At 35.5% G+C, this 64,786-nt stretch overlaps 6 protein-coding genes and 1 pseudogene across 10 annotated transcripts; 3 read left to right on the top strand and 4 right to left on the bottom strand.

Annotated features, from left to right (window-relative positions):
• The first annotated feature begins 2,374 nt into the window (after positions 1–2,374).
• Positions 2,375–13,554, top strand: LOC147390093 (transcriptional adapter ADA2-like). 2 transcript variants are annotated; one of them, XM_086457546.1, is made up of 13 exons: positions 2,375–2,568; positions 5,414–5,469; positions 5,942–6,120; positions 6,531–6,596; positions 6,731–6,856; positions 6,946–7,021; positions 7,585–7,648; positions 7,747–7,793; positions 7,897–8,010; positions 8,963–9,185; positions 10,115–10,325; positions 11,736–12,026; positions 13,158–13,554. In XM_086457546.1, exons 1-13 carry the CDS (start codon positions 2,516–2,518, stop codon positions 13,347–13,349), a joined length of 1,698 nt encoding a protein of 565 aa, XP_086313672.1. In that variant the 5' UTR covers positions 2,375–2,515; the 3' UTR covers positions 13,350–13,554. The 2 variants fall into 2 exon arrangements, with proteins under 2 accessions (XP_086313672.1, XP_086313674.1); XM_086457548.1 differs by having other exon boundaries at positions 6,946–7,006.
• A 1,004-nt stretch (positions 13,555–14,558) lies between these two features.
• LOC147390094 (Ribosomal protein S10p/S20e family protein) lies at positions 14,559–19,243 on the top strand. 2 transcript variants are annotated; one of them, XM_086457550.1, is made up of 4 exons: positions 14,559–14,978; positions 15,110–15,169; positions 17,637–17,980; positions 18,928–19,243. In XM_086457550.1, the coding sequence occupies exons 1-3, from the start codon at positions 14,745–14,747 to the stop codon at positions 17,946–17,948; spliced, it is 606 nt and encodes a 201-aa protein (XP_086313676.1). In that variant the 5' UTR covers positions 14,559–14,744; the 3' UTR covers positions 17,949–17,980; positions 18,928–19,243. The 2 variants fall into 2 exon arrangements, with proteins under 2 accessions (XP_086313676.1, XP_086313675.1); XM_086457549.1 differs by lacking the exon at positions 18,928–19,243 and having other exon boundaries at positions 14,562–14,978; positions 17,637–18,091.
• Positions 19,244–22,836: 3,593 nt separating this feature from the next.
• Positions 22,837–24,170, top strand: LOC147390095 (serine acetyltransferase 1, chloroplastic pseudogene; annotated as a pseudogene).
• Positions 24,171–25,577: 1,407 nt separating this feature from the next.
• NAR1 (ferredoxin hydrogenase) lies at positions 25,578–33,075 on the bottom strand. The gene is made up of 11 exons (XM_086417452.1): positions 32,613–33,075; positions 32,043–32,125; positions 31,318–31,471; positions 30,838–31,024; positions 29,743–29,869; positions 27,382–27,547; positions 27,229–27,278; positions 26,933–27,104; positions 26,533–26,659; positions 26,338–26,429; positions 25,578–26,076 (listed from the first exon to the last, which is right to left on the bottom strand). The coding sequence occupies exons 1-11, from the start codon at positions 32,727–32,729 to the stop codon at positions 25,924–25,926; spliced, it is 1,428 nt and encodes a 475-aa protein (XP_086273578.1). The 5' UTR covers positions 32,730–33,075; the 3' UTR covers positions 25,578–25,923.
• A 1,461-nt stretch (positions 33,076–34,536) lies between these two features.
• HSP89.1 (HEAT SHOCK PROTEIN 89.1) lies at positions 34,537–42,485 on the bottom strand. The gene is made up of 20 exons (XM_086417451.1): positions 42,299–42,485; positions 39,590–39,790; positions 39,403–39,476; positions 38,653–38,778; positions 38,453–38,546; positions 38,279–38,362; positions 38,000–38,143; positions 37,772–37,885; positions 37,529–37,588; positions 37,304–37,378; positions 37,099–37,203; positions 36,859–36,999; positions 36,617–36,709; positions 36,457–36,534; positions 36,113–36,367; positions 35,925–36,027; positions 35,653–35,827; positions 35,457–35,562; positions 35,274–35,363; positions 34,537–35,002 (listed from the first exon to the last, which is right to left on the bottom strand). Exons 1-20 carry the CDS (start codon positions 42,404–42,406, stop codon positions 34,820–34,822), a joined length of 2,409 nt encoding a protein of 802 aa, XP_086273577.1. The 5' UTR covers positions 42,407–42,485; the 3' UTR covers positions 34,537–34,819.
• Positions 42,486–45,576: 3,091 nt separating this feature from the next.
• On the bottom strand, positions 45,577–49,904 carry LOC147390098 (Sterile alpha motif (SAM) domain-containing protein). 2 transcript variants are annotated; one of them, XM_086459825.1, is made up of 4 exons: positions 49,751–49,904; positions 49,546–49,622; positions 46,929–47,121; positions 45,577–45,986 (listed from the first exon to the last, which is right to left on the bottom strand). In XM_086459825.1, the coding sequence occupies exons 2-4, from the start codon at positions 49,597–49,599 to the stop codon at positions 45,856–45,858; spliced, it is 378 nt and encodes a 125-aa protein (XP_086315951.1). In that variant the 5' UTR covers positions 49,600–49,622; positions 49,751–49,904; the 3' UTR covers positions 45,577–45,855. The 2 variants fall into 2 exon arrangements, with proteins under 2 accessions (XP_086315951.1, XP_086315950.1); XM_086459824.1 differs by having other exon boundaries at positions 49,546–49,647; positions 49,751–49,893.
• A 3,400-nt stretch (positions 49,905–53,304) lies between these two features.
• On the bottom strand, positions 53,305–58,904 carry VPS11 (vacuolar protein sorting 11). 2 transcript variants are annotated; one of them, XM_086458203.1, is made up of 6 exons: positions 58,755–58,904; positions 58,435–58,661; positions 56,914–57,087; positions 56,418–56,738; positions 54,535–56,301; positions 53,305–54,102 (listed from the first exon to the last, which is right to left on the bottom strand). In XM_086458203.1, exons 2-6 carry the CDS (start codon positions 58,654–58,656, stop codon positions 53,713–53,715), a joined length of 2,874 nt encoding a protein of 957 aa, XP_086314329.1. In that variant the 5' UTR covers positions 58,657–58,661; positions 58,755–58,904; the 3' UTR covers positions 53,305–53,712. The 2 variants fall into 2 exon arrangements, with proteins under 2 accessions (XP_086314329.1, XP_086314328.1); XM_086458202.1 differs by having other exon boundaries at positions 58,435–58,884.
• Positions 58,905–64,786: the final 5,882 nt, after the last annotated feature.

The raw sequence follows: 64,786 nt of genomic DNA on the forward strand, positions 1-64,786 counted from the left end.
CTGTTTTGATATGCTGTTCATTTTAATTTTCAAAACATGCATTTTCGAGTGAATTTATTGGCATAAGCCGCTACAAATCTCTACATGCAATTCGCTCACTTCGGGAAGAGCGAACAAAAAGAGGAGGCCTTTACTCTATTTGCTTCTTTCTCTGCTCAAAAATGAACAATTGGATAAACAATAAATATAAATGATTTTTATTTATCGATAGATATATGATTATATATAATATAATATTTTCATTTAAGCAAGTGGTCCTTTCGCGACTCAAACTATCAGTACGCTTTCCAACTCGCAACAACTCAATTGAGCAAGGCTCTCTATTATGACAAATGCATGTGTTTTGGGAATTAAAACGAACAGTGTATCGAACTCAGAATTTCGTCATATTCAGCCCAAGAAATGAAGATTCACCCTTAAATAAAGAGTTAAGTTACCACATATTCTCAAGAAAAATGTAATCTCGAAAATATTGTGTCAATTCCCTCTAAATTTTTTTTCCTTGTGTATAATGAAGAAAAGGAACTATGGTGTTGTGCACATGCCACATCAGTGAGTGGATTTCGAGTGACCTTTTTTTAGTTAATTTATCGTGACTCAACAAATAAATACCAAAATAAATGTATGAACTTTTTGATAAATATTTAAAAACGTGTCTCGCTATTTTCTTTTGGTAAAACAACCCCTTTTAACATTAAGGAGAGCATGCAAATGCAAAAACACATGTATTACAAAAATTAAGATTTATGTTTGATTAATTAATACAATTAATATATAACATTTTTCTTTGACTCATGCCCCCTTGTGTGATTCCTCTTTAAGCATATACTCAAGGAGGGTGTAGGACGAAAGATTTTAAAGCAAACTTCCCATTTGACAAAACTTCAAATAAATAATTTAATTTTATAATGTATTTTATCATATATATATATATACATATTATAATTTTATTTTTATTTTTAATTTTTAATTCTAGAAACTAGCTAAAGTGGTTCATGAGACTTGTATAAATCCTAATTTTCACAATACATGCAGGGGTGTCAATGGGTACCCAGTCAATCAAAATCAAAACCCTAGTTCGAGATTCCTATTTTTAATACCCAATTAGTCGAGTCTAAAAAGAATTGAATCAAATAGGAATTGATAGGTTCTACTCGCATACCTATCCACAATCGATTTGTTTTATCATTTTTTTCATATATATATGGTTGAAGGTTTTCATACGTATAAAGGTTAATCGATATTACATAATTTTTTTTTTCATGTTTTCATATAAACTATGTATTCTAATTCAAGTGTCTATTTCTCCCATAAATTTATTAATAATAAAAAAGATTGACTTTAGTATTTTTTTTTTTTTTTAAAGATAACTTATATATTTGATAAAACATTTATAATTTTACTATTAATGTTTTTCTATAGAAGGTTTTATTTTTTGGAAAGGATTTTTTTTTTTAAACTACACACACATATATATAAACCAACTAGAATTCTATTAGAATTTTATTTTTATTTTTTTTGATCTTAACTATTTATTAAGAATCAAAACCAATGGGTACCAGAGGTTTTTGGCTGTTTCGGTTCCACTAATTTCAAGATCCAAAGCAACAACAACTGGAATTGAAAAACATATGATTGTTCCGATTCTAAAAACCTTCGGAGCCGACCCATTGACATGACTAAATACAAGTTGCATGTGCTCCTGCTATTGTAATTAATTTAAATGAATATTAAGTAAATATTTTAAATAAATAAATAAATTTTATAATTGTTGCATCATTTAATATAAAATGGCGTTCAGAGACCTTTAAGAGAGCTAAACATTGTGCAAAATATTTTTTCAATATGTGGGTTAAAAGTTTCGGAATGGGCCAATTTTTTGTGTGGATAATCTCTATCATGAGGAGATTGTCCTCACCAAAAATCAGTCTATTTTGAAACTTCTAACCTTACCAAATGTGATTTACAATAATAGGATGGTTCACGATTCTTCAACTTGTAAATTAAGGTTAGAAGTTTCGGAATGAATTGATATTTGGTGATATCACCGTAGAGATCATCCTCACAAAAAACCTATTCATTCCGAAACTTCAAAACCTTATTTTGAAAAATGTTCGACTCTCTTTACGGCCTCCGAACTCATTCCCATAATACTAGGACATATCTAAAAAGATTGGATCTCATATCACACGTATTTCATGTGAAAGTAGGTAGGAACCATGACACCATTAATGGTTGCCATACACTTTCACGCCCAAAATTCAAGGACTATTTAGATAGAAGTTCCTCAATCAGGGTCCTCCAAATAATTTTCCCGTAGCCCAATCTCCGCAAAACTAACTCACTCATACCCGTCAAAAACAGCGAAAAAAATCGAAAATTGAAAAAAAAAAAAAAAAAAAAAAAATTCGTGTTCAATAACAATATCATCAAATTCAAACTTCAACGCAGATTATCACATATATGGTTTTCGTTGCTCATGAATTTTTGAGAGTTATCTCAACTTCAAAGATTGATGGGGCGTTATGGCCGTGTTTCCAATTCTGCGGACGAGGATCCAAGCCAAAGGTCCCTAATCTTCCCTAGGATTGTTTCCGGCTTTTTTTTTTTATTTTCCCCTAATTCTTTACTCTTCAACTTCATAGAAATTTAGTTTTAGATGGAGTTTAGGTTCGAAATTTACTGTTTTGATGATTAGTTACAGAGTTATAATGAAGAACAATGGTCTTAAGATCGGATCGGTTTACCTTCCGAGTCCGGTTTGAGCAGTTCGATCCGAATCGGATGAGTGCCTTCATAGAACTCAACTCAATATGAGCAAGCTTTAGTTTTTCTGGAAGGAATCTTGTTTTGATGCTGATTTGAACTGTTGTTCTTTGAGTGTGTTTGGGAACTGATGTAGTGTGGATAATTTGTTCAGATGGATCGAATTGGTAACATAGTCATGTTTTCGGATTGATCTTCTGATTTATTGCATTTTCTGATTTTATTTTTTCCAATTAGTTCTGCTTTGTACACATGAATTTATAGATGGTTCTGTATTTACTTTTGCATGCATATAGAAATTGGTTATCAAAAGTTGCATTTTTTGATTTATGCCCAAGAAAGAGATGTGCCCGTTGCGACAATTATGGATTTTTGCCTTGAGATAATTCTAGATGAACCATTCTCCTAAGTTTGACTTGTGATGATGATGAAGCATGGTTTTAAATCTCGTCCGAGTTGTCTTGGTATTGTCCACCTATGAGACGAGTTGACAAGTCATCTTAAAGACGTGGTTGCTTCTGATTCTAAGGCATTTGTAAAAATCTCATCCAAGACAACTCGGTCTCTTTCATGGACGAGACAAGACATCAAAACGAGCTTTAAAACCTTGTCATGAAGTGGTTGATTGAGTTAGGAAGGAGTAGGGGACCAAGTATTATTCTTGCTTGTATTCATTGTTGAGTTTTATTGGTATTTATAATATTACATTGTTTGAAGTAATTAGAGAGAAACATGTTGCATGTCATGGATCAATATAGATTTGTAGTTTTGCCATCGAGATGGGGGTGTGATGTGTGAAGACGAGGAATGTTCTAGGACGAGGAATGTATGCATGCATGATTGTCAACATCTCACATGTGCATATTGATGGGTTATATATCCAGTCATGGCACACATCAGGAGGTTGAGACTTGAGGCATTGATGGATGAATGACTTTTTAGTTATGTGCATATTTTGTTTCTAATGTCTCCCACATTCCACACCCTTAGTACCATACTCTTAGAAAAGAAAATGCAATCCCGACACTGCTTCAAAGCACCACAATGCACATCCCAAAAATCTCAGTTGATAATGACATGACTTGATGAAAAAATAGACAACATCCGTAAATTGGAGATGGCTAACAACAAAGCCTTCCCTCCCCATGTTGAAGCCTTTTATCACACCACGTATTGGTTCCCCCCTTGCCATCTTACTCAGGGCCTCCATTACCATGGTGAAAGAAAGGGCAATGAGTGATCTCTTTTTTCAAACATCTCTATCACTTGAAATATCTTGCCGGAGATTCATTGATCAAAATAGAGAAGGAAGGTCTAGAATTGCACATTCTAATCCACTTTGTCCTTTTAGCTCGAAGCCTCATCCACCCAAAATGAAAATCTAGAAAGTTGCAATTGACATGATCAATTGCTTTGTCCATATCAATCTTGCACATTGTAAAGAAGAATAATATTAAGAGTCTACTTCATTTTTCAAGACATTCCTTGCGAAGGGGGAAGCACAGGGCTCTATGCTTCATGAAGTGAAAAGTTGAGGATATTTACAATGATTTTATATACACAACCCACATAGTTAATAGGTTCGAAATCACCAATCACTTCACCTCTTCCATTGTGAATCAAGGTAATAAAGAGAAGATGTAAGGGCTAAGGGCCTTGTTAGTTGTCACTCTCCACTTCCTCAATTTCCTTTAGAACTTGCTTTTCTCCTATGAAACTTTTTTCGTTGATAGATAAAGATCAATATTTTATTGAAAAAGGAAAGAGGGGAGGCCAAGATGGTCGCCCAAATATGAAAAACAAAACAGAAAAAAATATAAAATACTCATGTAAGTACGTAAAACATTCCACTTCATCTATGGAACTTCCCAACCTGAGGCTTACTTCTATATTGTTTCTATCAATCTACAACCCATCAAGTTGAGAACCATAGGACTATTGCCTTGCATAAAACCAAATCGCTGTCTACATATAATCTCGTAACCTGTTTTCATCCATTCTCGTATTTTTTTGATAGACAAAAGCAATATATTCAAATAGAGAGAAAAAGGAGAAAGTGGACAAGGAAGCCACCCTCCAAAATACAAGGGGCAAGAACCCAAAAAAATAAAAAAATAAAAAGATAAAAACTAGCAGTAGCAAAACAACAATAAAAACTATCTCTTCTTGTACTTGCGATCTGATGAAAGAAATTAGTCTTCTTGTCCCCATCCTTCAATCACCTTGAGTTTTTTTGTTTCCATCTGATCTACTCCCTAGTAGCAATCATTTGATAATTTGCTTTCAAAGGCACCCTTCTACACTTATCATCTGGAGATGGAGGATCCACTTCTCAATTTTATAAATGGCTGCTATGTTGTGTTCTATCATGTCAATGCCTATTCTATTCCACTATAAACTTTCTATTAGAGCCTTGAGTTTTTTTTTCCTCTGAAAATAGTCCTGCTCTTCCCACAAAATAGAAGAAGTGCCACCAACTAGTAACTGTCACTACAGATTCAGGAACTTCAAGACACATATTTCTAGCCTAAAGTGTGCTTCACATCAATGGATTCCCTATAAAATTCACATCTTAGTGCCATTACTTCTTTTAATTTTCTCCACGCTTCATCAGATTGTAACTCACTGGACTGTTGTTTGTTTGTAGATCAAGGAGAAAAAGGGCTTCTTCAAGTGGAGAGGATTTGCAACCTGCAAGCACAGGTTTGCTTTGAACCTCCTAGAAATATATATTTGAATGGTGAACCCATGCCAATGGGAACACAATAGGATAGGGGAGAAGTGTTTGGTGTGGGATGTATACCATACACAACCAAAAATGACTATTAGAAAGGATGTGGCAAGTGATCCATGAAAAAGTTCAATGACTTTGATCATCCAATTAAGACAATTTTTGGCCTATGATTTTTTTTCTGTCATCTGGTGACCTCATACATGCTGTGGCAAGTCCCACTCTGTGCATGTACTAATTTGTATCACTATCCCACCTAAATGACAAAGATAGCACTCTTAGAGTCTTTTCCATGTTGACATGTATCAACATGGACAAGTGTCAAAATGTACTAACGGGCATCCTAACACATACCACATTTTCACCTTTTATTTGAATGTTTTTATATACTATAATATTTTTTTTAAGCTTGTCCTTTAGTAACTCCAGTTTTTGTTGAGTCAGGTCGAGGAGAAAGCGAAGGGAAAAGAGCCTTATTCCACTGCAATTACTGCAACAAAGTCATTTGTGGGAAGAACCACATTAAGTGTGTAATGTGTCTGAATTTTGACCTGTGTTTAGAGTGCTTTTCTGTTGGAGCTGAAGTTACACCCCACAAGAGCAATCACCCTTATAGGGTTATGGTTAGTAACACCACTTATAAAATGCTTCTCTTAATTCCTTGCTTACTTATAGTGTTCTTGCAGGATCTTGCCTGGATGTTAGCAGGCTAGCACCCTTCTATCATTTTTCTGTAGAGCTTCCAAAATAAACTGGTGCTTGTCTATCTGCAATGAAATGGTGTTCATTAGAACTTGCTTTGTAAATTAAGTCTCTTGGTTTACCAGTAACTTCCCTTGTAATTGTGTTTACCCAGTAATGTTTATGGTATAAAAAGCCCGAATAAGATGAATTATTTGAGTTATGGGTGCACTTGGAAGTTGGAATAGTTAACGTTTTTCATGAAAAATCTCCTTATGTTCCATTTCCTTGGGATTATTTCCTTCTCATTTTTTTTCTAAATTTTTTTTTTGCTATGAATTTCGTTTAACAGGAAAATTTATCATTCCCTCTTATTTCTCTTGATTGGAATGCAGATGAAGAGATACTGCTTCTAGAGGTATTTCTCTGTCTTTATTCTAGTATAAGGTCCTTGTTAGTTTGCACATGATTACAATGTTTTTTGCTAAGCAGCATATATATTGTCGAGTTTGAGAACTTATGCCTATAAAATTACTATGACCCTACTTCCAGGGAGTCGAAATATATGGATTAGGGAACTGGGAAACTGTTGCAGAGCACGTTGGCACCAAGAGCAAGGCTCAATGTATTGACCATTACACCACTGCCTACATGAACTCCCCATGCTTTCCTCTTCCAGTATGACATTTTCTTGATCTATCCCAATTTCCTTTAAGCTCGATACTTTTGATTTTAGCTATTAATTTTCTAATATATATGTATTGTAGGACATGTCTCACGTTGTTGGAAAGACTAGAAAGGAGCTTCTTGCAACGGCTGAGGGACACAGTGAGGGCAAGAAACGTTAGTGAAAAAAAATATTTTCATTTGCTTTAGTTTTATTCTTGAAGTGGTTGCTGTTCTCAACATGATAACATGTTTCTAGTGTACTTCAAAAGAAGCAAACGTCACATTATTCGTATATACCGGTATCTTTTTGCACTCTGACAAGAAGTTCTTTAACAGAAGTTGGAATTTAATCGCAGAACAGGATTCATGTTACCAACCCCAAATAGTTAGGATAAGTTATCATTAGTAATGATGATGACAATGAGCAATATCTCAAGGTTTGGCAGCAATCTGAAATGCTTTCTAAGCTTAGTTATAGACTAAACTACGAGTTTTTCCATATTATGTTATTGTCTGGTTGATGATATAGAAAATAAGACATGGTAATGAAATAGTACGTCAACTTTTTTAACCTATAAAATGAAAATATCTCTTTAGGCATCAGAAGGATTATTCAAATTCTAGGTTGACTAGTTGATTGCTTGGTTCTGCTGCTTTTGACTAAATGTTCTTCTCTCATTCCTGGGCTACATGTTAGAGAGATTCTGCCAATTCTTATATTCTGTCGGTTGCCACAGGATTTCCTACGCTTGCGGAGCTCACTCTGAAGGAAGAATCTCCATTCTCTCCTTCAAGAGTCAAGTATGGCTATTTTATTATTTTTTACATCACCCCCCACGCCCACCCTAAATTTGTTTATTATTTCTCTCATGCTGATTCTTTTGGATGTGCTTGATCAGGATTGAGGAAGCCTTTGTTGGTCGTTCCCTGTCTAAGTTAACTGCAGGTATGGCACTGGATATTCTCAACTAGGAATGGGTCCTGTCCAAATTATTTCATGACAGAATAAAAATAATGCATTTAACACATACTTCTGTCTTCTATACCAGATAGAGATAATAGAGCTGGTTATAGCAACACAAGTATTGCATCAGCAAGTGCAGTTAAGAAGGCAACAAAGATGGCCCAGATCAAAGACAATTCTGTTTCAATCAAAATGGAAGGTTTGATTTCTGTGTAATCCATTATCCATTGTAAATTGAAAATAGATAGAAATTGGCAAATTCTGTGGTTAAAAATGAAAAACAAAATTGAAACATAAGAAACTTTCTGTTTTTCAATTATTTAGAAATTGGTGTGGCTTAAGGGTTCCAAGCTTTGTACTTGTCCTTGATGTCTTTTTGTTGTCCACCTGTGTTGTACATGCTAACAAGCAAATCGTACCAATTACATCTCCTCATTTAATTAGATTTCAACTTGTCATTATCCTGGTCCATGTGGAACAGAGAAGCATTGAAATCTACTAGCTACGACCTGGGTTCAAAACCTGACTCCACCTACTAACTTCTGACAGCTAATCTCACTTTTGGTAGCCCAAAAGAAAGAGAGAGATAGGTAGGTAGGGAGGGAGGCATATTGAAGTTCTAGATTTCAAATAGCACAGAAGGGAGGGAGTGTTATTTTTAAAGTGTAGGCCATGTGTACTGGGATTGTTTGCTCTGGGTGTGATCCCTTCGTGTTTGCATGGTTGCTTAAAATAATCTAACACTAGTCTAAATAATGATGTTTTATGAGGTTTAGACCATAGGAACCAATGAGTTGACAGTCATTGGAAAGTTTGGAGCTACTGTGTTACCTCAAGTTTTATTAGAGTTTCATGGTTGTCAGTTACCTAAGTTTCAAATTATTTTTGTCATTGTTAACTGATGTCAAAGAAAAATCATCAGAATATGTATGGCCTGGTAGGCTTAATTAGTAATGGGGTAGAGTTTAAGTGCTTTTGGGGAATTATTCTGGATGTGGCATGCGGTGACGCCTAAAATTTCAAATCTATCTTTTGAGTTCACTAGTTTTTTTTTCTGTGATCCAATCACTAGTTAATGCTATTGCTCATTCATTTTTGCTATATATTATTTTATTTTGTTGATAGGTATTTGTGCTATATATTACTGGCAGAATTTCATGTAAATAGGAGTATCAGGGGAAAGAAATCTAACTCTTCTGGGGACGTAATGCCTTCTATGGCCAATCTGTGCGACTATAATCCCAAGAGGCAGGAATTTGATCCTGAATATGATAACGATGCTGAAAAATCACTCGCAGAGATGGAGTTCAAGGATACTGACACTGAAGCTGAGCATGAACTCAAACTGCAAATGTTGAATATCTATTTAAAAAGGTGTGTAGGCTCTTTTCTTTGTTTTTTCATAAATATGCATAAAAACATATGACCCCTTACAACTGATACCTTACAAGTGCACATACATGCAAGATTAAAAGCTTATACAGATGTTCTAATATAATAGCATGATGCAGCATGTTCAGCAAAAGATCATTTCACCATGGAGCGTCTTCAATTTTTTGACAAATACATGAAAATTCTTGTTTTGGTGGACGCAGTTGTTGGAAGAAGACTATTAAACAATATCTTTATATATAAGGTTTATTATGGCAGTCTAACAGTTGAGGTCTTTATCATGATTTTCCTTATAATGTTAACCAACGAGCATCACATAACAGTGGTGGGCGGAAAATATTAAATTTGAATAATGGGTTTTCAAAAGGAACCCTTTCCCATGCCACCAATAGGCAAATGCTGAGGAATGATTGAATGAAGTCTTCCAACCCATTACAATATAACACACCACCCAGCAACTGCCCAACACCCAATAAAGCGGAATAATGCCAGGCAAGATGTGGCCAAGTTGGAAGTTGAGTTCTGAATTCAAAATAACAGAAATAACACAATGTTAAAATTACAGTGCTACATATGTTTGAATACCATTTTTTCAAAACAAAAAAAAAAACTTTGTTACTGTAAATAACAAATGTTTGAACTCTAGAATGGCCTGTAACTGATCCGTGTTATTTTTTGGAGAGTGGAACAGACCCAACTGTTCCTATTGTAAAGACCATTATTTCCGTTCAATTAAAATTGTTATAAACAATGAAAATAACATTTTGATACAATACCATTTAGTTGTTGTTTAGTATTATAAAAACTTTGTTTTCAGTACTTCTCATAGTATTTTACAATGAATTTTTTTCATGGGGGCCAACTTTTCTTTGTTTATCCATGGTTCAAATGTGCTTAAAGCTTATTGGCAGGCTTGATGAGAGGAAACACAGGAAGGATTTCATATTTGAAAGAAATTTAGTTTACCCTGATCCATTGGAGAAGGATCTCTCTCTTGAAGAAAGGGAATTATATCAGCACTACAAAGTCTTCATGCGTTTCCATCCCAAGGAAGAGCATGAGGAGTTGATTAAGACTGTTATTGAGGAACATAGACTTCAGAAAAGAATTCAAGAACTTAAAGTATGTTGGTTTTCTGACACTTTACCTCTATAGTGTCTTTTCTCTTCAGCATTCATTGCCTATTACTTTTGTTTTTCAAGATTAACCACATATGGAATGATACATATAGCTATGCCCTATTAAATGTAACCTGAACAGTAGTTTTTTGTGTCCAATAACAAATTTGTCACCTTAAACATACTCAAGTCTGCCAGGAATACCTGTATAGGGAGTTGGCTTGTTTGGCAACAATAAACATTTCATACTCAACGCTTTGCCTAGGTAGTGTAGCCTTCACCAAAAATCACTTCCAATCAATGACTCATAAGCATTTGTTCTACTTAGAATCTGGGGCTCTTGTTAGATTTTTTTTCTTTTTTTTGCTTCTTGTTTTTTCGGAAGGGAGGTTACATTAGTGTATGAACACTCCATTATAGCTGGATAGCCTTCTTTATACATGCCACACCTTCTCACAAAGATGCCACCATTGATCATTTGCCTTATCCCTTACCCATACAACAACTCTTGGAATCTGGTTTGAGAAGGAACCTTCATTATGGGTATTTTAGCAACACTTAACTTGGTACAGTCATTAATCAATTTGGACTCATAGGCTTTGAAGTGAAACCACTCCAGGAAATTCAATCTTTTCCTGGCACAGGCATCTCAACACATCTGACTTTCCTCCTTTTCTTGTGAGACACGTGGAAAACTGCTACCCTCTCCAAGGTTATGAGCCACCATCCTAGAAAGATTCTCACCATGAATCACTTGACCAGTAGGATCTGGTACATCCCTAACATGTGCTCCATTTGTAGAGGGTTAGGATAAGGCATATCACCTTATTCATTGTCGTTTTGCTAGCTGGATATGAACCAATTTGTTTCCTATGTTGGGCATCTCTTGGACAGGCCGTACGTTACTTACGATTTATTCATCGCTTGGCCAGATAAAATTTTCTCTGGAAATGAAACTCACTTCAGGAAATCCTCCGATTTCCTATTTTTTTGTCCATTTGGAATGAGGGAAACCACTGGGTATTCAACAAGGAAGCCTTGGTGGACAATGTGCTTCTGAAGGTCAAGGCTCTCTTGTATAAGTGGACATCAGAGAGATGAGTTTCAGGGTGTGCATTTTTGGAACTCGTCTTTCACTTGGAAGGCCTGATTCATAGGCATTCTTAAGGCCTATTATTTTGTTTGGTTCTCATCTATTGTTTCTCATGTATTTTCCGATCGTTGAGTGGGTTAGTCTCACTAATCCCTCACCCTTGCATGTTCTAGGGGGTGTTTTCTGCCCCCTTCCTACTTTAGTAAATTGACTTCGGATGAAAAAAAATGTGATAAGGCACCCAGTGACCATTGTGGGACTGCCTCAAAACTCCATGTCATAGCCCTGAAAGTTTCAAATTCTATTAAATTAATCATGTAGGAAGCTCGAGCTGCTGGCTGTCGGACATCAACCGAGGCTGACAGATATCATGAACAGAAGAGAGAGAAAAAAGCTGACGAAGGTAATTGTAAAGCAAAGGACAGCACTCAGTTTGCTCCTACTGGTAAAGTAAACCAGCCAAAAAGAGAACCTGAACGCAGCCCTTGGGGTGTTGTAAAGGGGTCTGGATTAGAGTTCCATGTCAAAGATTCTCCGATGGAGGCTTCTGCAAGTTCCTGCGATGATTGGGATATCACTGGACTTCCTGGTTCAGATCTACTATCTGAAACTGTAAGTATGATCTTTTTTATTATATGGTTTCTTTTAATAAATTGGCCTCACTACAGATAGATGGTTGAGTGGTGGTTTTTCTCTTTCATGATTGGCAAAAGTTGGGTAGTTTTTCTAGTTTTTCTCTTCTGGGCCATATGCATGGTTGGCGGGGAGTTGGTCAACCATCTTTTGATTCATTGTAATACATCCCATGCCATTTGGTCTCATTTTCCATCTATTTTTGGTATTTGGTGGGCCTTTCTTAGATCTGTTTTGCTCCTTTCAAAAGTTGGCAATTTGCAACTTCTCTTGGTACGAGAAGAATTTTTGGTCGTTAGCTCCGTTGTCATTTGTTGGGGCCTTTGGAAGGAGAGGAATTGCTGCGCGTTTGAAAGGACAGACAGGGAGAACTCAGCAATGCGGTTATCGTTAACGCTTTGGTTTTTTTTTTTTTATTTCCTTCGACACAACCAATTTGAGGAATTCAAGGGTGTTTTGTTTGAAATCTTTATTCCCAGTTTTGACTTTGTTAGTAATGTGCAAGGCATGGAATGGTCTGTTTTGCTTTTGGGGTTTTATCTTTTCTACTGCTTCTTGTGAAGTAGGTTTGGTTATCTTGATCTCCTCCCTTATTTTGATAATATGACCTCTAATTATCGTAAAAAATAAAATAAAAATGAAGAAAGCTAAAAAAACAAAAGAATCTTGCTGGAGTAACATTGAAATGTACATTGTGGTGGACATTTCTGATATGGATGTGTCAGAACCATAGATGCTTTTCATCGAGATATGAGTGATTTCTCGATGAAAGCATCTATGGTTCTGACACACATCCATGTCAGAAATATCCCCCACAATGTACATTTTAATGTTACATCAACATTATCCAAAGCAAAACAAAGGGATTGGGTTGTTGGGACATCCCAACATGGGTCGGACCGGACCGATTGGTGATTGGTACCATCCACTGGTATTAATGCTTAATTAAAGAGTTGAGAAGCTGTGTTGTTGGATGGGGAAGCATGTATTTTCATGCTAGACTGTATCATAATATGCTATAATGATGTTATTTTACGTATTTTGTTTCAATTACATGTGTATATTTGCATTTTAAAGGTTTTGACGTGAATTTATTTGGGTATTTGGCAGGAACAACGGCTATGTTGTGAGACCAAGATGCTCCCTTCTCAATATCTTAAAATGCAGGAGGTCATGTCAATGGAGATCTTGAAAGGAAACATCACCAAGAAAACTGATGCACCTCTCTTCTTCAACGTCGACCAGGACAAAGTGTGTAAAATTTACGATATGCTTGTAAAAAAGGGAATCGCTCAACCCTGATCATAGCCTCTCTTTGTTTCCCTTGCATAATTCTTTATTCTTTTCCAATTTTGTTTTCGTAAATGTTCGTCGTGCCTAGGTTTAAAAGGGTCTGTTCATGTTATATAACATTGAAAACTACTTTTCAAGAAAGAAGACAACAGATAGTGTTTCTTGCTTATCAAAAAATAAAAAAATGGTGGAATTGAGTAGAAATAATTTTTCACTGCTTGTTGAATTGCATTTTACCTATAGCTATTGGATTGCCACCCCATTCATTGTCAGTGCATGAGGTAAACAGTCGGACTGATTCGTTTTTCATCATCTATGCATATATGAAAAATGATTTGGCTCGATAGGTTCAAACTAGACTTGGCGTGAAAGTGTAAGGGAACCATAAATGGTTTATTCGATAAGGGGCACTATTTGCACACATCTAAACTTCTCAATGTACACATTTATTTAAGGAAAATGCCGAAGTAACATTGAAATGGACATCATTTGGAACATTGCTGATGTGGGTGTGTGTACAGACCTCAGATGTTTTTCATCGAGATACAAGTGAGAAGCATCTATGGTTCTATGCACACCAATGTCCTACACGATGTCAATTTCAATGTTATTCCAGCATGACACTTTATTTAATGTAAAAATGTTACCAAAAAAAAGATATTTTAATAATATTTGAGGAGTTTTGCTAACAAGTGCATTAGGCCATGTGCTAAGATCCATTAAATACACCTTGAAAGTAAGTTATTGAAGGCATTTTTTCTAGTAAAAAAATTTAGAACATGACCTCAAAGATTTACCTCATTTCACATTTTCTTAACTTTGGAGGTGTGTACAAATCATAGATGTTTTCATCATATCTAAGTGAAAAGCATCCATGAATATGTGCACATGTCAACATAAAAAGAAGTGTGCAATGAAGTAAACCCTGAGTCACTCCAACGTGGCTAAAAAACTTAAGACTTTTTTTTCGTTGAATAATGTTGAAGTGACTTCAAGATTGTACCTCATCTCACACAGAAATCATAAATGCTTTTCATCAAGATACGAGTGAAAAAGCATCTATGATTTCTACGCACTTTCATGTCAGGATGTGCGATATGAGGTAAAATCTTGAGGTCACTCTAACAACTCTTTTTTGTTTTGGGACTTGGGAGTGAAGATAATTACGAGAAAATAAAACCACGAGGTGAGAAGATTATTTTTAAAGGCTTTTGGTTAGGGAAACATTTTCCTCACAAACTCCCAAAATTGACATTTTCCTGCAAATTTTTAATGTGTAATTCCGATTCTATCATACACGATTATCCTCGACCTTGCATCCAAACATTCCCTATATTTCCTGAAACTAGATAACACAGTTATGTTGTCCACAAGCGAAGGGCGGGAACTCACTTTGAAACTAAAATGGCCATTTCTTCCATCTCTACATCTTTTACTCTTCTCCCTCTCTCCCATTCCTCTATCTGTTCTAAACACAAAGTCTCACTCTTCTCTTTACCCACAAATGTTTTAAAGCTACAAACTCTAAAATCTACTCATTCATCTAGGATTTTTGCTGCACCAGAGGTTCTTGAATCTGAAGAAACCCTAGGCGCTCCTCCTGAAAACTTAGATGAATCTGATTCAGCTACCTATGAGGTTGGTATTTCGTGCAACCTTCTTCGAAAAATGTGATTTTTTTATTTATTTAAGTTCATTATTTTTTTTATTTGGGTCGAGTCGAAAGAGGGGAAATAAATTTTTGCCTTTTTTTTTGTTGGATTTTTCAGGTTGGAGTTTCTGAAACTCCGGGTTCTTCCCCAATCGTTATAGGCGCCGATGTTGACAAGGTTTCAGTTTTTTTTTTTTTTTTTCTTCTTTTTAAACATAGTTTATAGTGTTAATTCTAGAGAGTTGCTATTGCCACACCAACTTTTACTAACCCCACACCAACTGTGCAATTCTTAGGTGATTTACATAGGAATTGGCGTGGCATTAGTAAAAGTTGGTGTGGAAATAGCAGCTCTCTAATTTTATTTTTCTATTTATTATCTGTTCATGTTCTGAAACTCATATATGAAATATGAGAACTTGGACAAATTTTTTTTTGCCAACCAGTTTTTGTGTGTGTGTAGGCTTGACTTGTAGGTAGATGAATTAGAAATGGGTTCAGTTTCGTAATGGTTATATTTGATTCATTTTGTAGATCATCTTGCAATTCTACTCATAATTGGTTGCTTTGTGAATGCTACCTATCTTCTTTATTTTCTCTGCTAATTCTAACCATTAAAACCTTAAACCCAAACTCATTGTACCCTTTTCACTCTCCCTAATGTTTTTAAAAATCTGCCCTCCACAAACCTTAATCTAATTACTTAGCTAAAAAAATAAAAAATAATGCTAAGCCCTGTTTTTTCAGCCCATAAACACAAAATTCGAGTACTCTCCTATCCATGTTTGAACCCAATAAAATCATACCCTATTGCCGTATGTCAAATACCAATAGTTTGAGGATATTTAGGAATAGCCCCAATAGTAGATAAAATGAAGGAAAGTCATTTAATATGGTTTATGCATGTACAAAGAAGACTAATAACAACACGGATGAGACGGCATGATTTGGTGCAAGCTGAGGGGTCTAAAAATGCAAGAGAAGGCTGAAAGCGACATGGACGAGGATACGGAGAAAGGGTTAGTGGTTAGCAAAGAAACATATGCAGATACTGATTTTGACAAAAGATTTTTCCCTAGATAGAGTGGAATAGAAAAATAGGATTTATGTTAAAAGATGAAAATAAAAAAACTTTCACAAGATGCTATCACATTTATTGTCTCCTCCTAGTTTTCTAATTGTCCATGCTAGCATGTGACTTTCCTTGGTAGTCTCATTTTAATTTTCAACTTGTACATCTTGAAATTCTACACTCACCACCGGGGTGCACTTGGCATTATTCGGGATTCTACTAGAGGAACACTTTCCATTGTGACACCGATGAGGCATAATGCCCATGGTCAATCCCATGAGTCGCTTTGGTACCCTTATGACACCTCAAGCAAATGCTATGCGCCCAATCTCACCAGTAGAGTACATACTAATTTTGCGTCACAATACCCATGAGGCTTTGCATGTGGAATGGATGATCCTTTTGGCCCCATTGGGTGTCATAATTGGATGTTAAGGCACTGTCTCAATAGCATTTTGATTACAAACTCATTACAGCAAAGCCAATGAGTCATTGCATGTGGCACCCATGGTTTACTTATGGTGTCCCTGTTGTCATAGGTTCACATGGTCAACAACTATAAAGACGTGGCATAGTAAAAAAAAACAAAAAAAAATTTATAATGATGTGTGCTAATTTGATTCTAAAAGGTTGTAGAGGACAGTTTCTTCCCATATGTCTATTTTGTTTTAGTAATGATAGGTGACCGTCTTTGAAGGTAAATCTTGGCCTTCCAAAGCAATTTGTGGTGGACCTGGAACTTGGTGACAGTTGGGTATAGAGAAAATTGAGAGTAGTGGTGTTGGGTTCTGAGAGTAGTCATATTTTGGAATCTTGATGGTGAAGACAAAACTACACAGCCAGTGATGTCCTCTAGAAAAGGTTTAGATTTTGGTTGAAGTCTTGTGGGATCCTTGAACAAGCAGGAACTGGTCGTGCCATTAGAAACAACAGAGTTGAGCTTCTCAAAGTGTTCTTTAGTCTAGTTGGCTCTTAGAACATGACTGAAGCTGATAAGTGAAGCTGACAACAACTTAGTATAAGGCTTTCTTATCTTTTTAAGAACACTGCTTGGTTCTCAGGACACTGTTGCTGAAAAGAGATTCTCAACGCTGTAGATTGAGTTTCAAGCATTGATCTATGTACCACGCTAGTGAGTTAAGTAGATATTTTTATCCAAGACTGACACAACTTGTATGTTACATGTTGGAAACAATTTGTCTCACCCATAATTGTGTCAGTTTCTAGTGAGAAAATGATCATTCTGTTTTTAGTAATTGGTGCACGACTGCCCACTTTATTGATGTGGGTTTGCTAATTATTCAATTAACATAGGCTCTGAGCTAATAGTGTTCAATTGATATTTGTGTTTTTTTGAACACCGGACTGTTGAAAGTATCTCGACCTTCTCTATATTTTGATTAGTTCGTTTTATAGTCTGGTTCTTCTGAGTCCTCTTCATAAATTTTCTTAGTCCTTACTAGGAAACATGCAAAGTTTGGCCTAATTTTTTAGAAAATCCAAACCTATTTATTTGACTTTTCTTAATGTTATTAACATGTTAGTTTTCTGGAAATATTAATCTTGTTATCAGATGGCACCAAAGCAGAAGATCAGAATTAAACTAAGGTCGTACTGGGTACCCCTTATAGAGGACTCATGCAAGCAGATAATGGATGCTGCAAGGACGACGAATGCCAAGACAATGGGCCCTGTGCCTCTACCGACCAAGAAGAGAATCTATTGTGTGCTCAAATCCCCACACGTGCACAAAGATGCAAGGTTCCATTTTGAGATCCGGACCCACCAGCGTCTCATTGATATTCTATACCCAACTGCCCAAACAATAGATTCGTTGATGCAGCTTGATCTCCCAGCAGGGGTGGATATAGAAGTCAAACTTTGATGAAATGCTGCCACAGCTTAGGAGAAAGCACGGTGATCTCCTTTTTCTTGTTTAAATTTGTCATCCTGTTTTTATTTCGCTTTCTGACAGTTTTGTAATTTGTATCGTGTCCATTAAGCAATATGCAAATTTTTTGTTCTTTCTTTTTCCCCTCCGTTCAATTTTATGAAATCTATGTTCAAATTCACAGTTTGGTGCAACACCAATACATTGATTTTGTACTTTTGTTCTTGTACTCTGGAAGCTCTAATAGAGTAAATTTTCAGAGAAAAAAAATAGTCATTCAGATTTATGAAAAAAATTACTTACATATAAGAGTGAAGACTCGAACAACCATTATAAGAACCCAACACAAATCATACATAGATAATGAAAAAGGTCAATACTATGAAATTTTTTCACAGAGCTTACTGAAAGAATAATAGTGGTAGTGATAGTGGTGCGGCGGATGCGTGCTTGCTGACACAAAGAAAACCTGAAAGTAGCAAATTCGTTCTGATAAGAACCTAACAAATACACTAAAGCACATAGGGGGATGATAATGCTGAAAGCTAAGCATTTGTTCTTGGGGTCGTCAATACAATCATGCTTCACAGTCAACATCCACGGTAGCTGATTTTATCATGGTTTTCACTATAGTAACTCTTCTTTTTGGAGGCTTTTGCATATTGCTTTTCCTCAGGTTACCTCTTTTGGGATTCAAACTTAAAGCATTGTGTTCTAATACCATTTGATTAGAACTTAACTAATATACGAAAAGCACCTAGGCGATCTTAAGTTGGTTAATATCACATCATTAGATTTAATAAAATATCTCAAGTTGGTTCAATATGTGAAAATAAGCTTTTTAACACTAAACCCAAAAGATGCACTCATCCTCCATACTTTATGCAGCAAAACTGTGGATGAGATTCATCTTGGATTAAAACTTGCAGCCCCTTCTCTGCTTGTATTTAGTCCTACTTTCTTGGCTTTTCAGATGGGTATTTCCCTTTGGTCTTTGTTTTTTCGGTGGACTCGTACTGTTTTCTCTAATTGGAAGAGATACTTCTGGGCTATCATGCATTTTTCCATGTATTGGGGGCTTTGAAATGAAAGGAACAGAAGGGTGTTCCAAGGAGAGGAGAAGACTCCAAGAGGTGACTCGATGTTCTTTGTATTTTTTAGCAAGCTGATAAAAGATTTCCAAGGATTGTTCTTAAAGTGGGATTTGCTATGCAATGCCTAGCTTGTTCGTGGGCTAGTTTCTTGAGGAAAAGTAATAAAGTGTTTGTATTTTTTGCTTGATTAAGAAAGATTTTTTGTACAATAAGAGTTTTTTTTTTACATATAAATTTAATGAAAAAAAAATGATCAAGTAGATAGAACAACTATATTACTTTTTATATATTAAAATATGTTTTTAGGATATCAAAATAAATAAATAAGATAATCATGGTTGAGGTTCTCCATCAACATGACCCTTGTGATGTCAGGGATTCTAAGAAAAATTTATCCCTTGGAAAAGTGTATTAATCTTTAGAAGATTGAAATTGATTCGTAGGAAATCTGTGTTTTTCCTCATATCCTAACTGTCATGTTGATGGAGAGCCTCAAACATGGGTTGATGCTAGAAAAATCCCCCCACGCCACACCAAAAAAAAAAAAAAAATGTATTTCATGTTCAACCTTGGGCTTTGCTGTTATCAAATGATTTGATTAATTCCTTAATTTTAAATATTATTCTTATTTTCTTTATTGAAAGAGAGAAAATAAATAAATAAAAATTAGCATATGACTTTGCCAAACAAATAGAATGTTGTTACATAAGTCAATGTTTTCTACCTAAATATTGAAGAGATTTTAGATAAAGGGGTTTTGGACAAAAGGTTAAGGATGAGGATAGTCTAGTAATTTTATTGGACTTTTGCCGATGGATCGGTATGTTATTAGTCTGAAAACAACTGTATTATTAAATATATTTTTTGATCTTTTGGTGGACCTCCTGTACCGATAGATTCAAGTTTTACTAATTATATTTGATAATTTTTCATGGTAGAATCTTAATTATTGATTTGATCATTTTTTTATATTCAAATCTAACATTTTATAGATTTGCTTATTGAGTCATGATCCAGAACGATGTCTTGTTTCTATAACAATGTTAGGTGTCTAAGTGACACATTTTTATTGGAATTCAAACACATTGGACTGCGTTCATGATTGGATTAAGAGCCCTAGGTGTTTTAAACTGCAACAAAAATGTGCCACGTAGACACCTCTTACCTTTATTATAGGAATGAGACATCGATTTGGATCCTAACTCTTGTTTATTTTTCTACCTTTTTAATGTCCAATAAATCCAATTAAACATAAGAGACATTTCACAAGGAGAATATCAACCACTAGAGTTTGCCAATGCCTACTCTATGGGCATTCGCTTCTAGGGCTTAAAACAGTCGGATATGAGTATGTCCATATTCATATCCGAATTTTTTTATTTGGATTCAAATTTGACTCAGACCTTAGCAGTCAAAATCATATTTGAACCATTTTAATTTCATTAAATTCATATCTTGATCCGATCAAATTAATTAATTTGCGTCAATTGGGTCAGATAATGTCAAATCGTTTATGATTATTTCAAATAAAATTGTAAAAATACGATCAAACGATAACTTAAATTTAAAACCTCTCTATTTTAAAGAGAAGTCTTGACTACTACACTCAATTATTATTGATTGATGAAAAATAATTAAAAATATAAAAATACAATTTGTAAAATAATATATCATTCAAATCTTAATAGATATAAGAATAGATTTATAGTTGACCCAAATCAAGGGACATCAACTCATATCTGAATCATATTTTAATTCAAATATACTTTATAGAATCAAACTCACTAAATTTGGATCACACAGATTTCAAATAAAATCCATCCCATTATAAGTCCTATTCACTTTGAAATTAAGGGAGTGATAGTGGAAAAAATAATAAATTTGGAGAGAATATTCCATTTGAATAGTCTATCTATTCTCATTTCTCCCTCGCAACCCCTTTGGCTACAAGATTCACTTTTACTTTATTTTACTCTCGTTCACAAAGATGATTAAATTTACCAATTAACCCTTTTTTTCCTTTGATGACAAGAATTTTTTATGGGTTTCATGCAAGGGGAGTTCATCTCAAACGTCACCTCATTTGGTTGACCAAAATTACGTCACCTCAAACGTCACCTTGAGTCGGCTATAAGTGAGTGGTCAAAATTTGCTGACCAGTATCAGTATATTACCCCATAAGTGGAACAGGGACAGGTCAAAGTTTCACAATTCAATTTCAATGTCAATGGGTCCCTCCATTAGTATATCTCCCTTTTTAAACTCAAATACATTTTTTAACTCAAATAAATGATCCAATATCCTTAAACGTTGATTTCATCCTAAGATTTATGTGTCCAACATATCAATCAAGTATATTTAAAAATATCAAAGGTACATAATTTGCATTTACCATATTACCCTTCATCAATGGCCCATTTTATGATCTTACTATTACCATTCCGAAGAGATAAATATTTAATTTTTCACAAATTAACATTTAATGTTGTTTTAGGATTGAGAGAATGGAGAGAAGAGAGGAAAAAATGAGTTTCTTTCCATTTCTCTTGTTTGGATGGTTAAGAGAAGAGATAAGAGAAAAGAATTGAAGATAAGAGAAGCGAATAAACAGTGAGTTTTTTTTATTATTATTCAAAAGTGAAGATTTGGAGAGAAATTCTTTTAAAATATTTTATAATTTTAACTCAAATCCTAGATCTCTTTGAAGAAATTTTAAATTTTCAAAGTTGACCCAATTTCTCTCTTATCAATACAAACATGATGGAGATAAACTAAATTTCTCTTCTCTTCTCTACTCTTTAATAGGTTTCTCTTCTCCACTTCTTTTTACCCAAACAAAGTGTTAATATCTCGTCTATCAATTGGATTGTATGGTATCAGAGCCAACATCGCGTGTCAGATTTAAACCTTGTAAAAAGTGTCATGGGAAAAGGATTACCTAAGTGCCCAAAAAGTAATAATTGTCTTAGAGCATACACAAAGAACAACAATGGGAGGGGTAATTTGGAGGACTTTTTGAGGTCTAGAAAGAGATACCAAAGTGAATACCAACACAAAATCCTAGGAAAGAAACTACATGTGGTAAGGGGCCTCGAAAGATGAGTGCCACAATAGGGTATTGGAATACATAACGTTGTATTACATGTAGGGGCGGAGCCAGGATTTTGCTCATGTGAGGGCAGTCAAGAGTAGAAAAAATTTTGTGAGGACAATTAAAAGTGAAAAAAATAGTTGTGGGGGCAACTAAGAGTGAAAAAAAATAATTATGGGGGCAATAGTGACAGATTTCTTTATCCACCACTAAAACCTATCACAATAGCACATTAATCCATAGAATTTGAAAACTCTTGTGGGGGCAAGTGCCCCCACAGAACCCCACTATAAATCTGCCCCTATGATTACGTTACAACCCAATAGAGATGGATGAGAGCTTAACTTTCCATAACATTAACATTTTGGTATTTTTGGTGTAGAGGTTGGGTTCGTATCACTTGCCAATCAATAAGGATAAAAAATTCCATGGTGAGTTTCGGCGATTACGTGAAGAAAAACTCGCTCCAAACCAATTACTAGTAATCAACCTGATAATCTGTGTCTAGTTCCACACTTTCATCTAGGGCAATTTGGTCATGAAAATGATTTACATCATTGCTAATACTCTATTCTTCAGTTTTATTGGCATATCTATTTTAGATTTTAGTGCTACATCACCCTTAGCAGCAGCCATGCTCAGACAAAAAACCTTTTTTTTTATAACATTTTCCATGAAAGTTCCTTTCATAGTTCTGCCCTCTCCTTCCCACACCTATATATAACCCATATTCAATCTCACCTCTTTTCATACCACATGTCCCTCTTCATCACCACCCTTTTATGTCTCCTTTGATCATCGATTCATCTATCCTCCCCAAAACAATTCACTCCAAGTACAATCGAAAGACATTGAAAACAATGGCAACTTGTGTCGACAATTCGAGAACTGAAATAACAAAAAACCCTCTATCTTTTGAAATAGATCGATCCCAAATTGATGACTCTCTTTACAATTATGTCAAAATCTCTAGACCCAGTTTCTCTGATTTTCTTTCATGTTCTTCGGTTACCCAAGATTACCAAAAAACCATGGAAAATCTTGATGGGCATAGCGATGAGGACAAAATATGGTCGAAAATGCAAGTAGAAGCTCGAATCGACATGGAGCAAGAGCCAATCTTATCAAATTATTATTTGGATTTGATATTGTCACATGATTCATTAGAACACGCCCTAGCTAATAATTTGGCTACTAAATTGAGCAATTCAAATCTTCCTAGTAATGTCCTCTTAGAAATCTTCTTCACCGCTTTTCGCGAGGATCAGGAGATTCGAAGAGCAATAAGACATGATCTTGAAGCAGTGAAAGAGCGAGACCCAGCTTGCATAAGCTACATACACGGCATGCTTAATTTCAAAGGGTTCTTAGCATGCCAAGCACATAGAGTGGCACATAAGTTATGGTCACAAGGTCGACGTGTGCTAGCGCTCTTGATCCAGAACAGGGTATCCGAGGTCTTTGCAGTGGACATTCATCCAGGAGCAAAGATCGGACGGGGGATATTAATGGATCATGCAACGGGTATTGTGATCGGAGAGACAGCGGTGATCGGAAACAATGTATCTATATTGCATAATGTGACATTAGGTGGGACAGGTAAAGTGTCCGGGGATAGACACCCTAAGATTGGTGATGGGGTGTTAATAGGTGCAGGTACTTGTGTTTTGGGGAATGTAAGAATTGGTGAAGGAGCTAAAATTGGGGCAGGTTCAGTTGTGATAAAGGAAGTACCACCAAAAACTACTGCAGTTGGAAATCCAGCTAGATTGATTGGAGCCGAGGGGAACCCTAGTAAGTTGGATAAGATCCCTAGTCTCACTATGGATCATACTTCTTTTATATCTGAGAGGCCAGGCATAATTGTGTGACTTAAAGGGAAATTCAGAATGTTTTTATTTTTATCTTTTATATATATGTTTTTGAATTTTGAGATATGTTTTATGTTCTAAGAGAGAATTGAAGTTCTCCTAAGTTGAAGGAAAAATAGTAACATGAGCATCCCTTGGGTTGGAGTTTTTTGGTGACTTTGTTTTTACCTTTTAGCAGTGTGATTTGGACACACTCCTACATGTTTCACTAATAATGAGATCACCCAAGGTTTCAAACTAATGACGTACCCTGATTTATTTATTTTTTGTTGATAAGTACAAAGATTTTATAAATATCAAAAGAGAAGAATAGTACAAAGGAGGCCGAGGTAGCTCCCAAACAAGAAAAAACAAAGAAAATGAGAAAAATATGATAAAAGAACAAATATAAACAAAACTAAGAATTACACTAGCTATCCCAACAAAACACAAAATCTTCGAAGAAAACTCTGAAAAACTCCTTGTTCAATTTAGCCCAAAGAGAACATTAACCCTAGTATCTCCATATATAACTTGTGGTGTACCCTGAATTTGTACAAAACTCCAATCATCTTCAACCTCTAGGGTAAATTTGTTTTATTCTTTTTCATCTTCAAAATCCTCTCTCCTTCAACCTTCAAACCTCACGAACAAGATTTGGATTTTCCTTGAGGCAAAAGCCAAGATAAAAAAAAAAAAAACTGTTTTGACTGGCGGTTGAAAATGGCATTTAGGTCACTTTTAAAATAGTCTTCTTGAGTAGACAGAGGTCAAATCAGTTTGCGAGGTATCTCAAATATTCAATGAAACAGGGGTGTATCCAAATCACCCTTTCGAGGATGAAAAAATTGACCAAATACAGGCCGTTAAATTATGGATAAGCGAGGTCCATCGGTGTCTATATTGGCCATAACGATGATAGGGCCCACGCTTAAACCTCATGGAAGCGAATTCAGATGAGGAGATTCCATCCAACGTTCATAAATTGTTGATTTGTGCATGGTAGTCCTTTATGAAAACAACTGCTTTGAACCATGGTTTTAAAAATCATCCAAGACCGAGATGGATTGTCGTCTCAAATCTGATGCCTCTTAAAAGTGAGTCGAATGTGTCATTCTTGAACAAGACGACTCGAATAAATCAGAAAACTCATCCGATACAACTCGGTCTCGTTCATAGATGAGACGTCAAAACAAGTTTTACAACCATGCTTTGAACATTTAAAGTTCTGATTTTTTTAAATAATAATTTAATATCTTACTGAAAAATCCTTAAAAACTTCAGGTTCAGCAAGATTCCCACAATAGTTGGGAGCAGAAAACCAATTTTACCGAGCATGACAGTAAAGCAGCTCATCTATCCTCTCTAAGACACCCATCAAACATATAACTATCACTTCTCCAAGTAGAGAAATCATATTCTCATCTCAATTTATTAGGAAGAGAACAAAGATTGAACATTAAAGCAAATAATTCCATTAAAAGGCCCAAAGGGTTTCCTGCTTACAAGGACCTTTTTGGTACTTCACACTCGAATTGAACTTAAATCAGTGGCGATTCCAACTTTGGTACGTTGTAGCAAGAAAATGTAAAGAATATGAAATGTGTACACAAATGAACTAAGAAATAATTCTGACATGCATCTAATTCCTCTCTTTAACAGCAAAAGAGAATATTTCGACACAATATATAGAATATACAATATTTCTAGGTAAACAGGATGTATAATAAATAAGTAAATACAGATCAGCTTGAGTAGCTTGCCTCTCAAAATCGGTGACTAATTCCCAAGTACCGTAAAACCAAGGATATTACGATGAGGTATTGTCAAATGCAGCCAGAGCCAGCATCATGAATGGCTTCTCTCGAGTAGAGATGAAGTGAAGACTTAACACTCATTGAGGAATGGAATGAACGTAGATAGCATGGAATATCTCACCAATTGTGCAGTTGAGCAGTAATGCTCTTCACCATGGGATGGTATTGTGTGTGTATATGCTTTTTAGCTTTGTCCGAACCAGGTTGGTCCAGCCATTCATCATATAAGCTCTTTACTAGGGGATTCTCAAAAGGGTCAGCAACCAAAACCTGTAAAACACGAGAGAATATCTATTGATCACTACTGATGCTGAACATCTTGTAAGAGTGAAGAGGCAACCATAAATCATAAATGATATGCCCCCTTTTACACACAAAAAATAATAATAATTAAATAATGCAGATGCTTTAATCTGATAAAATTATAAAAGGAATATGATAAAATTGCAAGAGTTCAGATAAAACAATAACGATTTCCAATAATAACCAAAATAGATGAGAAAAAGTTCAAATCTCCAACCAGAGACTTACATCTTCCATGTACACAGTTTCTAATGACTGAATTAAATCCTTTGCAGATTGCCCCTCCTTTGGTTTGATTTGACCTCCACCATTTAAGCAACCTGTAAGTGAAAATATCCAAAAAGTCCAAATGCATGTTCCCAATTTCAGTTCAATACTAACATTTTGATAGTTAGCATTAAATTAAATTAATAAAAACCATACCCGAAGGGCATGCCATGACCTCCAAAAAATGATAATCACATTTCCCGATCTTAATTTTCCTCACAATGTTCTGCAGATTCCGGAAGCCATAACAAAGTGCAAATTTCAAAACTGTTTTCCCCTCCACCTGCATTAGTAGTGGTTTATCTGATATGTTACACACAAAGTAGAGCAGCACATGAGCATTAGATTACATGCCCATTCCTACAACGAAATGACAGGACACCTGATCTGTAATCTATTATGACAATATAACAATGGCATAGAGGTACACAGTGCTCAATCACTGCTGTTGCACATCTACCTATATGTCATTGGTGAGCAGTCCTAGAGGCCTACTTGATGGGGGTCCCTTGTATTTCCTTATATATAAGAATAGAAACTGAAGTACCGCACTTACTTCTAGAGTCACTTCCCGGAAATCTGAATTCCGTATTACTTTGAAGTCAAGAGGGCCTTTAATTTCGGATCCAAATAGAGTTTTAGCAGCATGGCGGAAAATTGTCTCTGCATAACCTCCTGAACTTCCACTAACCCCATAAAGATGTCCTTCTTCATCAACATTTGTTAGCCTGCACACAGAATTACCACACGGTAAATTTTTCATTAGATAAGTACATGATTCAATGGGAATTCTCAGGAAAACAAATGAGTTGCTTGCCTTAAAAATAAATAATAATAAAATGAGTTACTTACAGTCCATCCAAAGGAGACTCTTCCAGGGCCTTGAAATCTACAGATTTTAACTGCAGCAATCCAATGAAAAACACCATGTAATCTTTAGCTATATAATTTACTAACATGGAAGTTTTTCATAAAAGAAGTAGGAACTTTGGCGCTCCCTCATACCTGTATCAATTCCAAAACCTCCCCAGATGTCAAAACTGAATCTACCTCTGTAATCTCATTGACAGTTTCTCCCTGAGGGTCCACTGAAAAGATAAAATCATCCCTGGCAGCTTCAAGCTTCTTATCATAACAGGGCATCACACTCACATGGTAGACTTTGTCCAGCCTATCAAATATCACCAATTGAATTATTGAAACATAAAATCAAGAAAGCATTTGAAGGTTTAATACAATTCTTAAATTTGACTGTTTATGTTATTGGCTGAAATTTAGCTCAAGGACAAAATTTGATGATCGATTATGAAGCAAAATCAGAAAGGAAAAAAAAGAAAGAGAAATAAACAAATAAACAAATTTTTGGATAAGTAAATAAAATCCAAGAATTGAGAAACCAAATGGGTAAAAAGAAATCAACATGGCTAGCTGCACTGTTTCAAGGCTTAAAAAATCCTTCCCACTTTAAGAGTTTCAAGCAAATATCCATATTTAGTCAGAAACTGCACTTGAACATAATGATTTTTTTGCCATGCTGATGATGAATTAAGTCATTGTATCGAGACTGCAATAGTACTCATTTAATGGATTCAGAACACTGAATCACCAACTTGAGCCATTTACATCCTTTGACAATACTATTTGGCACATCATTATAACACTCCCATGTTTGCACTTTAAGTAGTAACACTAACACCCACCTGTATTTGAGAACTGGAAATAACTAAAATACCTTAACTTTGTTATAGTTTTGATTTTGATTAGTATTAGTAGGCAATACCGCAACAGGAGGATCTCCTGAAATTCTTTACACACCCATGTGATGCAGGAGCTGTAGCAAATGAGAATGACTGAAATCCCTAACATTCTAGGCTATTCTAGACCTCATAACCAGGCCTGATATGCAATAAAATCTGGGGAATTTATAAGGTCATGATCCAACCCATTAGCATCCAATATTCTAGAGCCTCGCCACCAAATCAAACCATCGAAACTCTAAAAGCCAAATTTGTACTACCTCCATCATCCCCCAAAACAGCCCTATAACATCAGTGCTAAAATTCTTACCTTGATAAAATCATCCTACCACAAACCGTATCCCTAAAACCTATTTTTCAACCCATGAACCTCGACTTCCAACACCTTAAATCCTACTTAAAGCAAACCTTAGGTTGTTCTACATCACCATGTACTTGTTTAGTTTTAATAGAGTTTTAAGAATTCTATATCTTTGGGTGCAAGGATGGCCGATGTGTGTGTTCATCGTAAGGTTGTGTTGATGCAATGCCTAACTTAAGACTCATTCTAAACCTTAAATCTTTGTTGTTGTTGTTTTTATTTATTTTGGATAAATAAAACCTTAATCTTTCCTAGAGAAAGTGATTTGTCTCATGTCCTTCTTCCTCTTGTTTATTCTATGTTTAAAGCAATGTAACAATAACAACGCTTCTAAGAATTTTGTCATGTAGTACATGTATCAACACATGGACACAACCTGATACACAGCTTAATACATAAAGTAGAATCACCCTTTATTTTTTAACTTAAAAAAAAAATTATGAAAGACTCGTACACTAACTGATTAAGAACCACGGTTTTATTTTAGAAATCTATTTTTACTAACTACTAAGTTATGGTATATAAAACTGTGTTCTCTTCTCATATATTTCCTTCCTTGTATTTGAAAAAAAAAAAAAATAACTAACTTAAATACAGCAGCTTCCTTCATTTTTTTCTTGATAGGTATATACATCTCTTTCATACTGTGAAACACATCCACAGGTGCATTGGCATGTCAAGTTCTCAAAGACATCGTGCCAAACACCTAGTATCCTTGCCAGACACCAACATATTGACATACGTGTTTGTTTCCTTTTACAAGGACTTTAAGCAATTAATCATTGGAGGATCTGTCTACGCCTGTCGCTCAGTCAGTTAATAGGCAACATAAAAGAAATGGAATTCAGAATATCAGTGGATAGGTTTCATCCCAAGTCTCAATACCCTTACACCTAAAACACTATTTTCCTAAATCCATCAGTTCCCAATCCCCATTAATCCCAGTCAAATCCCATACCTCTCCAGCCCCTTACCAATAACTGAACCTAAAATCATCCCAATTTTTCCAACCTTAAAACCCTACTCCTCCAAACCTCACATTGTCGCCATCAAACTCTGCTGCCCAGTTTCAATCAGCAACTCAATTTGAGGTCTGGTTCAATCTAAGAGTCCTATAGATCAAACAAAGGTGTGAAAACCATACTGCTCCGACATCAATAAGTACTAGAAAATCACTTCGTATCATAAACCTCATAATAAGAAACTTTGTAGTGATATCCAATTGAATAAGGACTAAGAAGAACTCACGCAAAACCCATTTTCTGGCAAATGTGATGCTTGATTGTAGTTCCAATTGCTTGTTGGGGGCTCTTCACAGAGGAAATGTAAGGCAGAATATATGATCCAAGTGTTTTTTCAGCATAGCATATCCAACCTGAATCACTAGAAAGATTATTATCCAGCACACCATGAAAGGAATCAAGTTCCACCTAAACTACCATTCATTGTAAATGTACACACGACACAAGTAACAGGATATGATGATACCAAAAAATCCATTTCAGGGATTTCAACTTCTCAGGTAATAATAAGAAATAAACAAAGAATGGGAATTATCATCTATAAGATGTCAATTCTACAAAGCTAGGAAGTCACCAAGTAAATGAGAGTTATCAACACTTGCAATGTTCAGCATTTCTAAAAGGATAATGGATACAAAAGTTAAGTATAAATACTTATTTGTTCCTTTTTTACAACAATGAACCCTTTTGAAAGTCTCCATATACAAAAATTAAAATCATAGACACTACTTTCTTTTTTTAGCTATTAAGTTATTTATGTAAGTTCTTCATAGTCACAGAATTATGCATGAGACGAATGTAAGATAAACCAAGCCGATATGCCCGATGCTTTAAAATAGTCATCACATACATAAAGTGTTCAGCAGTCAAAATTGGGAGTTGAACACTCCCAATGATATGACAGGACCTGCACCTGATGAGATACTAAAGAGAAACTGTGCCCCTTCAAGAATAAGTTTAATAACAGTGAGATAAAAAAGGAACAGGTTTACTAACAGTAACATTATAAAATGGAGAAAATAACAATAGAAGACTCTCCAAGAGGACATCCTGGACATTTTGGGGTGGATGTTTCTTTGGAGCTAGCTGTCTAAGGAGTTTGAGGGAATCTTCTTTGAGGATTTTTTCTTTAAGTGAGATGCTCTTTGCTTTGTTTAGCTTGCCTTTGAGCTAGCCATTTGATTTTTCACTTTTTTTGCTTTTCTTGTCATGTATTATTTGATTTCTTTTCTCGCTTGTATTTGGGGCCATCTCAGCAACATCTCCTTTCTTTTTTATAAAATTTTATTCTTATCAAGAAAAAACAATGGGCGTAGTGTACCTGGACATGCTGATGAAATCATAGGAAGAGATGATTTACAGGCTTCACCATTTACTGAATGGTATTGGTTGTATCGAGCAACAAATTCATTACAAGATTCAATAAGTGATAAGTCTCTACTGCAGCTGGTATCAAATACAGCCTTTACCCCCAAGGACTTAAAAAAAGTTGTAAGTTTCTTAAAAACCTGAAATAATATAAAGAAACTGTATTAGCAAATGCACATGTTTCCAATGTTACACAAATATTTTCCAGAAAGAATAGATCCATATGTATCATAAAAATAAAAATAAATGTTCGCATAATTGCGAATAATAAATGGTCGATAAGAAGCAGAATACTTTTTTTTTCTTGAGTTAAAATACACAACTCCCCAGGATAAGTGTTCAAACCACAAAGTCATATTTGTTATTTCCAAGAGACAGAACCAAAGTTATTAAAAAGTAAGAAATGAAAGAATAAACCACAAAATTGTTTTACCTGAAGTGAAGAAAGGCCAAAGTGAGCAGCTAAGGAAGCCCTTGACTGGGGAGAGAGGGAGACAATAAGAGTCTTTCCCAAATTGATATTTGAAAGGAACTCATCCAAGCTTTGCTTCTCAAGCATAACCGTTTCTGCGGATGTTATGCAGCCACTGTGTGGTCACAATAAAAATTATTTATATTCTTGTACCTTTAAAAACAATTTGGAGACAACATTCCATAAATAAATAAGTGAAATAGTTCCAAAATAATAGCTCATAAAAGCCAGTGTTCCTAGTCTCAAGGACAAAAAGTTGCAGCAAATGGAAGAGCACATTCTAACTGGAAGAAGGCGAGGAACTAACACTTAGCGACACAAAACACCTTTACCACATGGACAGAAAAGTGATACCCAATATATAAAAGATAATGCTAAAGTAACATCGTGGGGGACATCATGGTGTCAGAGTGAGATCTCAATGAAAAGCATCTATGGTTCCTACACACTTCCACGTCAGAAATGTCCCCTGCAATGTTAATCTAGCACGACTCATATATAAATTACTCAAAGTACAGCACATTCTGTATGCTTTCATTTTTTTTTTTTTTTTCATTTTTGAATCTTCTGCAGAACAGGTACTATAGCAACAATATGAAGCGATGGCAACTTTTTTGATGCATTTAAATTAGAAATAGATGGATACAATAAATAATCTTCATAATAGATAAGAAGAAATTCACTACCTGCATGCTAAGCAATCCTTCAGTGAAATTTTAACTGGTTCTGTAGTTGATGGTTTGATTGGAGGGGCAACCTTTTCGTGTTTCTGTAATATAAGATTGAAGTCAACCAACTCAAGTTATTCCAAAATGATTGAAAATTCATATAAACCAACTTCTCCCCACTTAAAACAATGAAATATGAGTTAAAAGTGGTTTCATTAATGCAATTTTAAATCTTAATTCCACTACCATAGCTTTCCGCATTCTCAAACTCTACCAATAAACAACAACATAAACAGAAAATCACAAAGTTTTCTCAATTTTTATTTTTTCACATTTATCACTCTTAGATTTCTGACTTAACTTTACAGCACTTCAAATTCTACTTAAAAACCCAACGTATAGAAACCTCACTATAAACAGAAAAGCAAAAAGTTCTTCACTTTTATCACTCTTTAGATTTCTGACCTAACTTTACAGCACTTCAAATTCTACTTAAAAACCCAATAACAAAAACAAATAACACTAATTATAAATTCTTCAATGAGAACTTCAGCACCAAAAGCATAAAAGACCAAATAAAATCGTCACCTCTACTCTTTCCTGCTTCGTCGCTGTTGCCTTCAAAGAAACAATGCAAGCTTGCGAAGGTGCGATGTAATCGTTGAGATCGCCGATCCTTAGAGTTGGCGAGAATTTTTCCGACATCTCGGAAAAAGAAAAAAGAAAAAGAAAAGAAGATTTTTTTACGAAAGAAAAACCAAAATTTCAGAAGATGAAACTTTGAATTTGATTTTGACCTTCTGTAACGAAACCTGGTTTCGAGAATTACAGATGAACAGAGATAAAATTAGAAGATTTAGGGTTTCTAAAGCTCTTAATTGACCAAAAGAGGAAAAAAAAAGGTGCAAAAAGAGGGGGAGAGAAACCAGATTTGAGGATTTTTAGGGATTTGAGAGGAAATAAGAAACGAGGGAGAGAAGGTCAGTCAATCGAAGGCGGCCTATTTACAGGTTTTCCAGAAACGAAGAAACATGCCTGTTTTTTCTTCTTTTTTTCGTTTATCGTGCGCACCCCTGTGAAATATAGCATGAGTGAGAATGGCGGTTTCATACGTGTGTTGCCTCGTCAGCATTGGAGCACGAGTCGAACACACGACTTAAATTGCTTAGAATCCACAAAGATTGTGTACTCTCGGGTTGGCAATGGATAGGATCAGTAACGGATTCGTATCATACCATTACCGATCCGATTGAGATTTTATTTAATCCAAAACCAATCCGATCCAATCAATCACTGTTTTTTTTTAGGTCAATAGATTAGATTCAAGTTCTCATCAGTGAAGGACGTATACCCAACTTAATATCCTGATTGGTGATTTCAATCACATGGGCTTTTGTGTAGTCTCCATGATGAAAAATCCTCAAATCCTACGGTTACGAAAGAGTAATTTTGGTGTGTAGTCCCACAAGAGTGTAATTTGAGGTTTAAAGAATTGCACCATAATCACAAAATTCTCTGAATTTTTCTTCAACTTAATAGGAATTTTAGGGATTAATCTATTATTAATTCAACAAATTGATTAATCATGAAATATGATAATATTTTCATTTTTACCATGAAAGATTAAAGATGATAAATTTGGACAAGAGACCCAAACATTTTGAAAAAATTTCTTAATTTTTGATCCCCCAAAGAGTTGGTGAGATGGTAAAACCACATCTCACGAAGTAGAGGTCTTGAGTTTAAATCCTCGTTTGAGACCACCCTCAGGGATTTATCCCAAAAATTATCTGGTGATCCATGATTGGTCGAGTTCTTTAAGAGATTTCGATACCTGGGTTCAAAAAAAAAAAAAAAAAATGGAAAAATCTATGAGTAATATCATGTATAGCAGCAATGGTGTTTGGTTGCACGTTTTAAATCATGAGTCGTGAGGGTCTATAGAGGTTACATTTTGGATTACTAAAGCTATAATGAGTCATTCTCAATCATGGTTAAAATAATAATTTGAAGTTAATAATTTCTTCTTTTTTTTTTTTTTTTTTTTTGAAGAATATTAGAATATGCCACTAACTTTTAAAACCAAGAATTGAACAAAGTATCTCAAATTTACCATAAAAGATATTAAAAAACCACTACCTGCAGAGAGCTGTTTAGTTTTGTTCACAAAAAAACCAATTTTTCAGCAAATGATTTTTCTCATAAAATGTTTTACGATATTTCATTGGATTCGAATAAAGACTGATTTCTATGGGCAATGAGGGAAAGAGAATCAACCTTTTCTGACACTAACTGATTCAGACAAAAAAAAACATTCACCAGAAAATGCCAAGAAACGTAAGTTAAACATTTTGCTAAGAAAATAGTTTCCAACTGAGAAACTGATTTTCATTTACCATTCCAGACAAGCTCGGCCGCTATATTTGGCAAATGACAATGAGGTGAGATCCAGATTCCAAATTCTGAAATCAATTTAAAAAAAAAAAAAAATACAAAATCCAAAATCAAAATCTGATAATCGAAATGAAACGTATTCAATCAAAATCAATAGGATGCACATATTGGACCAGAAATTGCATGTTTCCTTATGTTCATATGGAGGCATCACAGTCCAAGACAAAACCGATCAACATTTTCCTACCAAGATTTGTAATGCTTATTGTTCCACAAAATCCATTTGACTCGAGATGAACAAACAATTTCCTCTACCAGTTGTACCTAAATATACTCTGCTTAGAACCTACATTTCTGTCTTTCTATATAGATATCAATAAAAGAGGACCGACACCTTATCCTCATTTCCGGCCATCAACTTCAACTGGCTCAACTACCTCAGCCTCAGTTGCCTCCATGTTTCCACTCTGTCCCGGCTGACCAACAATTTCTTGGACTTCGACAGCAGGAGCCATCCATCTTCCAGAGAGTGCCATATCCATCATTTCATATATTTTCCCGCCTAGTTGGGCAGGATTATCAGGCTGCACGAAATAAAAGGGTAACGAGATTAGATAATAAATTAAATAAATAAAAGAATCAGCACGTTTGCAATCACCCACAACAGCCATGTGCTTTGGATTTACATCAAGGTTTCTTGTTTGATTTATAAGCACCATTCAACCAGTTCAGCTTTTGGTTAATGCCTCATTTATGTTAGTCGGTAAGTGATTAATACGTTTGTAGTAATTAAAACTACTGAGGCTAGACCCTGAAATTAGTTGAAAATTTATGATCAGATGTCGTAATACTCACAGTGAAGCCACTAGAAATTAAAGCTGTGTCATACAAGAGATCAATTGCTCTCAGTGCCTCGGGATCATTCGGGCTATTATTGAACGCAGCCTGCATAACCACAATACAAAATACAATATTAGAACAATACGAAATTGGTCGCAAATTCAGACAAAGAGTTGGACTTGTCTACGACCACCGTACATTCAAGTTCTTGATGATTGGGTGCTCTGGATTGATTTCAAAAACCCTTCTGCCTCTCATATAGTCCAAGCTAGATGTGTCACCGAGCGATTGTGCCTTCATCAGCCTGCAAGGAACTCAGAAAACCATGGATCAACGAAAACAACTACAAATACCCATAGACTGCTGATTGTCAAATAAAAGGATGGAAACTCACCTCTCCATGTTGGCAGACCAACCAAACTTCCCAGACACAAGAACACAAGGTGAGGTGCTCAATCGGCTGGAAATTTGAACATTGGCAACTTTGTCACCTAAATGCTTCTTGATCCAATCACAAGTTTTGCCAAACTCCTGCTTAATCTCCTTCTCTTTCTCCTCATTTTTATCACCTTTTAAAACATTTTGATTTAGAGGATTTTAGTCAGAAGTTCAACAGCAAAGAAATATTGAGCATGTACTTCAGAAGCCAAGTTTCAGTTGACTTACCCAAATCCAAGTCTTCCTTGCTGATGTCAATGAAGTTCTTCTCTTTGTATGATTTCAGGTTTTGAATAGCAACCTCGTCAATGGGATCAACTAAGAACAGAACCTAAAGCATTGGTAGACATTAGCCAAGACAGTTCATAAACAGAAAAAATAACAAAAGGGATTGCAAACACAACTAAACTAATTACTTCGAAATCTTTCTCAAGTATCCTCTCTAGGAAAGGTGTGTTCCTTGCACTTGTCAGACTATCTGATGCAATGTAGTAGATATCCTTCTGCTCAGGTTTCATGTTCTCAACATACTCATCTAAACTAATCATCTCTTCCTCGCTTTGAGAAGAGAAGAACCGAAGAAGTGGAGCAATACGCTTGTGGTTTTCACGATCTTCAATACAACCCAATTTTAGGTTCTTGCCAAAGTTCTCCCAAAACTTTTCATAGTCCTGCAGTAGAAAAGTAGGAAAAAAACTATAGTAAAACAACTGAAATAGGAGAAAGGAAGAAAAAAATGCAAAGAAACTATTAAAAATACCTCTCTGTTCTCGCTCATAGATATGCCCAATATCATATCGAACGCCTTCCGCACCAAACGTTTTCTCATAATACGTACCTAGAAAGATAACAAGTGAGATAAGATAGTCCATTGAAATGGGTCAAAGGAAGGCTTCAGGAGATATGACCAATATACTTACAATACGACTTTCCTGAAGAATCTCACGTGAGACATTAAGCGGAAGGTCATTCGAGTCTACAACACCTTTCACAAAGCTCAAATATCTTGGGAACTAGACAACAAAAGATCCAAGTATATTTAGAAGTTGTGAAACACAATTTCTCTCATTAATAGATCGCTAGATATTAGAAAGAGAGAAGAAATGAACAGGGTTTTTTTTAAAAAGAAAACATCACAAAAGGCACCTTCACTTTTTCTTACCAGTTCTCCATCAAAGTCGTCTGAAATGAACACTCGTTTGACATAGAGCCTTATGTTCTTTGTCTTTGGATTAATTATGTCATCTTTTCCAGTAGGAGCAATGGCTGGCACATAAAGTACGGACCTGAACTCTACCTCTCCCTGTCATAGAGGACCTTAATAAGCTGAAGTGCTTGTTTCTTATGATCACAAAATTATACAAGGATTTTGACCGCAATGCTGTAAATGTAATGTAATTACCTCAGTAGTGAAATGCGAAGATGCCAAAGGTTCCAAATATTCATTGAAAGTATTCTTGTAGAACTCATTATATTCCTCTGTAGTAACTTCCTTGGGGTTGCGAAGCTGCACTCAACATGTAAAAATTAGTTTCTCCTGAAGAAGAATAATGGCATTCTGATGTGATCTACATATTTGTATGTGAAACAGCAGTACTAAGGCTCACCCATAGAGGTTTGGTCTCATTAGTGAGCTCCCAGTCCCAATACTTCTCAACTACAGTCTTAGTTTTCTTCTTCTTCTGTTTAAACAACAAAAGCATAATACAATGTTTAGCCCCCCCAAAAACAGCATAATGAAGTTGCCTCCAAACTGCAACATTTTAGTGAAAATCCCAACAAAAATAAATGTCAGATATAATGGAACACAATGTAGAAACTTTAAAAGTTACCTCCACTTTAGCATCTTCTCCATCCGTTTTTGATTCAGTTGGATCCTCATCAACCTCTACCTGTTAAAAAATGTTCCAAGATTAGGAGATTCGAATGTGAAGAAACCAAAACCCTAGGCATGCAACTAGAATCTATGATTTCTTAGAAAATATGGGAGAACAGGTATGCCAGAGCATGACTTTATTAGTGCAAAAGCATCTTGAAAATGGTGCACTGGGAAGATATCAACCAAGTCGTCCTACCTCTTTTGTAAATCCCCTCTCTTGCCAAGTGTATATTGGGAATGAGACAAACTGCGAATAGTTCTTTACAAGCTTCTGAATCCTTTCCGGATGCGCAAAACCCTTGTCATCACGCTGATCACAGGCAGTATAAAAGAATCGAAGATGAACATTAGCATAGGAGTTCTGGGGTGTGATGAGGTCAGTGTATCCTAGAAATGACGAAGTAAACAATCTTGCTCAACGGACCTTAAGATATAATGTAAGACGGGTTCCTCTGGGAATGAGCTTTTCTGGATCTGTCTCCTCTCTAATTGTATAGGAGCCAGCATTAGCCTCCCCTTCCCAAATATATTGCTTATCAGATTTTGGGCTCTTTGTTGAGACAACAACCTACATCGATAACAAGACTTGCATTAGCAACATAACACTATAAATAGATCATGCACACATCGAGACTCAAACATCAAAAGATTAAGAAATATGAAGCGCTCAGGAGATCTAAGATTAAGACAAGTTTAAGAATACCCGGTCAGAAACTAGGAATGCAGAATAAAATCCCACACCAAATTGACCTATTAAATTGTTGTCAGCACCGACATCTTTAGTATCCTGTTGATGGATAAAAAATTATGAGTACATGACATGGCTTTGACCGTAAAAAATTGAAACTAAATAATATTGATTTTAAGCTCATTATACCTTCAATGACTTCAAGAATTTAGCAGTTCCACTCTGCGCAATAGTTCCAAGGCAATCAACAAGCTCTTGCCGGGTCATACCAATTCCTGAGTCCCTACAAAAGGGAAAAAACGCAAATATTATTACAAGGCTTCATAGTGGCAGAATGCAGAGATTATATATTTCACATCTAGCTACATCTTGTGAATCAAGAGTCTTACGTAATAGTAATGATCCCATTGTCTTTGTCTGTCTGTACACGAATATCAAGATCAACTGCTTCCTTCAGAAGCTCAGGCTCTGTAACACTAAGAAATCGCAGCTTGTCCAAGGCATCACTTGCATTACTGTTGAAAAATGTAAATCAGTAAAAATGCTAGTCCTGTCCAATGCTAAAGAAATTTATGACATGGAATTCACAAGAAACGGAATCTAGTTTACTAGTAATGTAACTCAAGTCTCAAGCATCTAGTTATAGAGATTCACTTTATGAGACATAAGTATATAAATTTATTATTAACACTAGCAAGAAAAGAAAAGGATTTTGATTAGCAGTTAGGTTTGGTTAGTACTGATGGAATAGAGGACCATGTCGGCATCACCGCATCAGTGTGTTAAACAGCAAGTCTTGTTATACAATTAGAGAAGAGACAGATCAAAATCTTTTTAGTGTTATGACACCACCACCCTATGCTTGAGACTTATGCCACTCATTAACATTGCTAGAGATCTAAATGCCTGGAAAACCCTTACATTATTTCAATTATCATCCAATAACATGTTATACCATTCAATTCCTAAAATGTACATATTAAGTGGAGATGTACATATTATAGGATGAGTAAGGCTTCCGACAATGCCCAGATAAAAATCAATTCCCAGAAGTAATTTTGAAGTGCCTCGCAAAAAAGAGTTTTTTTTTTTTTGCAAAAATAAGGCGGAAATTCAAATGGATGGGGGCAAAAATTAACCTGATGAGCTCCCGAAGAAAAACCTCCTTGTTGCTATACAGGCTGTGAACAATGAGGTCCATAAGGCGACTAACCTGCCAGCCGAGCATAAAAGCCATATACAAATTATCCCATCAAATCCTAGACTAGGAAGAATGATAATCAGATACTAGATAATTCCCTTAAAGCTTCAGCTAAAGGACCACACCTCTGCTTGATATTCATATTTTTCAGCTGGTGGATCTGATGAATCAGATGCAGCTGCTGTCGACTCATAACGATTACCCAACAACAGGCCATTTCTCAGGTTGAAATGTGTTGCGGAGCCGGTGGCATTATGTCTAGCTGTGGTTAATGCCGAATACCATCTCACTGAGAACTGCGCCAGCTTGGGATCACCTTCTCCAGCCTGTGTAAATAAAGCAGAAGGCAAAAAAGGAGGTGAAAGGTCATATATTAATAATTGTCGTGAAATAAGTATGATAGGTAGAAATAAATTGCCACTAGTTAAATAATGAAAAATTAAGTTATGCCAGAATTATCAAAATTAAAATAGCACATAAATAACCCCTCCCTGCACCCTTAGCACAACCCTTCATTCCCATTTTTACTCTTTTTGGTGGGGAGAGGAGAGAAAGGGTTATTTATTGTTTCAAATGCAGGTTTACGGTATCCATTCCAAATTAACAAGCTTGCATCTGCATAGCAGAATTATGTATCCATCAAGAAGTACAACCAATGATTGAATTAAAAATGCGACCAATATGGGTAAGAAGGTATCCCCACAGATAACATTATATCAGATTTTGGAATGTCAACAGATCAATTCTGGTTTTGGTATTAACATACGTACCCAACGTTGGTGTTTGGCTCGAGTTTGAAAATCCAAATCCAAGAACACAAGTAGAGAGGACACGACCTTTCTAGTAGAACAAGGACTCCTGATTAATAGTGAATGGGTTCTAGTCGTACCTTGGGGACTGGGTTTGGGGTTCCCTCTACTTATAAGGTGGTAGGGACAAGTCATAAGCACCACCACAGACATTAGGACCATCCCAAGGCAATGTAGATACATTTGGATTGAGAGAAATGGAGAGAAGAGAAAACAAGTGAGTTTCTCTCCATTTCTCTTGTTTGGATTGTCAAGTTGGGGAGAGAAGAGAAGAGAAAAAAGTTGAGTTTTCTTTGTCTCCAAAAGTGGAGAGATTTGGAAAGAAACAGAGAGAACACCTTTTAAAATATTTTATAATTCAAACTCTGCCCCTAGATCTCTATTAAGACATTTTAAAATTCCAAAGCTATCCCAATTTCTCTCCTGTCAATCCAAACATGGTGGAGAGAAACTGAGTTTCTCTTCTCTCCTCTTTCTCTCCCCTTCTCTCAATCCAAACATAGTGGGGGGTCCTAAGCACTCTTGATTACATGAGTGGGATCCCGTATTTAGTCAAGTATTCAATGGCAATCTCCAACATTTGGAGGGTTATGAATTGAGTGACAAGGATTGAGAAAGAAATGCTACACCTCTAGTACAATCTCATTAAAATTTTGTGGAAGTTCTTGACTGTTGCACCCGTACCCATAGCGATAAACCGCGTAAGTTTCTTGTGTTATTGTGTTTCCTCTAGCACATATATTGCATACCCATTTAGAGTTGAAAAATGCAACAACTATATATATAGGGGAGCGTTCGGAGGCCCTAAAGAGAGCCAAGCATTGTGCCAAACATTTTTTCAATGTATGGGTTAGTAGTTTCGAAATGGGCTGATTTTTTGTTAGGATGATCTCTAAATGAGGAGATCATCCTTACCAAAAATCAGCCCATTCCGAAACTACTAACCCCATCACAAGTGGTTTATAAAAATCGGACGGTCCACGATTCTTCAACTTGTAAACTAGGGTTAGTAGTTTCAGAATGAGCTGACTTTGGTGAGGATGATCTCTTCACCATAGAGATTATCCTCACAAAAAACCAGCCCATTCCAAAACTTCTAACCCCTATTTTGAAAAATGTTTGGCACAATGTTTGGCTCTCTTGAGGGCCTCCAAAAGCTTCCCATATATATATATAGGATCTGTATACACATAAAGCTACTCATAAAGCTACAACGTATTTTGTCTTATATGGGCAAAAATGTTTGGAATGGGCTGATTTTTTGTGAGGATGATCTCTATGGTGAGGAGATCATCCTTGCCAAAAATCAGCCTATTATGAAACTTCTAGCTCCATGTTTACAAGTTGAAAATTTTTAGACCGTCCAATTTTTGTAAATCAGTTTTGAAGGGGTTAGAAGTTTTGGAATGGGATGATTTTTTGCAAGGATGATCCCCTCACCATAGAGATCATCCTCACAAAAAAATCAGCCTATTCCGAATCTTTTTAACCATATAAGACAAAAACGTTGTAGCTTTATGTCTCTACGGAACCCAACCCTGTACATATATATATATATATATATATATATATATATATATATATAAAATTGCTTTTTAGTAAGAAATTCGACACCTTTAAAATTACAATATTATCTCAAGGTGGAAACCTAAATCTAAAGATATCTATTAATAGATAATAAGGGCGCGTTTGGGTAGCAATCTTTACGCCAAAAAAAAAAAAAAAAATCTCAACCCCAAAAAAGCTATTAAAAGATATCTCTAAAAACAACTTAAGATCATCATCTGAAGGGATCGTGCAACATCTTGAGATGATGAGGAATCAAACTCAACTGAAATGATTCAAACCCATGAATCGAAAGGTAAAATTACAAAACATGGCATTTCATTACAAACAGAAATTTGAGGAATCTATTAAAATGATTTGGGATAACTAAAAATACAACTCAAATGAATTCAAAAAACTCTATTTTTTACGCTAAAAAGTTCGAATTCGAATAGACAGTTTAGGGTTTCGAAGGTTTACCAGGTCGAGTAAAGGAGTGGAGGATGAGATTGGAGCAGCGAGGCTCCGGTATCGTGCGCCACCATGGCGCAGAATAGCAGAGACTGATTGCCTCGAAAGCTTGTGCATTTTAGCTCACTCACTCGCAGTATGTTATCGTTTGCTTTGCTTCTCTTCGCTGCGCTAGGGTTTTAGTAGGGCTTTAGATTGAGCTTTCGAAGTTTCTGGACAATAGGTTTTTAAAAACGATTAAGGGTATTTTCGTCATTTCATTTGCAAACAATTTTCGATGACTCAAGTCAAGTGGTGACTAAATCCACTAATCAAAAGAGTCATCCCCCACGTGTCATACTCGAGATGCTATTCTGACGTGACATGTGTTAGAACCATAGATTTTGTCTCGGGATACACTTCACATCTCCATAAAATCTATGTATATTTTCTCAAGGCATTTAATCTATGGTTCTAGTCCATGCCACTTCAGTAGAGTATTTTAAGTGTGCCACGTGGGGGAGACAGATTATCAGGACTCTAATCAAAATTGATCCCCAACATTGATATTCATGATTTATGTTTTATTGGGAGCACAAATAGATGATAAATCCCAAGTCAAATTTCGGGTTTATATGGTCAGATCATGTTTTATTTTGAGAGAGATTGCTCTAAAAACTTTAATCGCTCGTTCATGTCTCGTGTGTGGAAGATGGAGTGAGTTAACTTGTATTTTCATTTCTTTGATCTATTTTACAAAGTCTTTAGGACTAAGAGTAACTCCAACGCAAATGGGCATATGCATTTTATTGTGGAAAGTCATTTTACCTATTCAAAAGATCTTTGTACTTGCAAAAATCACTTTTCACAAATTCAACTACGATAAGATGTATCATAATTTCCACCATTTTTTTAATACCAATAAGTATATATATAGAATGAGAGCAGGAGCACATTGGAGTTGCTCTAAGATATTAGATGATAATATCAACGGAGGGAGATTTTTTATCATTTAATTTATTTTAAATTTGATTTCTAAAAGAAGAAAAAAAGGATTTTTATACCACGTCAACCGGTGTCGGTTGACATGCATAAATCCTCCTTTTCTTTTCAATTTAGTCTATGATAACAAGCTAGTGTCAATATCACTAGTGCTATGTCAACATTGGACTATCAACAAAGGTAAATCAATTTTTTTTAAAATGGATTGAATTCATCATATTCTAAGAATATTACTCGTTGGGCTTGTTAATATGGTTTGACACATTGCAAAACAACATTGAGGTCATGGGTTCAAGTCTAACATACCTATAAAAATAAAATTAAAAATTAAAAAGGAATACTACTCATTGTACCACAAAATTCTTATTAAAACCTTCGAAATGCAAAAAAGAAGAAAAAGATGATAAGCCAAAGAAGATGAGAGGGAGAAGAAGTGTTGGTGGTTTGTTTACCAATAGAGGAGATGAAGACGTTGGGAATAAAATAAAGAAGGGTCTAGTATTCTATACGTAGATGGACTAAGGAGATAAAGTGTATATCAAAGGTTTACAACTCAATAAGGTGCACTTACGTCAAACAGTGGGTGCAACAATTACCTTTCAAGAGTCATTCGACCATGAATGAAAGAACATGATTCAAGACCCAAGACTCTAGTGGAAAATTCGATGATGATTATTAATAGTGTGATGATTTTCTAACGCCCCCTATGCTCTCATCACAAAATTGTAGATCACTTGCCTCAAGATATGTATAATCATACATCTATTCTTATATTTCCCGACACAAATGATATATGACTCTATCATAGGGGGCGTAGGGGGCAGGGGCATCATACTACAGGACTCTTATTAATGAGTCTTGTTAAGGGCACACGTTAAAGTGAATAAGTACACTTAGAAATTATGTATTTATTACACTTTAACATGTGGTCTTATCCGTATTAATATTATAATGAGTCTTGTTAACGTGGGCCCTAAAGGAACATTTAAAGTGCAATAAATACACTTTAGACATTAGAGTGGGAGTATATTTTGGTAAAAAATAAATTTCTTAATGACCTGGTACAAAATCCAATTTCCAGTGTATTTATTGCACCTTGTCGTGTGCCATAAGGACATGTTAACAAAATCCTATTAATTTATTTTGTTTATTTTATGAAGAAATATTGAATATAGAGTTTGTTGTGTAGCTTGGGCAAGTTTACGAATTGACTACAGAGTTCGATTGAGTTTAGTAAAGTAGCGGCAAATGGGAATTAGGTCGAAAAAACAAACTTTACGACTAGGTTAGTTAATGGCCAGCTCAAAAGTTTGGGGACATTTTGCGAGGAAAATTAATATCCTACATAAAGGTGAACTAAATGATTTTCCTTTTTTAACAACTGTTCCTTGACCCGTTGCATCGACCACATGCTTGGGCAACCTAAAATTAGGTCGACCCATTAATAATAAGGGATCATTTATCATATTTTTTGGCTTATCGTGGATATCCCTGCCTTTCGGGTGAGACTAATCCCACGGTCACACACACCACCTCCTCTGAAAATCCTATGTGCAACTAGTTGAGTCAAAGGTCAACCGGTCCATGGAGGGTGGACCCAAGGAATTCATTGCACTAGAAAACAAAGAGGGAAGATTTTCTAAGACTCTGCTTGATAAACAGGTCGATTATTTGGGGCATTCTGTCATTGTTGTAGATCCTTCACTTTCATTACATCGATGTGGATTGCCTTGCGAAATAACAATAGAGTTTTTCCAGACATTTGTTATCAAGGCTCAGCTTGCCACTAGGCCAACCCATTGGTGTTGAACTGTGTATAGAAATGCATCTGTTGTCAAGATCGCAAATGTGAACTGGCACTTCCAGGGGCGGAGCTAGTAAGGAGCTGGTGGGGGCAATTGCCCCTACAGAATTTTGAGACACCCTTTTATTTTCAGCTAATTACATACCCCATTTGTCCCCACTCCCTCACCTCTCACCTCTCACCCCATTTGCCCCCACACCCTCATCTCCCTCCAATTTTTGCCCCCACACCCTCACCTCCCTCTAATCGTATTTTGCAACACAAATAATTTTCCCACCATTCAAATTCTTCAACTATACAACTAATTATAGTTTGCCCCCACTACAAGAAAATCCTGGCTCCGCCCCTGGGCACTTCCAATGGTTTGCTCATCAGTTTTATGTGGAAATGGAGCATTTTACATCAGCTTAGTCATCGAGCTAATTGCAGGATCAAAGCAAGTCTGGATACTTTTTCTCAAAAAACTAATGGCAATTAAAGTGATTCGACAAAACTTTACAGATTTCTTCCAAATCAGTGGCACTATCATAATTTCACCATTTACCATTCTTAGCATTCTTTGAAGTTCATCCATATGTATTAAGCCCAAACGACACAACTACAGAACCAACAGAAATAAATGGGCATAAAAGCTTGTAATATAGGAAAGAGACCTCTCCAAAAAAAAAAAAAAGACGACTAGCAACATTGTGCCAACTTTTTAAAAGAAACAAACAGTTATTTTTCCTTTTAATTAGAAAGAAAAAAAAAAAAAAAAACATACATACAAAGGCAGCTTGCATCATGGTTCCAGCTTCAAGGAAACAACTCGAGACTGTCTGTTGCGCTTTGCCACCTTAACAAAGACTATTGAGAGGCAGGCTGGGGCCCACCATGGCCGGCGAACTTCCTGCTCCCCTTTCAGGCAAGCCACTGTGAATGACATTTATCGGGTTAGTCAACACCATAGAGAACTCAATTCAGTCTGCAACGAAAAATGGGCATGCATGGGCACAAACAAAGTCAGTATTCTGATGTTCCAGGTCCAATGGAATTTAGCTCAAATTAATCTTCATCGTAGAATACCAAAACATCTCGGTTAACAAAAGGTTTTTTTCTTTTGTTTTTTTTTTTTGATAGATCAGGTAAACACAAGGTTTGGCCATAAGGATGGTTGTCCAGCATCTCTAAAGGGGCATGTGAATGGGGACCCACGCACAACTTGCAAATGTCAGTGCTAGCATGGTAGTCCATTCTAGGTCTATTCACAAAGTACCTTAAATGCCCTTAACCAGAATACATTAAATTCATAATCCAGCCAAGAGGCACTACCCCACTTAATTACTTTGCCAGAGAAACTGAGACAGGATAGATGGTACATGAACTATACACCGAGTAGCTGGGTTGGCCGGGTTGCAAAACCAATACCTGGAGATACATTAGCCCCACATCATACTGTCGGTCTCATTATGCAAAGAAAAATAAATGATACCATTAGTTAGTAGGGACATCTGGTTTAAATGTATCTGAAGAATTTAAGTTAGCAACCCGGCTCTCGAGATTATAGGATTTGGATCATCTAAAAGCTAGGAGTCTCATTGGGTAGAGGGCTCCTTCTCCTTCTCCTTCCCCTTGCCCTTCATCAAACTCCATTCGTATTTTTCATATAGAAGTCTCTGACCAACTATAGAACAAGATCCATTTTGCATCATATCTAAGGTATTCCTAGGTCCGGACCGAAGTGTCATTTGATCATTATCAAACTGACTGCAGCCTTTTTCTGTCTGTGGGGATCCTACCAGAACACCCCCAAAAAAAATCTTGAAAAAATTTGTGTGTGTGTGTGTGTGTGTGAGAAAGAGAGAGAAAGAGAACCTTTAATGCGTCTGAGTTCCTTGCACAGTGTTATGAAGTCTCCCCATTTCATGTGGCATCGCCTTATAAACCGGAGAATTTGTTCTGTAGTGAACATGGACAGGCTCTCCAAGTACTCTCCATTGACACCATTATCTTCAAAAACCTGGCGGTAGCTTCCAAGTTTTATCTCTTCCAACCACAATCCAACATCCTAAGACAATTACAAAGCAGATAGGCCTTAAACCATGTACCTTTGTTTCTTCCCTAATTCCCAAGCATTTGGGCATGCTTATATAAATATCTAAATGATGTCATTAAGTATGCTTAGATGTTTTCAGATTCAGGTTTTCAGGGTTTCTTGGTTTGGCAGCGTCCCTTGTCAACACTTGAATTCTTATCTCATTCAAAAATCTGTTCCCTATACCACCTTTTCTATGTATCATCTCACTCAAACACCCACTATGTTTATGATTTAGCCTCAACTGTTTGCTCAAGTAATATATTAGCCGAAAGATCTATAGGTCAAGAGATGATATCATCATTCAAAAAACAAAGAGACATGCAAGTTGACAGCTATTACTGGAAGAAAATTGCTACTAGAAAGTTCTCAGATTAGTGACTATGAAAGTAGTTGATTGCAAGATATTCAATATCAACATGTCGAAACATCACCATATGATACAAAAACTAACTGACAAGTATTCTCAGGGTCAAAGGATATAGAACATAAGTATATACTTGTCCTGTTAGCTATATGACAAAACATAGCATGTCTTCTTTCTTTCTTTTCACTGTGTTAAGGGCTTCTACTTTAATAGGTGTGAAAGTCATATTTGAAAATGGACATTCCATGAAAAAGTTTGTGAGTCACCTCTTATAGATGATAGATGGAAAGGAAGATTTGCATCTATAAAAGAAGTAAATATTTATGGCATCAAATATTGTTGGGTTTGATGATGCTATAGAACAGGGTCAAGCTAAATTCTGAATGGGGCCTTATTGTCCCTTTCAAATTGCAATATATTCTTCTAACAAGTGATGCTGGTTTCTCAACTGCTGCACCTAAAGCTTATTTGGGGACATGTTGACATCCAATTCTGAAAAATACTTCAGGCCATCAGGCTGCAAGCTCTCAAATTCCCTCACAATCATTTCAGCATGAGTGACACAGACAACAATTTTTAAATCATTTTTTTTTCCTTCAGTGAGTAAGCTGGATATTGTTGATTTTTTTTTTAAAACTAAAAAACTGAGTGTCATGGGGGGCTAAATATGTCCAGCTCATTAAGTTATAGGACTAAATGTGTGTGGTCATATTGAATAAACTACATATCAAAACTAATAAAAATTACCTATCTCATAAATTAATATAACAAAATATATGCAGGACTTCGATTGTAGTATGAACATAACCAAGCTTTAAAATCTAGTCTCAACTCTCAAGGCATTGTATCAATCATGAGAAAATCCAAGACTATCTCAACTGAGACAATCCATGAAATTCCATAACATTTGAGATCCAAGACAATCATAAATCATCCAATGTCTTGGGTCAATGTCTCATTTTGGTCTCGGCTGAAACCAAAGCATTTCGACCAAGACACACTTAGATGGTATGAAACTCTAAACCATGAACTCCCATGTCTCATTCCTTTTCGAAAAGCCAAATTGGACCAGCATGATCATCATTGATTAGTCACTTTGCATCTTTGCTAAGCACTCTATGACAAAGAGTTGATCATGGTCTCCTAGGAGTCTGATGCATGCCAAATTTCAACCTGGAATTCTCAATTATGAGTCTAAGTAACACAAAATGGATTTGCATTATGGGATGGTGACTTTTAGAATCTCTAATTCTTTGTGCTAGAGGCAAGTAAATGTCTAATAGAACTTTGAATATATGGGGACCAATCCTCAACCCTCAAAATTTAGAGATTAACTTACAAAGTGTTTGACACATGCCGACTCAAGTTTGGACTCCAAGAGAGAAAGACCACATAGCACTAGATAACTACATAACTTGATTGGTAGTGGTGATGGTAGTAGTAATACTGTAATACTAGCAATGATAAAGGAAATATGATGTATGCACTTATCGCCTCCCAAGTCTATTGTTCGGTCCACAGCTAAGATGGGAGAAACAAAATGAGGCCAAGTCTCCGTCGCCGTTGGTTGATATATTTCATTGGCCTCCATGATTTTTCCTATTGTTTTAATACCTAATTTGAAGGCTGGTATGTTCATTTTAACAGAATTATAACCAAATTATATGAAAATTGAAAGCCATACACATATTAAGACGTTCAATTTCTTAAAGAGAAAAACAAAAGGTAGACTTTGAATTTCTTAATTTCTTAGACCTAAGACCAAGTAAGTATCAATTAAATATGCTCAAATACATATAATTCTGAATAATTTACTGGGAGGGTCAGTAACTACAGATCTCCATAAACAAAAGGCTAATCTCACTGATCAAAATTTTCTCTTTCTTAGAATTTTAAATTACATCATTAACCACTGATCTTCATCAAATTTAAAGACTACTAAGGAAGATTTTCTTAAACACCATATATCGACATCGATCAACAAGTAAAAAATGAGGGAAAAAGAAGAAAAAATTGGATCTTGTTTATACCTCAACAGTCCAAATGAAGAAATCAAGAGGCTCCGGTGGTCTATCCTTTTTCATCTCCCGAACCCGCTCTCGAAAACCTAACAATTTCATCAAATATAACTTCTGATATACCGAATTCAATATCAATTTCACCAACAAAAAAACAGAAAATTAGGTGAAATTTCGAAGATTTCGATCAAATTTGAAGAGAATTGGAAAGATTTACCTTAAAAGAAAGGGTGAAATTTGTGGAGAAATCCTACATTTGAGAGAGATTCGTCAAAACTTGGGAAAATGAGAGACGAAGAAAGAAAAAGAGACTGTTACTCCTTTCTTTCGCTTTGCCCACTCTCTCTGTCTGCCCTTTCAGTGGACCAGTGGGCCCAAGGCGGCCCACCGCTTATTTTAACTTTTTGCAAAGACTCTCACTATCTTACGCGATGTGTTCTGCTATAATGAACTGGTGGTGTGGTTTGCTCTTATTATGAAGCCACGACTTTCACATTTTGCCAATGTACACCACCACTTGTCCTTTTAACTATGTTACTTGGTTCGTTGGTTTGCTCGGTTCGAATTCAGATTTATAATTCTTGAGTTAAGAACGAAACCCAATTCCCAGGACTAACAGAGATAATTTGATTCTTGATTAGGCTCACGAATAGGTTTATTTGTGCTTAAAAGTAATTTAAGTATGAACATTACAAGTACAACTATCATGTTAAAAGATTTCCAAGAGTTAAAAGAAGGGAAACTAAAAAAGATTAGATTTATTTCTCTTTTAATTGTACACGAAAAGGATTAAAGATTAAAAGGTATAATCAAAGTTTTTTTTTTTTCTTTTTAAATGTGTTGTATTTTCACTATGAACCACTTTGCAATTGGATCATTTCATAATAATTCATGGTTTGGTTTAGTAAGAATGAATATGTGTAGGTCCCCTAATTCGAGTGAAATTGTCATGTCGCAAAAGCAAATATCTTCTAGTATTCCCTTGTTCCCCGTACTAATCAAGTTCTATCCGATCTCCCAGAATCAAAGATAAACATTAAAACACCATGTGTCACCGTTTTAATTGTTCCTTCAATAAAATCTAAAAGTCAGATTTAATATTGATTGCTAAACGGCTAACCATTGATTTACCAAAAGGTTTGGTACCAACATATCGATGGACACATCTGTTGTTTTGGTTTCGCTTCGAATGACATCTTGTCCACTTTCTTTTCATTTTAATACAAAAAAAAAAAAAATTTATCTATAAAACAAAGAAGATAAATTCTCAAATAATTATCTAAGATTTTCAAAAATATCGAAAGTGTTACTTACATTTGTTGACACAACTATGACATAAGATTAATAAAATATTATTAAATTATCGACATTACAGGATGACTTTGTCAACATAAGCAACATTTTAAAAATCTTTTATAATTATTTTAAAATATACCCACACAAAATAAATATTCACTGAAAAGATTTTAAAATCAATTTAACAAGTTTCCAACTAAGATTTTGCTTCTTTGGAGACATCTTTATCAAAGTTTTGATGAAGATGCTCCTACTCTTGACTCTTCTCGACTCTTCTCAATTATTAAGGAGTGGCCTAGAATTGAAAGCTACACTTAGCTGTATAAATAAGTATCTAATCTAAGGGCCACTGTTGTTTGGCCACACCCAAGATATTTAAAAATACTTAATTATATATGTATTGTTTGGGCTCACTAATTGAATGATTTTGGACGGATGATTGGCATGCCACGTGGAAGACAAAACACCATGATTGGACCCTTATCGTTTTATCTGCTAATACGGATGATACGTACATGAATTTCATGGAGGATAATCTGTATGGGTATCTATCCAAATGACAGAGATTCCATACAGCTTTGTTTTTTTATATTCTGTCCTCACTAATTGATTGAAAATGATTTCTTAGATGAGGAATTGTCATTGGATCGGATTGGACTCGGACCCAATTCAGACCCGATCCATTGTGATATTGTATCGGTTGGAATCCCATTGAAAAACCAATGCTTCAGATTGATCTTAACCACGAACCAGTACAAAGCAAACCAATTCGTGGTAGGGTTCATATTAGTTTTGTAAAATCAAGCAAACCAAGAATTCATTGAATTTTGTTTGGGTTCGACGAATCAAATAATTTTTTAATTGATTCGGTGAACCAAACCAATTTTCTTTTTTTTTTTTTAAATTTAAATTATTTTATTAATTTATTTCTATGTAATTTAGAATTTTTTAACATTATAATTGCACGTATAACTTGTATACTTAAATTATATATACACATGAGCGAACCAAACTAATGTAGGAAATCAAAGCAAACCAAGAAACAAATTATCTCTACCTACTCCTATGAACCGTGTTCATTATTCTAGAGTGGCAAATCATGTGCCACGAACCAGAATTTGAATCGAGCAAACCCATGACCAGGTAACATAGGGTGGGACCATTTAATTGTGGTTCATAACTTCATATGAAAGTGTTAGAATAACCCTAATAATCAAGAGCAAGTTGAGCCAAGTGTTTAAGCACCCAAACATTTCTCTTTGGAACTAAGTGGGTTCCTTATGTTACTCAATTGGAGAAACCAGACAAGATGATAAATCCAGATTAACAGTTAAACCTTTTGCAATTATGCATGGGCCCACAATTCATTCCCTTGGATGGAAAATGATAAAGAGAAAGAGCTCTCTGCATGGTATCCCACATTGCTTGAAAAGATGTCGATGGACGTATCATCCACCACCACTTATCATACACATGGCCAATCAACCTGTCTATCGGGGACGATGAATGGAACATTGCTTGAACATTCAACGGCGAAAATCCATGGTGGTATAGCACTGTGTCTTAACCACGCAATCTAGAACTGTCGAAGTCCATAAATGTGACGATTAAGACTGTTCAGCTGGAATGGATTTTGTTGAAGATTCTAAAAGAGCACGATTATGATCGAAAATAGCGTAGATTGAGATAGTGAAAGCAGATATGATCACACCTTTAATAATATAAGACATGGGTTTTAACAAAATTGAATATATGATGACAAAGTTAGGGTTGGAGAATAATTCAATAGTCGATGAAGACGGGATAAATTCGAGACAATATATATGAAATATTTATTTCACATATTAAGCTTAAGAATTTAATAATTCATCAAATCCTTAATAAATGGGATTGAATTGATAATCTTTTAAAAAAAAATGATAATTTTCTTATGGAAAAATTAAATGTTAAAAGAATCAAGAAAAGAGTCATGCTAGAGTGACCTCAAGATTTTACCTCATATCGCACATCGTGACGTGAAAGTGTGTAGGAACCATGGATTCTTTTTGACTCATATCTCGATGAAAAGCATCTATGGTTCTTACACACTTTCATGTCAGGATGTGCGACATGAGATACAATCTTGAGGTCACTTCAGCATTATTCTTAAGAGAATTTCGAGCCCGAGTTTTGGGAAAAACATGGTGAAAAGTGTGATTACCTAGATTTCTAGCAATAAGAAACACTAAAAGCAACTTCAAAGAGAAAGGAAACCAAACCAAATAGGAAGGTTTTTCACTGGAAGAAATTGATTGACCTTGCCACAAACAGAACTTAGTATTAAGGAACATTGCTTCTTGCCACCATTACCAACAGAACTTATCTAATGAGGAAGCATTGTTTCCAAACCAACCTTGGGCAGCAGAATTTTTGCCTTTGAAGCGATATTTTCGTTTGTAATTTTAATGGGAAATCATTATATTAGCAGATTAAAAAAGTCGGGCAATACCATTTAATTTATTATCACAACATTTAAGAGTTTGTCAAGAGAAATCAAACTCTTCAAACTTAGTATTTCAAGTAGAAAAAAATACAAGAAACAGGTAATTAATGCAAATTCTAACTCCCAAAAAACAAAAAACATACAACAAATCTCATCTCAGAATTTGCAACCACTACTTAGTCAAGACTGTACAATCCAAACTCCAAACTCCCAAACCTTCCTCCATAAGTTACTCTAAAACAGATTGAGATTCTCTTTTATTTTTGCTCTCCCGTTCTAGTTATTAGAGCTTGCTAAACCAGGGGAGATCTGGCAAAAATTTCCACACAACTTCCAAACAAGATTTTCCATGGAAATGATGTTTGATAACAGAAATAGCCGAGGTATGAAGGCCCTTCTTCTTAGAAGCCACTGCTGGATGGAACACCGTCAGATCTGAGAGTGTCAGTGGTGCCATTACTAGTTTTGCTAACTATTCCTTTCCCAAAATACTCGGCAATCACAGAAAACCCATCTTTTGAACTCTTAACTTGCTGGAAGAACCGATTATGGTCTTTGGCATTCAACTCCAAGCTTCTCTTCGTCTCCAGGACAGATCTGTACTCAGGAGCACACTCGGGGCATTCTTTTTCATTATCGCCAAGGCATCGCTGGTGGAATGAGTGCATGCACATAAAGTGGACAGCAGGAAGATCGAGAGTGAAAGTGCATGCAGTGCACTTGCTAAGCTGGAAAATCCTTGCATTGGTCCTAAGATCCTGGATTTCGTTCCTCATGGCCAAGGTGTCTTGCTGCATAATAAGGGAATCAATGCTACAATAGTAACCATAAGATATCTATGTTTCAATATTATCACCACTAAAAGCTAACATGTATTTGGAAAAATGAGTGCTTGAGCAAATCATTCACCCAAGTTGAGGAATCAAACTCCCATTAATACATCTAGATAGATTTTCATTCAGGCTTCTCAAAAAAAAAAAAGAAAAAAACTAGTCACTTTCGCGATTCAAATCTTATTTGAATCTTTTGCTTAATAATAAAACAAACTTAATTGTATTTGAGCTTAAATGGTGCAATACTTGCTTCAAGGTAAAATGCCCCTAAAGAGCTCATCACCTCTTCACCTTCAAAAAATTTCCCCAATTATTTAATGTCGAAATAAATATGCAAGTGTTGAAATAAATACGGAAGATTTTATAATGCAACATTTTTCAATTGCTTACCTGGTACTTCTCAATAGATCGATGATCCTCTTCAATCAACTTAGATTCTTGATCAAGTTTTCGAGCAATATAATCCTTGACAACTGAGAGAGTGAGGCATGGGTTCTTGGACAGTGTCTGAAGAACAATAATGGGAGGTAAAATGTCATCCCTTTCAATATAAGTTAGTACTTCCTTTACTTCTTTGGAGCAATCTTCTCCAAGCTCACCAAAGTACTTCAGCAGATCCCCCCAAAGGGATGGGTCTCCTCCCTTGCTTGAATCGCCCAGCCTCTTACAGCACGCAATCAATCCCTCATGGTCATGGGCCTGCATATAGCAAGCAATCACTTCTTTGTAAAGCTTCATCTTCTCATACAGAAATAACAACCCTTCATTGAATGCATTCATCTCACAAAGAATGATAGCGAGATCCATATCATACAGTGGATGTTCCATATTAGATGGCCATGCACTCTTAAGCAAGCACAGTCCTTTCTCAAGTCTTTCCAAGCGTTCCTTGTCTTTATTTACATGTTTGCCCTCCGCAATCAATTTCCCCTTGGACTCTGATCTAGACATATTAGTTACTGTTGAGCTTCTCAGTTCTCCACCAATGTCTTCTTGGGAGATTGATGGAAAGTCCAACTCATTAGACAGGTACAACTCCAAGAGAGTATTGTGAATTTCTACTTGAGCTGGTGAATCCTTCACCTTGCTTGTGTATTTCTCTAGAAAGTTCATTAGGGATTGCGGGTGATGAATAAAAATGTTGAGAAAATCAACAGGAGAAGGCAGCATAGATAAGTATGTGCCTTTTGAGGTCCCTCTTCTGGATGATTCTCCTTCCTTGGTACAAAGCCTAATGAGTATCTCAATTGTTTCGATTGGCTTATGCTCGACGAGAATCTTACCATACTCTTTCACAGTGATCCCAGCTTGACTTGGTTCAAGGCTTGAAATGTATTGTAGTGCTTCTTGATATCCATCGAGGTCTTCAAGCAAGATCTTTAAGTACCACTCATGCTTCCCTGCCTTCTTAGCAACATACATTGCATGTTCGTGGTACCCTGCCGCACGACAGACTCTTATTGCAGTTTCCACATCAAATTTATGCTCTCCAATGCCATCTTCACTTTTTATGAACACATTTAGTTTTTCTACATCTTTCAATTTTGTATAGCAGTTCAGCAGAAGAGTGGTATGATCTTTAGAAGCCAAACCCTTCTCATGCAACTTTTCCAAGTAATTGGTAAGGTTGTAGATGCGTTGTGCATCTAGAAACTTCTGTATAACATAGGAAGGTTCAAGGTGACCAATGGTGTGGATGTATTGAGCCATAGCTTCATCGTAGTCTTGTTTCCCATATAAATGATCCCCATATTTCCTTAGAACTTCAGCAGTCGCTGCAGCATCAGCTTGCTGGCTTTGAACAAGATTGATTGCAACGGTATAAAGATTTTTTTTGAAAAGCATATCCAACTTGCTTTCCATATCTTTCTCGCCTATGCATAAAAATGTTTTGTCACTCATTATGAGAATTATGTTACCCCATTCACAAAGCATGTGAGAAACCTCTCTTACAACTAAACTATGGGCAATCAATCTGTTTTTCAGGTCATAAATGCTGAAAGTATTCTTGTCATTTCTTTGGTCTGCTGAAGTAACACATAAGAGGTAGCCACGGAACCACCCAATAAATTTCTTCTCTCCCTCAAAAGCCCAACAGGGACCACGTCCATCAACTTCATAGAAGTAAACGGCTTCAGGTCGCCCAATTATAAGCTCCTGATAAGTTGACAAGGACAGAACTTTCAATTGCATGAAAAAGTACTACATACTGCCATTCTTAAGAATTTAATGGATAAAAAACTAAGGTATAAAATGCAACTAGAATTACAAACCGAACGATCACTCATCGTGACATTATTGACATCGCATCCAATTTGATCGAGGGTTTGCCTCCTAGGTGGTTGATCCTGCAAGTTGAACAAGCTCACTGAAGTGGGAGTTACAGCATATAGTTGAAGGGCTTGACCATCAACAAAACCTAGACCTGTGATAGATGCATGGCTCTTGTCTGTAGCATTCTCCACCTGAAGCTTGAAACGAGAGATACGCTCACGTGCAATGTCACCCTTAATGCAGTAAATGCAACCATTGTCTAACCCAATACAGATGAGTAATATTGGCGGAGGTTCCTCAAGGACTAAAAATGATGTAATCTGCAGAACATTAGTGTTTTACAACCTCCTAAGATTAGGAAACTGAGGAATTTGGATACTAAACCAGTAATTATATACAAGTCGGGCACATTCGAGGCCACCCAAAGAAAGCAATCGAATAGTGCTACTCTGATAAGAGATTAGAACAGATGCAAACAAGTAGAGTTTGAAGTACCTTAGCTTCAGGAAACTGATTGGTGAATATTCGCAATATTTGGATACAAACAGGACTTGTTGTGCTTGAACCCTCTGGCTGCACCTTATCAAGGTCAAAAACCTTCAGGCATACAGGTGATAGTTGTGGGGATGTTTGCTCATCTTCTCCAATAGTTACTAAGAAATTGCGTTGCTGATTTGTGAAGAGATAAGAGACGGGTTAAGTTGCTGTCTGTCTACTATAGGATTGAGGAAAGGCAGTAATAGTCCCATCAAGTCAAAGCTATAAAATTAACGACATGTGGCCAATGTATGGAGGAATACATACACTAACCAAACATTCCACAGACAAGACGGCAACAATGGAGAAATATTTTGAAAAATAAAAGAAAATTTGGATCACATTTGAAAGAAAAGTTCAAGGTAAGAGCAGGAACCATTATATCAAGAGGCGGCTGAACACACAACCAATCTTACATTTCTTTGTGAAGTTACTCTCAGGAAACTCCTTAAACACCGTGGAACAGAGAAAACTTTCAGGTGGTGGTCTACTAGCCAATTGTGTATATATATTATATAGAATGCTAACATCCAAAGCAAGCATTGGATGTTAGAAACCACAGTTTTTTTTTTTTCCCAAAAATGCCCCTAAAAAAGCAATCCTATTTTGCCTTTCAGAGGTAAAAGGAGAGAGTGCAGTGTAGTGGCCATTACACAATGACTCTAAAACCCTTGCTTTTTAGTGAAAGACAAAATTTGACCGCTTTTAAAGGAAATTTTGGAAAATAAGATAAACACTTCAAATAATATAGTTGGATTGTTGATGAAGTTCTTGTGATTGTTGGAAAGGAGTGGTTCAAGCATTATGCATGGTAAGTTGATAAGTTCATATTCAACTTACTAAGAAAACATTCTCAACCGAACTATCTGTAGTCAGATTATCAAACTTTTGGACTATTGAGAAGATTCAACAAAAATGTGACAATAGATGTTGTAATTTGATTGAAGCCAAAAACGTTTGCCACAGTTATAGTTCATATGAACACTAATTATGAAAGTGGTAACCAACATCGGATAACTATGTCACCAGATACTTCAAAAAGGGGTCTCTATCCGTGACCGATGCTTCAAGTTTATGTGTAAAATGCTTCAAAATAACATGTCTTCTAGGTTTTGATTCAAAATCTTATTTTTATTTGAGTGCAAAAGCTTAGCACAAGAACCAATGAACTTAATGTTAGTTAGGCCTCAAAAACAGATATTTCTGCTTTAAAAAGCCTACTTTTTAACATTACGATCCATAACGAAAGATCAAGAACAACCATTCACTAAAACCCATCCAACTCTACAATTAACTTAATTACCTACATTTACTAAGTTTACAAGCAAGAATTCTTCACTTTTGATTCAGATAAATTACTGTTTCTTCTAGTTGAAATTCTGCCTGAATTCAAGAACCCTAATTTATTCACAAACTTCAAAAAAGAAGTAATTTACCACAAATTGGAGCGAAAATTTCATTAAAACCAAACACCCTTACCTTGAGCTGTTGAACGAAGAGAACAGAAAACGTGTGTGCTTGGAATTCATAGCTGAATTTCAATCCGCGATCGAGCAAATTCACCTTTCCGTCATTACATCCAAGGACGATTTTACCTCTCCCATTCGAACAACAATCGATCTTTCCACCAACTTCTGCAGGAATCGAATGTTTCCCAGAAGATTTCTCTTCGAAGAACTCGAATTTCCTCCACTGATACATCCCTCCTGAATCAAATTGAGGACATAAATGGGATCAGATTTAGCAATTGAGATCTGAAATATCCTTGCAGAGCCCAATAAATGTACAACTCTAGAAACCTAAATTCCGATCGCAGGAGAGAGAGAGAGAGAGAGAGGAGCTGGCAAGTCGAATCGACACCAAAATTACTAAGGCCCTGTTTGGAGCTCCTGCGAAAATTTCCTTTGGACTTTTTTACGAGATTTTGCGGAGCATTTTTGCCCGCAAAACTTTCTGGAGACTTCTCTTTATCTATTCTTACGTTGTTTTAAGAGGGTTTACCGGCAGAGATACTAGGGGTGCACGTGGTTCGGATTTTGGCAAAATTGGAACCGAACCAAACATGATCGGTTCTACAAATTTGGAACCGATCCAATCCAATTATCCTATGGAACTGAACCAATCCAATCCAATCTTGGTTCGGATCGATTCTCGGTTCTCGTACTCATTATTTTCAATAGTAATAAAAATCATGAAAAAATAATGAACCAATCTAATAGTAATAAAAATCATAAAAAAAATCATGAGTTCGTTAACTCTTGATTTCAATGCTCGCAACCTTCTCACCTAATATATTTTTTCTAAAAACAAAATTCAATGAAAAATGTTAACAATAAAAGGAAATTATTTAGATACATCTAGGTTAAAAATGGGCTAAATAACCATCAATCAACATGATTTTCTAGATGAGAAATTACAATATGATTATAAAAAATAAAAAAATTCGTAAAAGAGGGAACCTAATCGGCTAATCCTACCGAATATAAATTAGGAAAAAAGAACAAACAAGAATATTCAAGATCCATCATTTTCAAGATCCATCATTTTCAAAGTCTACAATAGAATTCGAGAAGGAAGATCTTCGTTAATTACTTTTCTAGACCTAAAATTGCGCAAGATCTTCATTAAAATCGTTAATTTTTATAATTGAGGGACAAAAGAAGAGCAAGAATTCAGATGCAACTGTAACCTTAATATCAGTAAGATAAGAAGAAAGAAAGAAAGAAAAACCTTAATTGTAGGAGATTTGAAACCCTAGAAAATCAGAAGATTTAAAGAGAGAGAGAGAGAGATAGAGATGGATTTGGTACCTTTGCGATTGGAGAACGAAGATCAATGGCGTCGCTCCATCCAAACAAGAATACCTCTTCGTCTTTCGATTAGCTGTCGAGGTGGCGAGGCAACGAGACGAGGTGAGTGAGGGAGACGAATGAGAAAGACGGCTAGTTTTCTATTTTCAGTTCTTCTAACAGGAAGAAGAAGAGAGAAATGAGAAATAAAACGAAATTTTATTTTTAAATAATTATATATATATATATATATATATATATATATATATATGGGTTGGGACCCCATTACGACCCCGTTGCGACACACCGTTTTGTCTTATATGGGCAAAAATGTTTGGCATGGGCTGATTTTTTGTGAGGATGATCTCTATGGTCAAAAATCAGCTCATTATGAAACTTCTAGCCCCATGTTTACAAGTTGAAAAATTTTAGACCGTCCAATTTTTGTAAATCAATTTTGATGGGGTTAGAAGTTTTGGAATGGGATGATTTTTTGCCAGGATGATCCCCTCATCACAAAGATCATCCTCACAAAAAATCAGCCCATTCCAAACATTTTTTCCCATATAAGACAAACGGTGAGTCATAATGGGGGTCGTAATAACGCCATCCATATATATATATATATATATACACACACGTTTATAATTGGTTCGGTTCTAGATATCTCTAATCCGAAATCGAACCAAATTAATCGGATTTATTTTTTTCTGATCCGTACCCGAACCGTGAGTGTGCTCAATCCGAACCAATCCAATCCAAAAGTTTCGGATTGGTTCGGTTCTCAGATTTACCCGATCCAATGTGCACCCGTAAGAGATACACATCATAATGAAACAACCAAGTGTGCTTAAAACGTAAAGAACTTGAATATTTACTATTCTAATGTTTTACGTGATTTTACCGTGCAAACAAGCAGGGCATAAGAGAGTACGTTTCCAAACCAAATTCTTATAATGACATTTCAATTTGTGAATACATATATTATACGCCAATAATTGATAAAGACACACCAATTCATACTTCTCCACTTTTTAAACCCATTTATTTCCTCCATTAACCCCACCACCACTTTTAAGACTGCAAACCTCTCTCTCTCTCTCTCTTCATCCCACTTTGATAAACAAAACCCATGAATATCCTCATCTTTGCTACACTTGTTTTATACACATTGTGTCTTTTTCTCTTATTTTATTACAAAATAAAATAATGATTTAAAGAGGGAGAGAGAGAGAGAGAAAAGAGAATAACATTTTCCATCCTTACTTAAGGCTTGGGAACAAAAATGGAGTGGAATTCCCTCTCTAGTATTCCTATTATTGGACCCTTCACGTACCCAAGTCCAAGCCATATCTTATACGTTGTTACTCCTAAGAAATAAAAGCCTAGACAGAGGCCCAACCCACATGGGCTGAGAGCTCAAAGAAGCCTTTAATAGTTGTATCTAACACAAATAATTCCTAAGGCAACCTAGTAGTGTCTTTTTAGTACACTCCACTAACCAAAGTAGATAGTGGGTATATAAGTGTAAGATAAGGAGGAGTGCCAAACTGGAAAATAACATAGAACTCATCAATCTTAGCATGTTGGTCTCTACTACGATCTCAATCTATTAACATGTTGCTTTTTTAACCCAACAATCAATTCCATAAGCATAGTCAGTAATACTACGCCATCTTACAATGCGATTGTAACGCATTGGTCACATACTACTTCAAAAACACACCTCCACTTCAATTGATTTGACCAAGTTGTTGCATTATCAATTTATAACATCTATTTGAATCCTAAAGTCTTTTTCACTCCCTCTGTACTTACATATTAGATTATTAAAATGATGAAAGTAGCTAATCGCAATAATAGAGAGTAAATGGAACTCATAAATTAAGATTCCTTTATTTCACTACTTGGCACTAAGTTTCACTATTTTTGTTATCTCCAGTGATATTATCATCAATGATGAGAATGTTCAAGTTGAAGCTTCAAAAAGAAAGAGGAAGACCTAAAAGAATGTAGACAAACATAATGAAAGTAGATATAAACAATCTTTCAATAACGAAAGACATGATTCTAGACAACATAGAATGATGGAACATGAATTATTTATCTGACCTGAAATCTTTAGGATCGGGTTTTGATGACGATAAGTTTACTATTTTGAGTGAGTGAGTGAGTGTATGACATGTGGTAGACATGAGAGTTAGGCTCTTAGATTGATGTATTGAGTTGTTTATATTCTTAGTTTTTTTTTTTTTTTTGCTTATCGTGGGTATCCCCACTCTTCGGGTGAGACTAATCCCACGGTCACACGCACCGGCCTCTCAGAAAGTCCTACACGTAACTGGTTGAGTCAAGGGTCAATTGGACCCTGGAAGGTGGCCCCAAGGAATTCATAGCTTGAGGAGCTTATCAAGGCTGGCCTAGCCACTAGGGCAACCCCTTGGTGTTCTTTTTATTATTTTCTTTGGTGATCCATCAAAATTAGCTCTAAATTGATAAGAAATGAGTAACCAGCTTCATTGCCATGTTTGTTGCAGGTTTACTTTGTATGTCTTGGTTTCTTTTAATATGCCATGATCATGTAAATATGATGTCAGTTTGATCAATTTTAGTGGTTGTAACAATTTCTACTCCTACTCAAGGTTTTTACATGTTCAACAATCTTTCAATAGAGCAGTACAAATTGCAAGTCAATGTTTTTGACTTGAGATGGAGAACAAGAACATATATTGAGCATAGTTTAACAGAATGGAATAAAGTTAAGAGGGATATTTTAATATTTACAGGAGCTTATGATTTGGTCGGAAAGAATTTTTTTAGTAGAAAGTTCATCATAAATGTTATGTGATTGATGTTAATGATCGAAGTAAAAGAAAAATTAACAAGACAATTATAAGATTGAATGTTGGGTATTGTTAACACTCTTAAATATGCTCATGGTGTGAGCATTGTAGAGATGAGAATGTTGAGATATATGAGTCGTTGGAAAAATGTGTACATTCTACCAAATTTTGGTCATCTAACAATCCAAACGAGAGAAATGGAGATAAACTCATAGTTTTTATTTTCTTTTCTTTTCATTTCCCCCAATCCAAACACAAAGTAAGCTTTAACAAGCCACCCAGTACGAGCAATATTTTCTTGGGGCCATCCGTGAGGGCGTTCCCTCACTTACCCGTTGCACATGCCAGGGGGAAGGTCCCATATGCATTGATTTTGGCCTTGGCACATACGGTCCCCCTAGTCGGACATAAGTCCAGACATCCCTGTTAAATAAAAAAAATTGCTTTAAATTTAACTCATATTTTTTAATATATATAATTAAAAAAGAATAGGGACAATGACTGTGAGGGACTCTATTTTGAGAATATTTACTGATTCGTCTCATAGAAAAGAATATGGACAATTTAAGTCCCACTAAATAAAATGTTTACCTAATAAGGATCTTTTGAAGATGTAAAAAAAAAAAAAAAATATTGCCAAAACACCTTTTTAACAATTCTATAGAGTGTTTTAATCTAAAAATATATCAAATAAAAAACTTTACCAATGTATTTGGTTATTAATATTTTTGTGAAAATAAAATATAAATATTTTTACTTATTAAAATTAATTATAAATTTAATATAATTTTATTTGGCTCATTTAAGTAGACTTGCTAATATTTTAAGTTGAATCAATTCGATGAAAATTCAAGTTGAGTTTTAAAATAATGTTTTAATTAATTAAAATTATTTATAATTTTTTAATAAATCTAATATACATTGATCAAATTAGTTTGATGATGATGAGGACCATACTCATCTCCGTCATCATCATCATCATCTATGTGAATTAAAAATCACTAGTTTTGAGAAGAGAAAACAAGGATTTTTTTTTTTTCATCATTTAAATCTTTTTTTTTTCTCATTATTATATAAGAGATGATGATAATCAAGGGGCATGCCATTAATTTGAAAATATAGGATTACTTTAAATATTCTTAAATAAACATGTTTCTTTAAATCTCAAAATTCGTTGAAAGGGCAAATATGGCATTTTCGCTTCAAAAATCCTTTTTAAACTAATATTTGATAAAATGAGTACTGAAGAGTCCATATTTTTTCAAATAGAACTTTTTGGTAAATATTTTAAAAAATAGGTCTTTTGGGGTAATTGTCCCAGAAGAATATTTCGACATATTATAAAGTTATCCAATAACTTAATAAATACAAATGGATTTGATGTAAAACGATTATAGTATCGTTTGATAACATAATTTAATTATTTCAGGAGTAATATAAATACAACAAACTCATTAAATTAATGGATGTCATTGCCTTACGTGTCACGATGTGTTTGGCAACAACAAAATTCTAAAATTGACAATAAATTGAAAATCAAAAGCCTCTCTTCATATTCAACAAATCTTCTACAATCAAATTGTCTATCAAATTCTTATTGACTTCTATAGCTAAGGATAACCTTTCTTATACACAAAATTTGAAGTCAAATGGTGAACCCATATGGCCTATCATATAAAACAAAAATGAGTGGGACCTATCTGTGAGAAATTCTTTTACTTGGAGAAGATGAAGACACAAGTTGAGGTGGACATCATTTGTCCTGAAATTTTAATGAGTGGGTGAAACAATGAGGCATAGAGTACAAAAGTCAAGCATAATTATAGTATTTTTGTCATTTGTGCCCCTTAAATCTTTGAATTTAGATTTGTTTTAACCTTATTAGATCTTATTTTGTGACTCCTTATTAGAATTGATTTCTACATGGACGGAGAATATATATAAAAGCAAGCAAATCACTCAAGAGAGAGAGAAGAAGAATGTTATTTTATTGTAAAATGCGAAAAATAAAAATTGACTTTACTTTATACAGAGAGTCTAAATAGTAATTAAACTTACCTAATTTTGATCTCTATCCATATTATAAAAGATAGAATTAGAAACAATGAATTCATGAAAATGTAGACATTGTTTTAATAGGCAATGACTTAAGAAAAAACTTCTGAGATGGTTTGGACACGATCAACAAATTTAATTACA

The sequence above is a fragment of the Akebia trifoliata genome, chromosome 11, assembly GCF_017979445.1.
Source record: "Akebia trifoliata isolate Shusen 1 chromosome 11, ASM1797944v1, whole genome shotgun sequence".
In the NCBI taxonomy this organism is placed as follows: Eukaryota; Viridiplantae; Streptophyta; class Magnoliopsida; order Ranunculales; family Lardizabalaceae; genus Akebia; species Akebia trifoliata.

Coding starts and splice junctions, on each gene's coding strand:
- LOC147390093 (XM_086457546.1), top strand. CDS start 2,516: ATGGGGCGTTATGGCCGTGTTTCCAATTCTGCGGACGAGGATCCAAGC. Junction 5,470..5,941: donor TTTGCAACCTGCAAGCACAG/GTTTGCTTTGAA, acceptor TTGTTGAGTCAG/GTCGAGGAGAAAGCGAAGGG. Junction 7,649..7,746: donor TTCTCTCCTTCAAGAGTCAA/GTATGGCTATTT, acceptor GTGCTTGATCAG/GATTGAGGAAGCCTTTGTTG.
- LOC147390094 (XM_086457550.1), top strand. CDS start 14,745: ATGGCCATTTCTTCCATCTCTACATCTTTTACTCTTCTCCCTCTCTCC. Junction 14,979..15,109: donor CTGATTCAGCTACCTATGAG/GTTGGTATTTCG, acceptor TGGATTTTTCAG/GTTGGAGTTTCTGAAACTCC. Junction 15,170..17,636: donor TAGGCGCCGATGTTGACAAG/GTTTCAGTTTTT, acceptor TCTTGTTATCAG/ATGGCACCAAAGCAGAAGAT.
- NAR1 (XM_086417452.1), bottom strand. CDS start 32,729: ATGTCGGAAAAATTCTCGCCAACTCTAAGGATCGGCGATCTCAACGAT. Junction 32,126..32,612: donor CGAAGCAGGAAAGAGTAGAG/GTGACGATTTTA, acceptor CTTATATTACAG/AAACACGAAAAGGTTGCCCC. Junction 27,548..29,742: donor TGCCAGAAAATGGGTTTTGC/GTGAGTTCTTCT, acceptor GATATTTGATAG/GCTGGACAAAGTCTACCATG.
- HSP89.1 (XM_086417451.1), bottom strand. CDS start 42,406: ATGCACAAGCTTTCGAGGCAATCAGTCTCTGCTATTCTGCGCCATGGT. Junction 39,477..39,589: donor AATATGAATATCAAGCAGAG/GTGTGGTCCTTT, acceptor CTCGGCTGGCAG/GTTAGTCGCCTTATGGACCT. Junction 37,886..37,999: donor GTCTTACATTATATCTTAAG/GTCCGTTGAGCA, acceptor GCCTGTGATCAG/CGTGATGACAAGGGTTTTGC.
- LOC147390098 (XM_086459824.1), bottom strand. CDS start 49,635: ATGAAATTGTTAGGTTTTCGAGAGCGGGTTCGGGAGATGAAAAAGGAT. Junction 47,122..49,545: donor TCTTCATTTGGACTGTTGAG/GTATAAACAAGA, acceptor TAATTGTCTTAG/GATGTTGGATTGTGGTTGGA. Junction 45,987..46,928: donor GGAACTCAGACGCATTAAAG/GTTCTCTTTCTC, acceptor TGTCATTCACAG/TGGCTTGCCTGAAAGGGGAG.
- VPS11 (XM_086458203.1), bottom strand. CDS start 58,656: ATGTATCAGTGGAGGAAATTCGAGTTCTTCGAAGAGAAATCTTCTGGG. Junction 56,302..56,417: donor TCACGATGAGTGATCGTTCG/GTTTGTAATTCT, acceptor TCAACTTATCAG/GAGCTTATAATTGGGCGACC. Junction 54,103..54,534: donor GATCTATTGAGAAGTACCAG/GTAAGCAATTGA, acceptor CTTATTATGCAG/CAAGACACCTTGGCCATGAG.